The sequence below is a fragment of the Borostomias antarcticus genome (genome assembly GCF_949987555.1).
Source record: "Borostomias antarcticus genome assembly, chromosome: 20".
NCBI lineage: Eukaryota > Metazoa > Chordata > Actinopteri > Stomiiformes > Stomiidae > Borostomias > Borostomias antarcticus.
The window spans coordinates 8,886,322-8,956,281 of NC_140253.1; the positions used below are offsets into that span (position 1 = coordinate 8,886,322).

The window sequence follows — 69,960 nt, forward strand, 5'->3', positions numbered from 1 at the left end:
TAGACCACCAGGGAAAAGATGCCACAATCTATTGGTATTGAGAGAAAAATGTGGCCCGATGGCGGCTTTGGGAAGAAACCATCCTACACAAGCAGAAAGGGTATATGCTCCCCAGCACACAAACAGCACATTTTTCAGCACCAACCTGGAATTGAACCTGGGTTATAAGACTGGAAATCTTGCATAATACCACTACACCACTAACGCCCTGATGACAGAGTTGGTTTTGCCGGAAAGAGTCTTTCTTCTGAAGACTTTGCTACTCAACGAATCACATGGCCTGCTTTAAAGGAAAGGCACAAAACTCCATCTTCATGAACGGTGAAATCTCGACAATGGGCAGAAAGCAAAACCTCCTGCGCCAGCCGGGAATCGAACCCGGATCACAAGAATGGGAATCTTGTATGATACCACTACACCACTGGCGCTCAGGTAAGACTGTTTATTATGCAGGAAAGGGTCTTTCTACAGAAGATATTGCTGCTGTAAAGGAGTCACAAAGCCTGCTTTACACCAAAGGTTTCCCTGACCAGGAATCGAACCTGGGCGGTGAAAGCGCCGAATCCTGACCACTAGACCACCAGGGAACAGACAACACAGTGTAATGCTATTGAGACAAAATTCTTGTCTGAAGGCGGTCTTGGGACACAAACATCCTACACAAGAAGAAACAATCATGAACGGTAGGCTCCCCAGTACACAGACAGCAAATTTGTCTGTGCCAGCCAGGAACTGAGCCCGCATAACAAGATTGGAAATCTTGCATGATATCACTACACAACTGGCACTCCAATGACAGTTGATTTTGACGGAAAGGGTCTTTCTTCGGAAGACGTTGCTACTGTAAATAAATCACATGGCCTGCTTTACACCAAAGGTTTCCCAGACCCGGAATCACAACTGGTCTGCTGTGATGAAAGCGCCGACTCCTGACCAATAGACCATCAAGGAAGAGACGCCACAGTCTATTGTTATTGAGAGAAAAATGTGGCCCGATGGCGGCTTTGGGAAGGAACCATCCTACACAAGCAGAAAGGGTATATGCTCCCCAGCACACAAACAGCACATTTTTCAGCACCAACCTGGAATTGAACCTGGGTTATAAGACTGGAAATCTTGCATAATACCACTACACCACTAACACTCTGATGACAGAGCTGGTTTTGCCGGAAAGAGTCTTTCTTCTGAAGACTTTGCTACTCAATGAATCACATGGCCTGCTTTAAAGGAAAGGCACAAAACTCCATCTTCATGAACGGTGAAATCTCGACAATGGGCAGAAAGCAAAACCTCCTGCGCCAGCCGGGAATCGAACCCGGATCACAAGAATGGGAATCTTGTATGATACCACTACACCACTGGCGCTCAGGTAAGACTGTTTATTATGCAGGAAAGGGTCTTTCTACAGAAGATATTGCTGCTGTAAAGGAGTCACAAAGCCTGCTTTACACCAAATGTTTCCCTGACCGGGAATCGAACCCGGGCCGCGGCGGTGAAAGCGCCGAATCCTGACCACTAGACCACCAGGGAACAGACAACACAGTGTAATGCTATTGAGACAAAATTCTTGTCTGAAGGCGGTCTTGGGACACAAACATCCTACACAAGAAGAAACAATCATGAACGGTAGGCTCCCCAGTACACAGACAGCAAATTCATCTGTGCCAGCCAGGAACTGAGCCCGCATAACAAGATTGGAAATCTTGCATGATATCACTACACAACTGGCACTCCAATGACAGAGTTGATTTTGACGGAAAGGGTCTTTCTTCGGAAGACGTTGCTACTGTAAATAAATCACATGGCCTGCTTTACACCAAAGGTTTCCCAGACCCGGAATCACAAGTGGTCTGCTGTGATGAAAGCGCCGACTCCTGACCAATAGACCATCAAGGAAGAGACGCCACAGTCTATTGTTATTGAGAGAAAAATGTGGCCCGATGGCGGCTTTGGGAAGGAACCATCCTACACAAGCAGAAAGGGTATATGCTCCCCAGCACACAATCAATACATTTTTCCGCAACAACCTGGAATTGAAACCGGGTTACAAGACTGGAAAACTTGCATAATCCCACTACACCACTAGCGCTCTGATGACAGAGTTGGTTTTGCCGGAACGAGTCTTTCTTCGGAAGACTTTGCTACTCAATGAATCACATGGCCTGCTTTAAAGGAAAGGCACAAAACTCCATCTTCATGAACGGTGAAATCTCGACAATGGGCAGAAAGCAAAATCTCCTGCGCCAGCCGGGAATCGAACCCGGATCACAAGAATGGGAATCTTGTATGATACCACTACACCACTGGCGCTCAGGTAAGACTGTTTATTATGCAGGAAAGGGTCTTTCTACAGAAGATATTGCTGCTGTAAAGGAGTCACAAAGCCTGCTTTACACCAAAGGTTTCCCTGACCGGGAATCGAACCCGGGCCGCGGCGGTGAAAGCGCCGAATCCTGACCACTAGACCACCAGGGAACAGACAACACAGTGTAATGCTATTGAGACAAAATTCTTGTCTGAAGGCGGTCTTGGGACACAAACATCCTACACAAGAAGAAACAATCATGAACGGTAGGCTCCCCAGTACACAGACAGCAAATTCGTCTGTGCCAGCCAGGAACTGAGCCCGCATAACAAGATTGGAAATCTTGCATGATATCACTACACAACTGGCACTCCAATGACAGAGTTGATTTTGACGGAAAGGGTCTTTCTTCGGAAGACGTTGCTACTGTAAATAAATCACATGGCCTGCTTTACACCAAAGGTTTCCCAGACCCGGAATCACAACTGGTCTGCTGTGATGAAAGCGCCGACTCCTGACCAATAGACCATCAAGGAAGAGACGCCACAGTCTATTGTTATTGAGAGAAAAATGTGGCCCGATGGCGGCTTTGGGAAGGAACCATCCTACACAAGCAGAAAGGGTATATGCTCCCCAGCACACAAACAGCACATTTTTCAGCACCAACCTGGAATTGAACCTGGGTTATAAGACTGGAAATCTTGCATAATACCACTACACCACTGGCGCTCAGGTAAGACTGTTTATTATGCAGGAAAGGGTCTTTCTACAGAAGATATTGCTGCTGTAAAGGAGTCACAAAGCCTGCTTTACACCAAAGGTTTCCCTGACCGGGAATCGAACCCGGGCCGCGGCGGTGAAAGCGCCGACTCCTGACCAATAGACCATCAGGGAAGAGACGCCACAGTCTATTGTTATTGAGAAAAAAATGTGGCCCGATGGCGGCTTTGGGAAGGAACCATCCTACACAAGCAGAAAGGGTATATGCTCCCCAGCACACAAACAGCACATTTTTCAGCACCAACCTGGAATTGAACCTGGGTTATAAGACTGGAAATCTTGCATAATACCACTACACCACTGGCGCTCAGGTAAGACTGTTTATTATGCAGGAAAGGGTCTTTCTACAGAAGATATTGCTGCTGTAAAGGAGTCACAAAGCCTGCTTTACACCAAAGGTTTCCCTGACCGGGAATCGAACCCGGGCCGCGGCGGTGAAAGCGCCGAATCCTGACCACTAGACCACCAGGGAACAGACAACACAGTGTAATGCTATTGAGACAAAATTCTTGTCTGAAGGCGGTCTTGGGACACAAACATCCTACACAAGAAGAAACAATCATGAACGGTAGGCTCCCCAGTACACAGACAGCAAATTCGTCTGTGCCAGCCAGGAACTGAGCCCGCATAACAAGATTGGAAATCTTGCATGATATCACTACACAACTGGCACTCCAATGACAGAGTTGATTTTGACGGAAAGGGTCTTTCTTCGGAAGACGTTGCTACTGTAAATAAATCACATGGCCTGCTTTACACCAAAGGTTTCCCAGACCCGGAATCACAACTGGTCTGCTGTGATGAAAGCGCCGACTCCTGACCAATAGACCATCAGGGAAGAGATGCCACAGTCTATTGTTATTGAGAGAAAAATGTGGCCCGATGGCGGCTTTGGGAAGGAACCATCCTACACAAGCAGAAAGGGTATATGCTCCCCAGCACACAAACAGCACATTTTTCAGCACCAACCTGGAATTGAACCTGGGTTATAAGACTAGAAATCTTGCATAATACCACTACACCACTAGCGCTCTGATGACAGAGATGGTTTTGCCGGAAAGAGTCTTTCTTCGGAAGACTTTGCTACTCAATGAATCACATGGCCTGCTTTAAAGGAAAGGCACAAAACTCCATCTTCATGAACGGTGAAATCTCGACAATGGGCAGAAAGCAAAACCTCCTGCGCCAGCCGGGAATCGAACCCGGATCACAAGAATGGGAATCTTGCATGATACCACTACACCACTGGCGCTCAGGTAAGACTGTTTATTATGCAGGAAAGGGTCTTTCTACAGAAGATATTGCTGCTGTAAAGGAGTCACAAAGCCTGCTTTACACCAAAGGTTTCCCTGACCGCGAATCGAACCCGGGCCGCGGCGGTGAAAGCGCCGAATCCTGACCACTAGACCACCAGGGAACAGACAACACAGTGTAATGCTATTGAGACAAAATTCTTGTCTGAAGGCGGTCTTGGGACACAAACATCCTACACAAGAAGAAACAATCATGAACGGTAGGCTCCCCAGTACACAGACAGCAAATTCGTCTGTGCCAGCCAGGAACTGAGCCCGCATAACAAGATTGGAAATCTTGCATGATATCACTACACAACTGGCACTCCAATGACAGAGTTGATTTTGACGGAAAGGGTCTTTCTTCGGAAGACGTTGCTACTGTAAATAAATCACATGGCCTGCTTTACACCAAAGGTTTCCCAGACCCGGAATCACAACTGGTCTGCTGTGATGAAAGCGCCGACTCCTGACCAATAGACCATCAGGGAAGAGACGCCACAGTCTATTGTTATTGAGAGAAAAATGTGGCCCGATGGCGGCTTTGGGAAGGAACCATCCTACACAAGCAGAAAGGGTATATGCTCCCCAGCACACAAACAGCACATTTTTCAGCACCAACCTGGAATTGAACCTGGGTTATAAGACTAGAAATCTTGCATAATACCACTACACCACTAGCGCTCTGATGACAGAGATGGTTTTGCCGGAAAGAGTCTTTCTTCGGAAGACTTTGCTACTCAATGAATCACATGGCCTGCTTTAAAGGAAAGGCACAAAACTCCATCTTCATGAACGGTGAAATCTCGACAATGGGCAGAAAGCAAAACCTCCTGCGCCAGCCGGGAATCGAACCCGGATCACAAGAATGGGAATCTTGTATGATACCACTACACCACTGGTGCTCAGGTAAGACTGTTTATTATGCAGGAAAGGGTCTTTCTACAGAAGATATTGCTGCTGTAAAGGAGTCACAAAGCCTGCTTTACACCAAAGGTTTCCCTGACCACGAATCGAACCCGGGCCGCGGCGGTGAAAGCGCCGAATCCTGACCACTAGACCACCAGGGAACAGACAACACAGTGTAATGCTATTGAGACAAAATTCTTGTCTGAAGGCGGTCTTGGGACACAAACATCCTACACAAGAAGAAACAATCATGAACGGTAGGCTCCCCAGTACACAGACAGCAAATTCGTCTGTGCCAGCCAGGAACTGAGCCCGCATAACAAGATTGGAAATCTTGCATGATATCACTACACAACTGGCACTCCAATGACAGAGTTGATTTTGACGGAAAGGGTCTTTCTTCGGAAGACGTTGCTACTGTAAATAAATCACATGGCCTGCTTTACACCAAAGGTTTCCCAGACCCGGAATCACAACTGGTCTGCTGTGATGAAAGCGCCGACTCCTGACCAATAGACCATCAGGGAAGAGATGCCACAGTCTCTTGTTATTGAGAGAAAAATGTGGCCCGATGGCGGCTTTGGGAAGGAACCATCCTACACAAGCAGAAAGGGTATATGCTCCCCAGCACACAAACAGCACATTTTTCAGCACCAACCTGGAATTGAACCTGGGTTATAAGACTGGAAATCTTGCATAATACCACTACACCACTAACACTCTGATGACAGAGTTGGTTTTGCCGGAAAGAGTCTTTCTTCAGAAGACTTTGCTACTCAATGAATCACATGGCATGCTTTAAAGGAAAGGCACAAAACTCCATCTTCATGAACGGTGAAATCTCGACAATGGGCAGAAAGCAAAACCTCCTGCGCCAGCCGGGAATCGAACCCGGATCACAAGAATGGGAATCTTGTATGATACCACTACACCACTGGCGCTCAGGTAAGACTGTTTATTATGCAGGAAAGGGTCTTTCTACAGAAGATATTGCTGCTGTAAAGGAGTCACAAAGCCTGCTTTACACCAAAGGTTTCCCTGACCGGGAATCGAACCCGGGCGCGGCTTTGAAAGCGCCGAATCCTGACCACTAGACCACCAGGGAAAAGATGCCACAATCTATTGGTATTGAGAGAAAAATGTTGTCCGATGGCGGCTTTGGGAAGGAACCACTCTACACAAGCAGAAAGGGTATATGCTCCCCAGCACACAATCAATACATTTTTTCGCAATAACCTGGAATTGAACCCGGATCACAAGAATGGGAATCTTGTATGATACCACTACACCACTGGCGCTCAGGTAAGACTGTTTATTATGCAGGAAAGGGTCTTTCTACAGAAGATATTGCTGCTGTAAAGGAGTCACAAAGCCTGCTTTACACCAAAGGTTTCCCTGACCGGGAATCGAACCCGGGCCGCGGCGGTGAAAGCGCCGAATCCTGACCACTAGACCACCAGGGAACAGACAACACAGTATAATGCTATTGAGACAAAATTCTTGTCTGAAGGCGGTCTTGGGACACAAACATCCTACACAAGAAGAAACAATCATGAACGGTAGGCTCCCCAGTACACAGACAGCAAATTCGTCTGTGCCAGCCAGGAACTGAGCCCGCATAACAAGATTGGAAATCTTGCATGATATCACTACACAACTGGCACTCCAATGACAGAGTTGATTTTGACGGAAAGGGTCTTTCTTCGGAAGACGTTGCTACTGTAAATAAATCACATGGCCTGCTTTACACCAAAGGTTTCCCAGACCCGGAATCACAAATGGTCTGCTGTGATGAAAGCGCCGATTCCTGACCAATAGACCATCAGGGAAGAGATGCCACAGTCTCTTGTTATTGAGAGAAAAATGTGGCCCGATGGCGGCTTTGGGAAGGAACCATCCTACACAAGCAGAAAGGGTATATGCTCCCCAGCACACAAACAGCACATTTTTCAGCACCAACCTGGAATTGAACCTGGGTTACAAGACTGGAAATCTTGCATAATACCACTACACCACTAACACTCTGATGACAGAGATGGTTTTGCCGGAAAGAGTCTTTCTTCAGAAGACTTTGCTACTCAATGAATCACATGGCCTGCTTTAAAGGAAAGGCACAAAACTCCATCTTCATGAACGGTGAAATCTCGACAATGGGCAGAAAGCAAAACCTCCTGCGCCAGCCGGGAATCGAACCCGGATCACAAGAATGGGAATCTTGTATGATACCACTACACCACTGGCGCTCAGGTAAGACTGTTTATTATGCAGGAAAGGGTCTTTCTACAGAAGATATTGCTGCTGTAAAGGAGTCACAAAGCCTGCTTTACACCAAAGGTTTCCCTGAACGTGAATCGAACCCCGGCCGCGAAAGCGCCGAATCCTGACCACTAGACCACCAGGGAACAGACAACACAGTGTAATGCTATTGAGACAAAATTCTTGTCTGAAGGCGGTCTTGGGACACAAACATCCTACACAAGAAGAAACAATCATGAACGGTAGGCTCCCCAGTACACAGACAGCAAATTCGTCTGTGCCAGCCAGGAACTGAGCCCGCATAACAAGATTGGAAATCTTGCATGATATCACTACACAACTGGCACTCCAATGACAGAGTTGATTTTGACGGAAAGGGTCTTTCTTCGGAAGACGTTGCTACTGTAAATAAATCACATGGCCTGCTTTACATCAAAGGTTTCCCAGACCCGGAATCACAACTGGTCTGCTGTGATGAAAGCGCCGACTCCTGACCAATAGACCATCAGGGAAGAGACGCCACAGTCTATTGTTATTGAGAGAAAAATGTGGCCCGATGGCGGCTTTGGGAAGGAACCATCCTACACAAGCAGAAAGGGTATATGCTCCCCAGCACACAAACAGCACATTTTTCAGCACCAACCTGGAATTGAACCTGGGTTATAAGACTAGAAATCTTGCATAATACCACTACACCACTAGCGCTCTGATGACAGAGATGGTTTTGCCGGAAAGAGTCTTTCTTCGGAAGACTTTGCTACTCAATGAATCACATGGCCTGCTTTAAAGGAAAGGCACAAAACTCCATCTTCATGAACGGTGAAATCTCGACAATGGGCAGAAAGCAAAACCTCCTGCGCCAGCCGGGAATCGAACCCAGATCACAAGAATGGGAATCTTGTATGATACCACTACACCACTGGCGCTCAGGTAAGACTGTTTATTATGCAGGAAAGGGTCTTTCTACAGAAGATATTGCTGCTGTAAAGGAGTCACAAAGCCTGCTTTACACCAAAGGTTTCCCTGACCGGGAATCGAACCCGGGCCGCGGCGGTGAAAGCGCCGAATCCTGACCACTAGACCACCAGGGAAAAGATGCCACAATCTATTGGTATTGAGAGAAAAATGTTGTCCGATGGCGGCTTTGGGAAGGAACCACTCTACACAAGCAGAAAGGGTATATGCTCCCCAGCACACAATCAATACATTTTTTCGCAACAACCTGGAATTGAACCCGGATCACGAGAATGGGAATCTTGTATGATACCACTACACCACTGGCGCTCAGGTAAGACTGTTTATTATGCAGGAAAGGGTCTTTCTACAGAAGATATTGCTGCTGTAAAGGAGTCACAAAGCCTGCTTTACACCAAAGGTTTCCCTGACCGGGAATAGAACCCGGGCCGCGGCGGTGAAAGCGCCGAATCCTGACCACTAGACCACCAGGGAACAGACAACACAGTGTAATGCTATTGAGACAAAATTCTTGTCTGAAGGCGGTCTTGGGACACAAACATCCTACACAAGAAGAAACAATCATGAACGGTAGGCTCCCCAGTACACAGACAGCAAATTTGTCTGTGCCAGCCAGGAACTGAGCCCGCATAACAAGATTGGAAATCTTGCATGATATCACTACACAACTGGCACTCCAATGACAGAGTTGATTTTGACGGAAAGGGTCTTTCTTCGGAAGACGTTGCTACTGTAAATAAATCACATGGCCTGCTTTACACCAAAGGTTTCCCAGACCCGGAATCACAACTGGTCTGCTGTGATGAAAGCGCCGACTCCTGACCAATAGACCATCAGGGAAGAGACGCCACAGTCTCTTGTTATTGAGAGAAAAATGTGGCCCGATGGCGGCTTTGGGAAGGAACCATCCTACACAAGCAGAAAGGGTATATGCTCCCCAGCACACAAACAGCACATTTTTCAGCACCAACCTGGAATTGAACCTGGGTTATAAGACTGGAAATCTTGCATAATACCACTACACCACTAACACTCTGATGACAGAGTTGGTTTTGCCGGAAAGAGTCTTTCTTCAGAAGACTTTGCTACTCAATGAATCACATGGCCTGCTTTAAAGGAAAGGCACAAAACTCCATCTTCATGAACGGTGAAATCTCGATTTCTCGAAAATTCTTGCCTGAAGGCGGTCTTGGGACACAAACATCCTACACAAGAAGAAACAATCATGAACGGTAGGCTCCCCAGTACACAGACAGCAAATTCGTCTGTGCCAGCCAGGAACTGAGCCCGCATAACAAGATTGGAAATCTTGCATGATATCACTACACAACTGGCACTCCAATGACAGAGTTGATTTTGACGGAAAGGGTCTTTCTTCTGAAGACGTTGCTACTGTAAGTATACTGTACGCTTATATTTGTATAAATAGCCTACCTTTGTATATTGTGTATATACTAATACAAATTTTCCTGTTTGCTCTGCAGGGTTTATTGCAGAGCCATTGCTGTTTTGCCTATATTAGGGTTCATGAGCGTGCTTTGCCAGTGTTCATTGAGTGTTGTAACCTTTTAAATTAGACATAATAAATACATTATTTTATACTGGAATCTATGTCCTCTGCTCTTCATTTGATTGAAGACCTGCGTGTGATAGAATAGTAAAGTCCCAGGGTGCAAGGCCCTGGGTGGCGTTGTCGTGCACCTACCATATGCCATACAACTATAAATTCTTAAAATAACTGAATTGGTATTGTTAATTTGTGACACTACTGATGCACAGGGCATAACGTGAAAAGACAAAAAATAAATTATACTGCATATAAATTAAATAAAGTAGCCTATTTGCTATGCTTTACATAACAACATAACACACAAAATGTGCAACTAAAGGATGTAGCAATTGGTGTTTTGTACAGTATCCTCTGTGTTCATGGCACAAAGTGACACAAAAAAAAATAACCGCATGACCAGATGCAATTTTTTTAATCATATCTCATCATCTCACACACATATTTTCCCACATTAACATACGGTCAAATAACAAGTGAACTAAATGTCAACAAAATTTCAGATATGAAAGTAACATACTAGTCTATCACCTGGCCAAATTAAGCATATTTATTTTTTCTTCACTGGCAAATTACCTCGCATTTGTGACAATAACTTTTTATTCTTTATTTTTTGTTAATGTTTAGTTCATTTTTTTCAAATTGTAGTAATCTCTCCCCAGGCGTTCAGGCGTCCCCCTCGTCCTCGCTGACCACCAGTCCCAGCTCTCTATCCTTGTGCTGGGCTCGTTCGGTGTGCATCTCCCTCTGAACTCGTTCCAGCTCGCTCAGCTCGGCCAGCATGCGCTGCAGGTGCAGGGCCCGGCGGTTCTGCAGTGCCCTCATGGGAAAAGGGTTCATGTCGCCGAATGCGATGGTCATCAGCCTTCTGTTGATTGAGAAAAGCAGCACGTGTGACAGAGGGGGAATAATTATTTTTACTCTCATCAGTATAGTATACTTTTCAATACACATGTGTTACAATGCACACTGGAATTTGTTATGAGTCTAAATTCAGCTTGCTGTTCTACTAACAGTCCATATGTCAAGGTTCAGTGAATAACAGCTATGTACAATATCAGTAGCTTCCTAATTGGTTCTGGTTAAAGTTAGCTTACTTTGTACTGAAACTTTACACACATGGAATGGATTCATATGGGCCTGAATTGACTGGGATTTAGGTTTTCCCCCTCAACTCTTGATGAGGTTCAGTGAAAAATGCTTGATTAAATACCTACCTGCTGTCTGTGATGTTGCTGGGGAAGAAGCGGAGGTACTGGTAGATGTCAGCACTGTCATGAATCTTCAAAATGTCCTCCTCCTTGTACTTGAAGAGCGCCAGTGCATAACGAAATATCACCTGCAATTAAATAGATTAAAGTGATCATTCTTCCAAGTCAACAATATATTGTTTCCATGATTAAACTGTATTCTTTATCGATTTGTGCAGGCAGTTCAGTGTTGCTCCTAACTCATCACCATACTTGTGTGGGGTGGGGTGTTGTTTTTCTTTGATCTAATGTTTTAATACATTTGTTGATTAGCTGGTTAACTGTTGGCCTTTTTTCCAATGCAACAGACTGACAAAGGGGATCCCAAGAACAGTCTTTGCTGCGAGCACATGGCACCTAGGGGAGAGCAATCCTTTTTGATCCTCTTTTCCTGTTGGAAGTGCCCCCTCACCCCAAACTGTATCCTTCCTGTCCTGTATACTTCTAATGGGCAGGATACTGTTTAGGGGTGTGTCTGGGGACAGCATAAAATGTGGTGGTGTGTAACTCTCATTATGTTTATTAGGGAACTTTTAATGGACCATGGTTGTGGTCATGTATGTAAAACCTCCCTCCACTGCAGAGTGGTGAGAATAAATCTAATTTATGTAGATAAGAAACCAGGCTATATCTTTTTTATGTTTATAAGATAATTTTCTACCTCTATTAGCACAAAACTTTACTGGAATAGCATAACCCTGAACTTTGACCTTAAGACCTTTGACTTACAGACCTTGGTGCCCTCATACAGGAAGGCATCCCATATTCTGAGCAGGACATCCCCACCCAGCCTCTCCACAAACACAGCCAGGAACCAGTCTGAGGTGACCAGAGAGATGTCCACTCCACAACTCTGGAAATGGGCCATCAGTTTGGGAATCTTCTCTGCCATGAAGTCCTTTAGCACATGCTGATCCACCTGACAGGAAACACACCAGCCATGACATTGTTGTTGTTGGGGACCCATTCATCTCTGGCAAGCACAAATGTTTGGAGGTGATCTTAAGGGAAAGGTATATAAACAGTGTCTACAAGCATATAAATCCTTCTACGTTTGTGATCTTGTTATGGAACCATTTGACTCCACCAGGGTCATTTGATAATTACAAGGAGTTCCTAGCCTTGCATCGCCAGACAAATTTGCAAATGCAATGAGTCTGGAAACGTTAAGTTCTTTTTATCAATTTCCGAGGGCCATTATCAGTGGACGCAGACCAAAATGCCTTTGGACGCTATTGGATCGACCCACAACCTACAACCAATCCAAGTAACGAAGCCTGGGTTAGTCATTGTATGCCCGGCTTGTGTCTAAAGGTGACCGAGCTTTTGCAGTTAGGGCTCCTAACATTTGGGATGCCCTGCCTGAGGATCTAAGACTAGCCAACACTGTCTCTACTTTTAAATCTCGTCTTAAGACTCATTTGTACATCAAAGCGTTTTTATAATGATTTTACTCCATGTGTTCTTGTTGTTGCTGTAATTGTTTTATTATTTTATTTTATCTTTTTATGCTACCTTCCCTGTGCTGAGTTTCATATTTTTAATTACTTTTTTTACTTATATTTTCCACTATTTGTGTTATCCTGTGCTTTACTACATTTGCTACCATTGTTTGGAAATCACCATATTGTTCCATACCATTGGGAGAAAGTTCACACACCTGACATGCTGTTTGGGTCTTGTTGTAGAAATCTTGAGGCATGATGGTGTCGACCACGGCCACCAGGCACCAGAAAGCATCTTCTTCGTTCTGCAGGACCAAGAGAGCTACAGCAGCCAGTCTGATAAGACGCATAGGAGACGGATATTAACAATTGAGTTGTTAAGACGGTTTGTCATTACTCTGTCAAAACTAGCAGACTCATATCTGCAGATCAGGATTGAGGAAACAGATGGAACGTTCTATTCAACTGATGCAGTTGGTGGGTATTATGTATAGTGTTACATGCTACACTGCGACCAGCCATCAAAATTGTACATTGCAAGTACACTTTATACGAAATAGCTGGAAGACGGTAAGTGGTTGTTAAAACAGAATGAGTGTGTGACATGGAGACCTGTTGAGGCCCTGGCAGTAGCCGACAGCAGGGTTGTGCCAGGAGAATGCCAGGAGGATCCTGTCGAGCTGCTGGACTGCAGGCTTGGCGGAGGACGAGAAGTGGCGGTTCCCCCTCAGCGTGACCTCCAGGTCCAGACGGATCTGCCGCCAGGCCGGATGCATGACCGACCGGCTCCGCAGGCACAGCTGGTGGTACCGGTGCGGGTGGCATTCCCTCAGCGAGCGGGTACGGGTCCATACCACCCACCGCCACACCCGGCGCCGGTACACGCGCGGAACGCCCTTCCGCAGCAGACCCTTCAGTTTCGGAGAGGCCACCAGACTGCCCGAGCGACGTCCGTCAAAGTGCTGCGCCCAACGTCCCAGAACAGGCCCCTCGCCCCCCCCGTCTTCCTCTGCTTGCTCGGGTTGCAACGGGTAGTCGTGAGAGCGGATATCCAGTGCTTGCAGCTTGGCCAATAGCTTCATATCCTCCACTCGGACCTCAGGGGTGATTCTGAAGCCATACTCATCATAATACCTTCACAACACAACAAATATGACCATATCATTAACAAGCTGTGGAATATCCATTATAGAGTGAACAGCTCAACACACACACACACACACACACACACCTGGACGGGGTTAGTTCCTGAATGTCCCTCCCGTTCTCCCTGAGCGCGTCTGTAACCAGGGTAGTGATGGCCTCCCGGTGTCTCTCCAGACCTCTGCCCTCCTGCAGCTTGAGAAGAACACCCAGGAACCTGCTCTCCATCCTGAAGACCTTGGTCTCCAGCTGTGCACACTTCCGCACAAACATGAGAGAATTATAGACTAGATATTTTAAATAGCATGTCTGTTGACACTAAAGGTTCAGGTTTGCCCATAGAGATGGTCAAGTTCATTGAATCAAAGTTGTTTTAAAGTCTTGTACTAGATATTTCAAATTCCTTTGTCACATAATATACGGTACCCAAAGGTTAATTATCTAGACAGTAGTTGCACCTACCTTAATCATCAGGCTTTTCTCCTGATCTGCACTCTGCCCCCACACTTTGGTCAGCTGGTAGATCTCCGAGTTCAGATGGGTGTTCTGGGCCTTGTAGGCCTCAATGTCATCCTACAGGTATATGGGGTGGAAAGGGGTAGATAGGCCATGAAATGTACCACAAAGCATTATATAAAATATAGTAAAGGCTTTCAAAACCAACCCCCCACTGACCTGTTGTTATAAAAAATAAAAAATAAAAATAAAAAAAAATGGCTTTTTTGTCATATCTGGCTCTTTATAGAACACCAAAAGTCTATCTTCCCTCACCTTCAGTTGCCTAATCTCCTGCGTCAGTTGCTCATGGGTCTCGGTGAGGGCCCAACCACAGATATGGCTTCTTCCATGGGAGTCAGCCAGACAGGCAGCTACCTCCTGGGACAGACGGACCACCATCTCCCTCTCAGCCTGGTTCCTGTCAGCCAGTAAATGAAGGTGCTCTCGAGCCTCAGCAGTGCTGTAGTGAGGCAGTGGCGCTGCCTGTTGGTCATAGGGGTGGACAGCATGGCACTCGCCTAGACCCCATCGCTCATCACCTTCTGACTTGTGGGGCTCGGTGGCGTTTCTCCATTTCTCCTGCTTGGCCACCTCCAAGGCCTTTTGTAACAGTGTGACTAGTTCCTAAGACGATTGAGCCAATTGAGTGTGGGGGGTGGGGGTGGGTAATGATCAATGGGATGGAAGTGTTGCTGATATTGCTTCACATTGCTTGACACAAAATGTCATTAGCTTCTTTTAAACATTACGATTGTGAACATAATCTTGTGGAGATGCCTCAGAGAAACTCAGGAATAGCATACAAAAACAACCTCAGAAATATCCTCTTAAGTCTTAAGTTAATCTGTAATTAAAGGAAAGTTCTCCACACATTGTTGTTCCAAGCCTTACCTTCTGGGCCTTGACCTCGCCTGCCAGACTAAGCACTTCCTGCTGCAGGTGGGAAGTGTCTGCAGCAACTTCCTGTTGAGGTGTTGTGGCTGTGGCCACTTCCTGTTGAGGTGTTGTGGCTGCTTCCTGTTGAGGTGTTGTAGTCTTTTCAACAGGAGACAGAGGGGTGCGTTTGTTGATAGGAGAATTTGGATGTGTCACTGGAACCTTAACTTCCTGCACAGACTGTCCCACTTGAGTAGGTGACTCGGAAGGTTCACAACACATCTTGGGAGCTGTATGATACAATTAATGTTACCAGTGTCAGTTGGAATATACCACTGGTGGACATTATTGAAAATGTTATCGTCCCAAATAATTTGGACGCTGCTTCACTATTCAAGGCTTACATCTCAAGCAGTGCAAGAACAGGTGCTAGGGGCCTAACATGTAAGTGGTCCAGAGAGAAGAGATACCAACAGGATTTGTAAAGTGGAGAGGCTTTGATGTCTTTGAGTGGTAGTAGTGGGTCACAGAGTTCCTCCCAGTTGAGATTCTGGCTGAGCTCCTGGGATGATCGGCTCCGCTGGAGGTTCTCGCGACTGGCAACACAAAAATGGGATTACGAAATATCAATCAGAAGGGCAAATAAGGGCAAGGGAGATAATTGTTGTTTCTCGTATATTCCTGTATGTGTGTGTGAGTGCATGTGTGTGTGTGTATGCGTGTGTATGCATGTGTGTGTGTGTGTGTGCATGTGTGCATGTGTGCATGTGTGCGTGTTTGTGTGTGTGTGTACTGACTGACTCCCTGTGGGAGGATGTCGAAGAGGGACATCTTTCAGTGTGGTGGAACGTCGCAGGGCATGGTGATTGGCAGTTTTTCCTGGTGCCTGCTTCCCAGACACGGTATTCCCAAAATGCCATCTCTTCAGCTGCAGCTGCTTTAGCCAGTATATCATAGCCTCGCTATTCACAGCCTGAAACCGACACACACACAGAACAAACTTTACAATACTGAAAAATCTATTGAGTTCCTGATTCCACGCAACCTGGAGAGGGCTGTATGGGTTGGTAAATCCACTCCTCTCTACCAAATTTAACTTTAATTGGCTGTGTACAATTGGTTTTGAAGTTGGTCAGCAAATTATGGATTTCATGGCAAGTCGGTTCGGGTGTGTGTGTGTGTGTCTCCTCTCTACATGTTTTGACAGCTGTGATCTACAGTTAGACCATTTCAAAGATATATATTTTTCCCACCACCTGAACTCACTCACTACCAGTCTACGGCTTCAACCTCCACTGCCAGGCGAATGATCTGACTGTACATATCTTGACAAAAGTGGCAGACATGTACCTTCATTTACCACATGGCACATTCACAGAAATTGAGTCAGTGGGACTAAAAGAAGGTAGGTCAGAGATTGACCACTAGTCCACAGTGTCTGCTTTGCACTAGTTTGTAATAAACCAATAACACTTCCAATATAGAAAAGAGGGTTCAGGATGGAAACTTGACTCCATTCAATTTACTGCAGAGACCTTGCAGAATAATCTCTCCGATAATACTTAAAACTAAGTAAGTACTGTAGTTGGACCTGCTGTGCAGTACAGCATGTTTACCTTGAGTGTGAAGGTGCGCTCGGGTGTCTGAATGTAGAAGGTGCCCTCGTCTGCGTTGGGGAGGTCACCCATGATGGCGCTGGAGAGGTCGATGTAGCCCAGCGAGATCACATCCTGGGCACTCCTGTAGTAGACCAGCCTGCACTCCTTCTCCTCGTACAGGAACCACAGGGGCCTCCAGACTTTTAGGGGCCCGCTCAGCTTGTGCAGGTAGCCGCATAGCGTCGCGGCGGGCCCTTCGGAGCTCTGCTTGTTGTCGTCAATGGACGACGCGTCCCCGTCTTTGTTTGGCAAGGCCATACCGTCCCGATTCACACTGCCTTGGACAGTATTCTGCTCTGTGGTGTTTGTTCTTGTCAATCTGTTGGTAGGTTTGATGATTTGTCTAAACAGGGGCTTGAAGCTACGTATGCCACACAGACCACACACAATTGAAAGAGTAGCCAGACTAATCAGAGCCTATAAAGATATAATCCCGTTTTTATAAGATTTATTGAAGTGTGTCCATTTCATACTATGAAATGTCAAGATCTGAAGTGAAACCATGCCTGTCAAGTGAATGGAAAATTGCAGACGGACTCGTTCTTTCCAAGTAAACAAAATGAGCCTGATATGACCAAGGCTATGGGCAGAACACTCTTTTATCTAACTTAAAATCCAAGCAGCACCTGAGTAAGGTCATTATACAAAAAAACACAATAGCTTCTAATGACTGCTTTATGGAACATTGGTGTGTGTGTGTGGGGGGGGGGGGATGGGGGTCAATAGAAAACACCACACATGTAATATGGTTTATCAAGTCTTGACATGAAACTTGAAACCTAAAACTTGAAATCATAAAATGTTGAATCAAACGAGACTTACTTGTCAAAGTTCAGATTGTTTCACCAAACCTTCTTAAAGTTCCTAGTTGTGTCAGTCTGTCGTCTTCGTGTCTTAAACCCAGAGTTAGCTCTTGGGAGGAAGCTACTGGGTGTGTGGGGTTATTTTTAAATGGCTGCATCCAGAGTTTTAGATTACCAAACTGCCAGTGCCCATGTAGCTACTGTCAAACCACTACTACACACAAGCACCTCAATGATTTCCGGGGGTCAGCCAAGGCAATATCAACATAAACAAGGTAAAAACACAATTCACGTTTTTTATTTCTTCAGAAAGGACAACATATAACAAGTGTATTGCATGTTATAGTTAAGAGGAATATAAATGGGAAAAAAAACATTATTTGCGTTCATGAGATAATGAAATTCGTGAGATAAGCATTGGATCATCATTACAAGCTAAATTACATTTTGTATTTTTTTTTCATTATTTTTGTTTACAGTTCAGTGTACACATACATATGTTCCAAATACCCACACTGTGAACATAGAGCTGATGTGACATGTAATTTTTATTTATTATTACTTTTGTCAGTTTCAAGTTATTTCAGTGACCATTGTGGGGTGTGTGTGTGTATGTGTGTGTGTATATATATATATATATATATATATATATGTTACGGTCAATGTGAGAGAACGGGGAATGTGAGCTTTTCCCGGTTATTGCGCACATTCCCCGACCTCGCGGGGAATGTAGGAGAAACATGTGCGTTTCTCACATCTCCCGGGTAATGTGCACATTCCCCGACCTTGCGGGAGATGTGAGAAATTGGTTAGTATTTCTCACATCTCCCGCAAGGTCGGGGATTGTGCACATTAACCGGAAAATGCTTACAATTCCCGACCTTGCGGTAAATCTAGCAAAGTCTAGGTATGCAAAACCTCTGCGCAGCCAGGTGGTGGGAGAGGGCTCGTGCGCTTAGAACGAGAGGCGCTTGACATTTTGCCCATGGTTTTCGAATACATAGCATCAATTGCATTAATGGAAACATTAAATTGGGTCTAATTATACATGTGTTGAAAGTTAAGATAATTAGTCTACAAGCCGCTAGGCTACGAAACACAATAAGCAAAACAATCTCACTGTTTCACTCGTCCCACTCATCTGTTTCACTCGCCCCGCACGGCAGGGACAAGAGAACCAATGCACATCTTCTGTTCTCGGCCGTCTTGAATTGAACTGTTACACCACAGAACGAAACTTACAACTAATAGGTTAGTAAAGGACATGTAGCCTACAAGTTGTTTGTCATCAAAAAATTTAATCTCCATCTTTATTAATTTCTGTGTAAATCTGATCAAACCAAAAAGTGTTTCATTCGTCCCGGTCCTCCCCTATAACAGTCTGTGGGGACCTTGAACAGTAATATAGCCTATGCTGCACACAGTGCAAGTAGTATTAGGAGGATAGGCCTACACTGGTGATCCAAGTTAACAAACGCAAAAGGAACATTGCAACAACAGGAAGGTGGGAACCTCCAAAGGAACCCTACACGTTAGCTAGCCGAAAGACAGACGAAAAGACGAAAAATCTCTCACAGGTGTGCGCCAGTAACGTTAGCCCAACTACCGTGGGTGCCTCTTATGGTGCACGCCATCTGAGGCGTCACATAAGCCCTCTCCCACCACCCGGCTGCGCAGAGGTTTTGCATACGGTTGCGCTTTCCTAGATTTACCGCAAGGTCGGGAATTGTAAGCATTTCCCGGTTAATGTGCACAATCTCCGACCGTACGGGAGATGTGAGAAATACTAACCAATTTCTCACATTTCCCGCAAGGTCGGGGAATGTGCACATTACCCGAGAGATGTGAGAAACGCACATGTTTCTCCTACATTCCCCGCGAGGTCGGGGAACGTGCGCAATAACCGGGAAAAGCTCACATTCCCCGTTTTCTCACATTGACCGTAACATATACACATCACAGATACATGTACATGTACACAACACCAAACAGCAAAACAAGCAAACCAAATGCAACAGAAGGCCGACCTGCAGAGTAGGTGCTGTGTCCGGTTCTCCTGCACTCTGAGGCTCTGCAGCTTTCGTTGAAGGCAGGGTAACAAGGGCGACCTCAGGAGAGAGTCAAGCAGATGAGGCCAAGGACCAGTGTTCTTTCAGTGTACAGTTCAGTTGGAGGTGTGACGATTGCAAATGCATTTACAATGTGTGTTTTTTGTGTTTTTTTTACAAAAGTATAAACGCATTGCATACTCAAACAAACCACAAGGTGGAGCAATAACACCAAGACTGTATACTATGTTTGTAAAGTAGCCTACTACCCTGACCCTTCCTCCTAGCACTTAGACCTTCAAGCGAGATCTCAATGCGTACCTTTTCGACCTAGCCTACAATCACTAGCCAGGACCTTGAGACACAGAAAGGCAGCCTCAAACCTACCTGTGAATCCTCTGTATACATTGGTGTATATCCTGCTATGCACTGTATGTATATCAAGTAGTGTACAGAAGCTGGTTACCCTGAAACAGGCTTGTTCTGTTCTGACATCTGTGTTGCTTCAATGGCTCAGCGTGCTACTAACTGTTTTCTGCCTCCCCTAGTGCCTCTCTCTCTCCCTCCTACCTAGTGCCTCTCTCTCCCTCCTACCCTGCCCCACTGTCACCCGCAGACCACCCTGAGTTCGATAGATACCCCCATGTCAGCTGTGGATGTTGTAGTATTTAGTTAACACACACACACGTACACACAGACACACATCAGTCCACATCTAGCTTAGGCCTGGACCTGATGCTCTTAGCCATTCTTGCTCTGAAAATTAAATTTCTTTGAAAATAAATTGTAACACTGGTAAAGCCATGCACATGTAAAACTAAAGTATTTTGAATTAATGAATTATTCATTCAATTAATTGATTAATTAATTAACTGATTAACAAATATTTGTCTTTTGTGTAGGCTACAGAATGTAGCCTGTCAATGTGGCTTATTTGGTATGATTTAACAACCACAGAGGGATAGGCTTCCAGTATCCAGTTTTTGGCATGTGAATGCATTGTGCCATTTGTAGAATTTTTCTTTTTTATCACCAGGTGTTTGTAATGTGTGCATCAATGTATACGTACAATGAAATCACACTACTTGATTGGCAGTCAAAATCAAGGTCAATGCATTTCTTATTTTGTTAAGATAACTTGTGTATGAAACATTGATATTCTTTGCAAATGCCACCCCAAGGTGTTCCAATCTTCTTCTTTTTTTACAGTATAAATAGTAAATGGACTGCACTTATATAGCGTTTTTCCACCTTAGCGGCACTCAAAGGACTTTACAATGACCTCTCATTCACGGTAGCTGCCATGCAAGGTGCTAACCTGCTCATTGGGAGCAATTTGGGGTTAGGTGTCTTGCTCAAGGACACTTCGACACGTGGACAGTCGGAGCTAGGATTCGAACCACTGACGCTTCGATCATTGAACGACCCACTCTACCAACTGAGCTACAGCCGGCCCACAATCAAAAAATTATAAAAGTATATTATGAACATAGTAGTCTAACAAGTAATTTTATTCACTAAGAACACATTTTACAGAGCATTTTGTCTGTAATAAATGGATGTATGCTTAAATGATAGGAATTTCACTTTTTATTGTCAATAAGAACAATGTCATATTCTGAAAGTTTCCCTCTTTTTCTGTTATATTCTAACTAAGACTAACAAGATCCCAAACAGCAGATAAAGTGAGCCATTATCAACAGGAACAATATCCATGGCCGCTATCTAACACCAGGCCAGAGGTTCTTCCGTATGAGTACATGGACAGCACAGATGGTTTGGCAATGTACATCACAGGGGTACCCAAGGTCTCAAACATGAATTCAGCAAAAATAAAATAGTGGCAGGGCTCAAAGGTGAGTCAGATAGAAGGACAACATGCTCTTCAAATGGAACTTAAGAGTTCATGGTCAAAGACGTGTGTCAGGAGCCTCTCCCATGCATCCCAATCTGCCACACCATTGTGGAGTGGATTAATCTTCAGGCGTTCCCTGGCTCCCTTGCCAACAAACCCCATTTTATGAGATGAGCATCTGGGTTCCAAACCCACTGAGCTTGGCACTTTATAACAGGGTGTGGGATCACCTGGAAATCCAGCTTTGAGTGACCAGGTTCCTAAATCTAGTACCACCGATTTAATGCACTTAATTGGAAGCTTTTGATAGGCCTTGTCCAACGCTGACGGTTCAATGAATGAGAATTTGGTAGCTGACCTCTTGGATTACTTTTTGAATTGCTCCCTTAGTAAGTAATGTAATGAGTAATGGGGTCCACGAAGATATCGCCTCCATCATTGTCAGCCGTAGTTTTTGACTTTCTACATCTGACAGAGGAATTAACTGATCATTTGTAACATTAGTTCCTAAACCTTTTTTAAACTCCACAGAGAAATAAAATTATTGATATGGTTTCTATAACAATATAATCCATGTCAGTGTTATGACAGTGTATTTAGTCTAATTCCAATGCACTACTACTTACTTGCTACAAAAACTGAAATTGCACATTGAAAGTTTACAAAAGGGAAATAAAGGATCAGAATTCAAAAATCTTGGAGAAAGGGATGACAGTATTTGTAATAGTGTTAATACAAAATTGAACCTTCATTAACAATTTAGTTTATTTGCAACACAACTAAATACAGTATTTACCTGTTGATCAGTGTCAAAAAAGTAAGTTTGTCACCAGTTTCCTCGTGAGTGATGAAGCAGAGTATTTGGTTGGCCTTTAAATTTATATCCTTATTTGGGCAGATGAGATTTTAGGTGCTCCTTCAGTTGTGATATGGTTGACAGCTCTTTTTGACATACGTGACAACGGAGAGGTAGTTTCAATAGCTCATCCATCCCTTCTTTGACTGTCACCTTTCCATTCTGTTCCAGCATCGCAATGACCTCTGTGAACAAATTAATCAATATTCTGTTATAGATGGGACTGATACCAAGACGATATAAAGATTCACACATTTACAAATGTTTTCTCACCTTGAGACTCAATAAAGTAGTCCGTTGTGAATGAATTCCAGTGTTTCTTGTTCTTTAAACATGGAGAGTCAAAGTCCTGGCTGATCACATGGAGGTGGACTTGGCTGTGGATGAATGGAAGTGTTCAAAGTGTTAATAAACTATCACTGCTTTCATACCAATGTTAGTTACATAGGCTGACCTCAATTTCAGACTAGGCCTATGAAGCACAAGGGAGGATACACCTTCAAATAGAAGTATGGTGGGTAACTAAACACTATGGCCACTGATAATTCGGTTTAATGTTAACATCTAAAAGACCCCTATATCAATTTATTTCATGCATATAGTACCAGCCTTACTCTTACCTCATACTGGGGATGGCATGATAGCCCGAGCGGAAGCGCAGCAGGCTGGCATCGGGACACTGATCGACCATCCTGTTTCCGATCTGTTGCATGTGCCTCAGCAGGTCACAGTGGTCCTGACCCAAAGCTTTCAGACTGGTGATGGACTCCCAGGGAAGGACCAGCCAGTGGTAGCGTGCCTTGGGGAACTTGTCTTTGATGACCACTACCTTTTCGTCCTTGTAGACCTGTGGTTTGGAGGGTGTGGATATTTAGTCCAACTTACGGTAAAGCGTCTGTAAGTGTATATGTATATTTGTTTTCATTAGTGAAACCATCTTGCTACAGCACATACCTGCATTTTAGGGTCCTGCATTGAGGCTTTTAGTCCTTGGCTCCAATGCCCTGATGATTCCTGCAAGACATTAAACTTTGGTTAGAGGAAACCATTTTCATTGACCCGCTAGAAATTAGACTGCTTCCAGTTCTGTACAATGTCCAACATTATGCAACATTGACTGATCTATACAATACAGTGATAACGGTTGGTTTATTATGGATATGGTTTATTGTGGATATGAGATAAGGCTATTTACCTTACCTTAAACTAAAAAAATTACTGAAGTAAAGACACACAAAGCACTACACCGATGGAGGGTTCGACCGAGGACCACCGAGAGAGAGAGAGAGAGAGAGAGAGAGAGAGAGAGGCACTACCACTCACCACTTTTTCAGTAGTGTGGGGGTCTTTTTTGGATGGAGGTATCTTGGCTGGGTTGGAACCACGGTGATGCAGAGAAGGGTCCTTTTCTGCTTCTCTGACGACAACTTTACAACTTGGCGCCTCACTGTGAGGCTTTCCCTCCTCTGGTTCACAGTGCCTCTTGGCGCCCACGCCGTCATCCGTGCCGGGCTGGGATTGAGCAGGATCTTCCTTGAAGCGCACAACGTACGGGTACATCTGGTTGACCATGTGGAGTTGCTGCCCGCGCTTCAGTTTCACCTGGTTACCTTGACCAATCACCACACTGTCCACACTGGTGGGATTTACCCCCAGCTATCAATTGGGAAAGACATGGTGTGGTCAGTGACATTCATGTTTAAGCTACCAGTAAGTAGGCTAATTTATGTTGGGCGACTGTGCAACTGCAGGATGATTCTTACCTGTTTCACAATGATGTATCCTTTGTTGCAATCTGCTTTCAGCTCAACTGGTAGGGGGTGAAAATCAGATTCAGTTCAATGTAGGCTACTCGAGCTGAGATCAAATGACGTGGTGATATAAAAGTGGTGTAAGGCGGCAGCCTACCTTGCTCCCTAGAACATTTTTTGTCCTTTATTGTTGTCTCTGGACCCCGACCCAAAACTACTGTTTGAAGGTGAGGTAGTTGAAGTGGCATGTGACCTCCTCCATCCTTACTTACGAGCCAACAAGTAGGCATGTTTCCACTGTTCAACGCAAATTGTGTGATATTTATTGACATGTCGTATACTTTGTTTTGAGTCACGTTCTAAAAAAAAACACCTACATTTTAACTCCTATTTACCCAGCTAAGCCATGTGTGGTTCAACAATGGTGGTCTAGCTAGCTAGCTAGCCAGCTAGCTAACCTGAAAACTTGCTTAGGTTGGTAGCACTAGCTACTAGTCGCTAATGATGATAGATGTTTCTGAGGCACTGAAACTAGACTAATCTAATTTTGTTGCAGTGTTGTTTGAGATTACAGTCATACCAATGAAATTCGAAAAGTAATCGCACTCTTGCTTTCCACAAATGTCCAGATAGGTGCATTTACTGGTACGGCGCCCGAGAAGGAACAAACGCAGTGAGCTACTAATTATCTGGTTAGCCCATGGAGCTGGTTAGCCGCATTGTATCACTTGATATAATTTGGCGAATATTTATCAAACTTGTAATGACATGGCCCTAAACCTCACTTTACTATGTTAAATGAAGAACGTTTCTCTCAGTCAAGGATGAATCATCTTCTTGCTCGTATGCTCGTACGTCATGGGGGCAGGAAACCAAGCGGTAGGAGGTGGGGTCAGGCTGGAAGATTCTGGAAGTTCATTCTCATCCAAGAGTTCAGTTCACCAGTACAGTTGTGCTTTTTGTCTCTGCCGTAATTGTCGTCGAAGGTAACGTTGTCTTGTTTTAGTTTCTTAAATGGTGTGGTTGTTTCGTTAACTGACTTGTTAATAACGTTACAAATTACAAGAGAACTCTCTGACTGGCTATCTAGTAGCGTAGCCCAGGTTGTTTCGCTATCGGTATCAGCTAGCAGACGTAGCTACATAACGCTAGCTAGCTAGTTAGCTTATGATAGCGACAGACTAGCTATAACGTTCGGTAAGTTATAGCTTCAGTGTTTTATGCGATGTGAGGAAAAAGCCTTTAACTAGCTAGGTGTGTTCCTTAGCCAGTGACTGACCACAACTTCATCTTTAACCACAGAACGTGATTGAAGTCGTACTGTCAGTGCTAACGTTAGCCAGGCATGCCACCCAGGCAGACTACGTCGTCATTCGTCAAGTCACCTAGACAGTGTCGTAATCTGTAATTTAACTGGCTAACATTAGGTCATTAGATGATAGTTAGGTCATTGAATGAGAAGCATGAAGAAATAACAAGCCAGATGAAACAAAACACGTGATGCACGTTCCATTGTTAATGAACGAGTGGAAACGTGAAACTTTCTTAATGAATAACCTTGCCGATGTATTTAACCATCGGACATTAAGCGAAACGCATCCTCGCTGCATCTGAAACGCAAGCTTTCTGAGCGCATATCCAAACATTGCCTGAGTAGAAAGGGGCATCCTTTGACCAAAACTCTACAGAGACTCCCTCCCTCCCCACCTATGGATGACTTTGTCACGGTTGGACACATGACTCCCCAGACTTAGAGCCACAGGTGGGGCAGCTGAGACTGTACCTGACCAACAGCGAACTTGCCAGCTAGCCAAGTTAGCTGAGGTTTATTTTTTATTTGTTTTGCTTTGTAAAAAAAAACGGTTGTTTTTATTTTTAGACTGTCTTCTAGGCAACCATGGTGAAAGAGACTGGCTTTTACGACATGTTGGGCGTGAAGCCCAACGCCACCCCAGAAGAGCTGAAAAAGGCTTATCGTAAACTGGCCTTGAAGTACCATCCAGACAAGAATCCCACTGAAGGAGAGAAGGTAGGTCTTGATGACTATCTTTGACTAGCTGAGCGTGTTGTAAATGGTAAATGGACTGCACTTGTATAGCGCTTTTATCCAAAGCGCTTTATAATGGCCTCTCATTCACCCATTCACACACCCATTCACACACCAGTGACGGCAGCTGCCATGCAAGGTGCTAGCCTGCTCAGCAATTTGGGGTTCAGTGTCTTGCCCAAGGACACTTCGACAAGTGGGCAGGAGGAGCCGGGACTCGATTCGCCGAGCCGACCCTACGAGCATTGGACGACCCGCTCTACCACCAGAGCCACAGCCGCCCCTGTAAGCTGTAATGCCACTGCTGAACTGATTGTGTTTATAATTAGTTGGTGGTTGTAATTCCTGAAAGGGTTGGTATGTCCTAGATAGACATGCCCTGGAACATCACAGCAAGTACATGACCCCGAGTGCCATCCACTGAGATGCCAAACAACACAGTGGAAGCGTTTGTGATTGTTTACACTCAGCTGGGCCAACACTTCTAGTTCCAAGACCGTCAAAGAACTGACCGTGTTTTGTTCCCTCCAGTTTAAACAGATCTCCCAGGCTTACGAGGTGCTGTCGGACGCCCAGAAGAGAGAGGTGTACGACCGGGGCGGAGAGAAGGCTATAAAGGAAGGAGGCAACGGAGGAGGCGGAGGCGGCTTCACGTCTCCAATGGACATCTTCGACATGTTCTTCGGTGGAGGGGGTAGAATGCACAGAGAGAGGAGAGGTACAAGCATTGAACCATGCAGATGTGTGCTGCCATGCCAGTGGCTTACTAACGGGACAGTTTTTGTGATGTAGGGTAATATGATATAGAAGCGTCAGTCCAGGGCCATTCTGTATTATTTACTAGACCTGGCCAATGCAGACGCTGTTGCCTTTTTTTCCCCTGTCCCCATTGTGAATCCCCTCTAAAGCACGCGCCACTGTGCTCTCCCATCCCCAGGAAAGAATGTGGTTCACCAGCTCACAGTCTCTCTGGAAGACCTCTACAATGGAGTCACAAGGAAGCTCGCCCTTCAGAAGAACACCATCTGCGACCGATGCGAAGGTTAGCAAGCTGTTGCCTAACTCACGTGTCGACATAAAACCCTTCTGAATATCAAGCGGGGCCATTTATAATGGTCTTGAGCGGCGGAGTTGGAGTAAGGAAATGTTTTAACCGAGCACCCGGCATTGGAATGTCCCCCCTGGCAGGGCGCGGGGGCAGGAAGGGAGCCGTGGAGATCTGCATGAGCTGCCGCGGGTCGGGCGTGCAGGTGAGCCTCCACAAGCTGGGCCCGGGCATGGTGCAGCAGGTGAGGACCGTGTGCCAGGGCTGCCAGGGCCAGGGGCAGCGCATCAGCCACAAGGACCGCTGCAAAGCCTGCGCGGGGCGCAAGATCCTGCGGCAGAAGAAGATCCTGGAGGTTCACATCGACAAGGGTGAGTCGCGGATATCGACGAGGCCGCAAGGTCCGGGGCCCGGAGTTAACGGTCCGGCGGGGCGAGTAGGGACATCTCGCCGTGACTTCTCGCACGCGCCAGTGTTGGAGCTGTCGCGACCGCGGGGACTTCTGTGCCGACGTTGTTCACTGTATACGTTTATGTGGCAGAATACAGAGTTTGTGTAGAGTGGTTGAGGCGGAGCTCAAACTGAATGGCTCCTCTTCTTGGTGTAGGGATGAAAGACGGCCAGAAGGTGGTGTTCCACGGGGAAGGGGATCAGGAGCCTGGACTGGAGCCTGGTGACATCATCATTGTGCTGGACCAGAGAGTACATCCAGTCTTCACCAGGTAAGATATGAAACATCCAAGATCTCAGGGCACTGTCGCTCATCACTGTGCCGCCTGAGGAAAGTAAAGTTGGCTTTTCCCCCTCCATTTATTTGAGTTTGGGGAATAATAAATGATGTGAGAGTAAATCCCTGTCCCTGAAGTCACTATAATTTACATACACTTTGGAAAGAAGCACAATTGGCTTTATTTCGCCCTTTGCATCATGTCATAGTATTTTGGATCGTCATATTTCTGTCTTATCTGCCTCGCTGTTCCTCAGACAAGGAGAGAACCTAACCACGACCTTGGAGCTGCAGCTGGTGGAGGCCCTGTGTGGATTCCAGAAGCCTGTCCAGACCATGGACAACCGGACTCTCCTCATCACCTCCCACCCAGGTACAACCCCTGCACTTCTCTTCTCATCTGAGCATAGAATGTTAGAATCACGGGTGATCGAATTGGCTCGCATGGCCTTTTCCATTCTAAGATGTTAATTTGTACAAAACTTTATTATTTGGCCCCTCTAACAGGAGAATTGATCAAGCCCGGAGACAAGAAGTGTGTAATGAATGAGGGCATGCCCATGCACCGCAGGCCGTTCGAGAAGGGCCAACTTATAATTCACTTTACGGTAAGACAAGTGTGTCATACACGCACACACACAGAAAAGACCGGTGTAGATCAAATTCCAAATTTCCTAATGTTGGCTAATGGCTAATGTTGATTGACGCATGGTGCAAGGTTCACAGTTTTCAGTCTAACAAAAGATTTGTTTGGGTTTAGGTGCTGTTCCCCACCGCCAACTTCCTCCCCCCGCACAAGCTGAAGGAGCTGGAGCACTATCTCCCGGCCACCCGCGAGGCCGAGCAGCCCGAGAGCATGGACGACGACCTCTACATCTACGCCGACCTTGAGGACTGCGACCCCGCCAGAGAGAGACGTAGCCACTACCACTACATGGAGGAAGATGAATACCCCTCAGCCGGGGGCGTACAGTGCCAGACCTCCTAGACCCCCCCCACCTCACAATCACCATCTTTCGTAGACCCCCCCATCCCTGAATCTTAACCCTGGTTTCAAGCACCCTGTGGAGTAGTACGCGAAACTGCGTCTCCCCCCCCCCCCCCCCCCTTTTGATTACTCACTCTTTTAACTTCGAATGCTGTCGCCAGTGTGTCAAAGTGGTCAGATGAAACGGATACCTATCGCGTTCGGACGTCTGGAAATGCGGTCCGAGAGAACATGGCGTTGTTTGTTGTGGAACTGTGCTCCATTGTGGAAAGAATTTATCGTGGGAAGCATTCCAGGACAGATTTGGATTTGTCGACTTGGGCTGCGCTGTGATTGCCGGCACTGTGACCTTATTTAAGTTAGATTTTATTGTTTCTGATTGTCGACTTGCAGGTCTTGAACACTATGCTTTAGTGCAGAGAAAAGGGCTGTAGCAGGTCATTGTCGTGATCCCAGAGGTAGTCAGACATCATTTACATTGCCTAATCAAAGACTCACTGCTGTTTGCTAGCTACACTTAGTCTGATGCAAATAAAAAGGACCAAGTTGTGAACTTTTTTTTGGTCAGCAGTTGTCAACCACCATGCTATTAACAGGAATAATTCAAAAACCAGTTGGTTGAAGTCATCGCTCATTTATTGCCAGTTTCAAGGGAACCTATGCTCTTCTGAAGGTGCCTTTGAAGAGCAAATCCTGCTCAATGTTAAAGATGTTAGTCTCAATAGTTATTCATTTCAAGGAGTGTTTGTAAAAATTCAAAGCCAATTACAGTTGGATTTCAAATGTGTTTATAATAACAAAATTACCCCTTAATCATAGTATCTCATGCACTTTTTTCTGTAGGTAAAATCATCACAGGTTCAACAATACATACAATATATTAGGAAAGTAATTTCAAAAAGGAAAATGGTAAGTCGTGGGGGTCCACAGTGGTGTAGCGGTCTATTGTACTGTTTCAGTGCAGCTGCCCACCGGGAACTGGGGTTGGTGCCCTGGTCTGGCCAGATCTGAGTATGGGGATCCCCGAAGGGAGCGGATTGGCTGCCGCTCACTGACGGTGGTTTAATTTCAGTTAGAGGACATTAGGTGCATTTGGCTACTAAATTGGGAGAAATTGGAAAATTGTCCCTTTTGAAAGCATGAAAATGTTAAAGCTACCTCACGGAATCATCTGACAGTTGTGAAGCCTTAACATCCATGATAAGACTGGCAAGCCATCATGTAGAGTTAGTTGTGTCGATGCCACCATTTGCACGTATGGAATTCAACCTTTAAGAACGTGACTGTTCACATTTATTTGGGACTTTGTTGGAAGCAGATGTTCTTGTATTATGCTTAATATTTTCAGGCATTTCTAGACTGGAACATGTCCACCTCAATAAAAAAAAAAAAAAAGGTTAAGTCTTAACTTGTCTAGATCTGTTGTGTAAGGACCAATCATTCCCTGTGTTTTGATATGGTTGTATTTATAATAAAAACATTCATTTTTCAAGTGTTACTGATGTACGTGTATGTTTTATTGTTGTTACCTATGAATAGATAACACCCAAGGTGATATTTTTTTCAGCCTTTAATTGAGATGGACTTTTAAGGCCAAACGAGATAATTGCATTGCAACACAGGCTTACACAGAATAATCAATGCAACCATATAAAGGTACGGTAAAATAGTTACAATGTACTGACAATGTACAATACAATAATCTCTCAAGGCAAAAACATAGCATAAACTTGCCTAAACTGTGTAACCTTTAAGTACTTATGAAACTATTGACTTACAGTATTCCAAGTTCTTCTGCAATCTACAAGTACATCTAAAATTTAAGCCACCTGTAGCTGGATATTGTGGTGTACTGGTAGCTAACTATAATCCAAATAAAAATGGTAATATTCTTAAATAAACATAGTAGAAAAAGACAGTATCAAACCAATATTTACCAAGGTACTACAATTAATAGATTTGTTTTATACATAAACACGTGTCCACCACAGAGGACAATGAAAAGGTACTAACTAGTATGATGGAGTAAACTAGCATGCTGGCGAAGTCCTTCACTTTTAATATAAAACAAGCATGCATTTTATAACTCAAGCCATCAGACATGGACGTGTCTTACCAGCTGTCATTGAAAAGTTACATTCAGTCAACCCTATCCCAAAATGGAACAAAATATGGACAGTGGACTTGGCAAGCGGAGAGGAGAGTAACTAGCTTGGTTTTGCTCGGCATGGACAGGAAGGGGATCTATGGCTTCCAGAGGTTCAGAAGGCCGTCTTCACTGTACGTGGCGATGAGGTTCTGGTGGGGGTGGTGGGCGATGCCGATCACATCTTTCTCGTGAACCTGTGTGAGCACAGATCGTATGAATTAATCTCTTGCTGATTTATGAAGAACGGTAATCACAGAAAACAGCTGAGGCATTCTCTTGCGACACACATTCACACTGACCTTACCTAGCTCCACTTAGGCCCCTGGAATGTATACGCCTGTGCGCCAATTCCATAGACTCACAATTGGAGCTAGATTATTTAACCATTCTATTCAGATTCAGGGGTTGGACAGACGGAAACAGGAACCTGTCTAAAAGGTAACATGCTAAAAACAATACAGGCCGTACGGTCAGCGATCGCTCCAGCTTCCCGGTCAGAGTGCTGAAGCAGTAGAGCCCAAAGTCTTCTCGCGCGCAGTAGATCCACTCCCCGCGAGGTGACAGAGCGCAGCACACGAAGTCTCCGCCCTCCCTCTTCCCTGAGCTGAAGCTTCTCACAACCTGGAGAGAGAGAGAGAGAGAGAGAGTGACAGTTTAATCAGCACCCTGAAATGCCCTAGCTTCGTGAGACCATCCTGATCTCACAAGCTCACTCTGTTTCTCTCGCAAATCTGGATACTCTCCATAGAGATCCGTTTGTGCCAGATCGGAAATCGATCTACCCAATCAGCGTTCTACGAGGAAATTCAATGTGTGACAATAGCAAGGAGCAGTTGAAGATAGCGCGTGATTGACGGTGATTGACAGATGGTTCATCCAATCACCTGCCAACTATTTTTGAAAGTGCCTGCCCTTTTCCAAACAGTTTCCAATATAGTAATAATATAGGATAGTTCCCAGAGCATCAGGTTAGAAATACCCAGGTAACCAGGTAAGACGAACCATGACTCATTTCTGAGTGTTCCAGTGGGGCTGTCAAAGTTCTGAGTGATGGAGAATGGAGTTTTAGACAGGCATGGTTACTTGAATGATGATATTATTGTTCAACGAAACCCATTTATATATGTGATATGAAAAGCCAACTCAGGCTTGAGGCATCCCCCTCGGAAGAACAAAACGGGTACTGAAAAAAGTTCAGATTGACATTCCCTTAGTTTACCGGTAATTATTTTTTTGTGAAATCAATGAATAATCAATGGTTTATCCTGTGTCACTAATCACTATGGATTAGGCCTACTACTGTTTATGATCAAATATGGGTCAAAAGAGGATTGAGTGAGTGACAGAGCAGTTCTCGCTCACCTGACCCTGCATGTTCATGATGATCACGGTGTTGGAGCGGCTACACACCACAAAGTGCTCGGGGTTTTGGGGCAGAAGGATCACGTTGTTGACCGCGATGTCAGAGCTCACCGACGCGCCCGGAGGCTTGAACGTGTGAACGCACTCTGTGGTCTTGACATTCCAGGTCTGAAACGAGAGAGGACCGTAGTTGTTGTTATCGCAAACCCAATGTGGCCAGGTACCGCCATCTGACCCAAGACATGTGACTGGCTGGGTAGGCTACCTTGACGGTGCCGTCGGACGAGGCGCTGATGATGTAATGGCCGTCCTGGGTGAACACCGCCTCGTTCACAAAAGAGGTGTGGCCTCTGAACTCCTTCAGGGTCTTACCAGACTTAAGCCCATGGACCCTGCAAATACCAGGGTTGATGAATGGTATTCATGGCAACACTTAAGACTAGTATGTGTTTAGTATGTGTTTTGACTATGTGTTAGACTGTGTTTACTGTGTGTTCAGTATGTGTTTAGTGTGTATTAGACTGCGTTTATTATGTGTTAGACTACAGTATGTGTTTAGACTATGTGTTAGACTATGTGTTTAGACTTAATATGAGCCTTTACACGGTTTATTATCAGGTTATTTTTCTCATAAAGCAATTTTCTTCATGCAATAGGCCTATTGTGGCCTAGACCAAATTCATTACTTTGGAAAACTGATTTCTTCATTCTGAAGTTGCTAATAATCTGTCATGGAATAGTAAATGATTGCAATAGATTCCTAAATCAACCACAAACAACATTAGTGAGCATCATGTGAAGTTCACGTCTCTAATTTTAGACAAGTTGCTGAAGGCTCTGATTTCCCAAGCTCCCTCCAGATCTCTCTGAGCTGCATGCTGGGAGATTTGCATACTGCCTGACAACACAGCTGCTTAAAGCCCATCCACGCTCCCTCTCCGACTCCTGTTCTCCCTCTCAGGCGTCTCCTCCTCCCCCCTTCCTTCTCTCTCGCTGCCTCTCATCCCTCACGGGGACTTAGTATCCCCATAAACCCCAGACCGGCGTCCATCTCGCGGTGGCACACGTTGCGGCTTTGTCCCTGAGCACACATGGAAGCTCATTGTTACTCCCACACAGGGCATGTGCTTCTCAGTCATTGGAGGACACAGCCCACATTCGCCAGGAGGATGCCGAAATAGACACAGAGAGAGAGAGATAGAGAGTCTCAGCCTGGAGGGAGATAAGAGGTGACCCCCCGCCCCTCCTCTGCTTGCTTGGCATCTAGTTATAGAGCGATCAAGGCCAGTGGGGTTTGTTGATTCTGTGTTTGTGTGTGTGTGTGTGGGGGGGGGGGGGGGGGGGGGGCACACATCCGTGCTTGAGATGTCAAACAACGTGATAGACTGATAAAAAAGGAGCACAAAACAACCATAACTAGAAAAGGTCGACTGCTCTGGCTACTCAGCAGAAAAAGCTCTTGATTGTAAATGGGAGTCATACAGCCACTGCTACTCCAACAACATGTGAAATGTAGACACCATATATGTGGTACAAGAGAGACATTGTTTCCTGTCAAATCAATAAATGTTCAAACATTAAATTCATCCACCCGAGTTTGTCTGTTGCCCCACTCCTGAGCCAAATTTTAAAACATGAATGGAGGTGAATGGGCAGCAGTGTGCGGGGGGCTCTGTGGCGGAGCCGGCAGGGGGCAGCTCTCTCCCCCCCCCCCCCCTGCACTCCACAGTCCAATCCCTGTGTCTCTAGCTCCTCCACACGGGCAGCTGGCTTCGCTCAAAGTATTGTTTTGGCTCTGTGCAAGCGTATGTGCGTGCGAGCAGGACACCCTGTGTCTCTGTGACCTTCACACCTTCTCCACACACAACATGTGGCTGTTTCAATCCCCCCCAATCGACAACGATTGAGCATAAGTCCAAACAATTGATGGAGGTGAATGGGTGGCTCTCCCCCTGCACACCCCAGTCCAAAACTTGAAAACTAATGTCTGAAACTGTGGGAGCTTTCAAGCAAGATCTTAAGACATACCTTTTTAATCTTGCTTTTATCATGTAAGTATACCTGTGTTATAATTAAATCTTCTCAATTTATTTTTTTTTATTCTCATTTTTTATTTTTGAGTGTTTCTTATTTATCTTATTATAAACTATATTTATTTACCTTTTTTTAAATTCTGTAAAGCACTGTGTGCTACATTTGCTTGTATGAACATGTGCTATATAAATAAAATTGACTATGACTTAGTGTATGTGACAAAATAAAAACCTGACACGCTACGGTCTCACTTGATGGTCTGGTCAAAGGAAGCGCTCAGGAGCTGACCGCCGTCCTTGCAGAAGCTCAAGCAAGTGACAGCTTGGCCGTGGGCGCGCTCGAACCTGCGCAGACACTGGCCGCTCTGGATCCTCCAGACCTGCAAGCACACGGGCAGCAGAAGGATGTGATGTCATCACGTCATGTTGACGTGTGGTAATCCACCTGCGTTTTCCTTTCATATACTGTATAGAACGATTCTCTTAGTGAAGCATCCCACACAGCTGTCTGTGGATTCACAGTGATAATGTTGACGGTCTCCCAAACGTTCCAAAATGGCGTTTGTGGCAACAGTGCCATCATTTGAATACTTCCCTGAGTGCAGTAGTGAGACGCGTTTGAAGATGAAGGACTCTGTATAATTTCAACGGTATTGCACTGAGCTCTAGTCTACAGTAGATAAGTTAATTTGCTTGACAAGTACTGTACTGTACGAAAATGAAATTCAAATACCGCCGTAGCAGATCATGAAGGAACTGAAGCAGGCCGAGAGGGAGAACTGATATTTACCAAGTTTCTTACTGAAAAGCAAGTATCTGTAAACTGAATTGAAAGTCATTCTAACAGAAGTGTGTTTGGACCTTGATCTTGCCGTCCTGGGCTCCAGAGGCCAGCAGCTCTGTGTCACTGCTGAAGCTCACACACAGGACGGCATCCTCCATCATCATGAAGTGATCCTGGGCCTGGTACTTCAGCTCCTGTCACACACACACACACACACACAAACACACACAGACACACACACACACACACACAGGCTCATATAGGGACTTAAGGATACTGAAAATAGGGTTAGAGCAAGACATCAACATCAACAGTGCTCTATCCTGTCCTAAAAATTCAATACAAGTGTCTGGTTTCGTAACCATACAATACAAAACAAGTGCTCTGGCCAATGCATCACACCTACAGTATCTGCATTTTCAGTAACTGGGTTAGTGTATGTGTGTGTGTGTGTGTGTGTGTGTGTGTGTGTGTGTGTGTGTGTGTGTGTGCGTGTGTGTGTTTGAGGGTGTGTGTGTGTGTGTGTGTGTGTGTGTGTGTGTGTGTGTGTGTGTGTGTGTGTGTGTGCGCATGTGATGAGGAAAGCCTCCAAGAGAAATCTTTGTAGGACGGTAGCCAATAAGAATAAATCTGCTGTTTATTTTTAACTTGATAAATGTAGTGGGGGCGAGGCGTGCCTGGTTAGACGTCATGAGCTGACCCATATTCAGAACCAGAGACCGACCCATATTCAGCACCAGAGCCTGCCAGTGTAAGTATTAGCTGGAAGAAATTAAGACTGCCTGTTTTGGATTACTCCTTAATCCAAATTAAAATCTCCTTAATCCAATTGCACAGAGAAAACAAAACACATGGGTATGTGCTGTTTTAAAGAGTCCAGTGTAGCTGCCATTGCGACGGTAATACAGTTTAAAAGGATGGTTATTAAAGTAAGTAGTGTTTGGGGGAAAAGGATATGCACCTTTCGGATTTTGCCGGTGGTGAAGTTCCAGACCTCTATGAATCCGTCCACCGACCCGGTGATGAGGTACTGGCCATCGGGCGAGAAGCGGGCGCACTCCACGTGGGACTTCTGTCCAAACTACAAAGTGGAAGCGCAGACATGGACGTGTTGTACCTTTTCCAGACCCCGTCTCAGTTTTAACTAATAACTCAAGTATTATGCATCAATCTACCCAAGCATGACACATCATCTGGGCAAAGAAGCTGCTAGAGCGAGTCAAGTTTGTCATCATCGCAATTGAAACAGAGGAATAATGGACTGCACTTATATAGCGCTTTTATCCAAAGCGCTTTACAATGGCCTCTCATTCACCCATTCACACACACATACACACACCAATGGCGGCCAGCTGCCATGCAAGGGGCTAGCCTGCTCATTGGGAGCAATTTGGGGTTCAGTGTCTTGCCCAAGGACACTTCGTCATGTGGACAGGAGAAGCTGGGATTTGAACCGCCGACCCTGAGCTACAGGAATCAGTTCAATACTCCACCCTCAAATGCAGCAGGGACTCCCTACTCCTCACTTATCCTCCAGTGCAAGAGAAGTTAAGTTGGACTTCACACCATGTTCCGAGGGCCAGATGGCTTCCTTCCTAACCTGAAGCAGAGCCCCCCATGACGAGTGATTTCTGCAGATCCATCTGGATGTTCACTGAATTAAGTGATGAAAGTGCAGCCAGCAACGCTGGCCAGTACCTGCAGGCTGGAAAAGCAATTATCCCCCTGTGTGTGTGTGTGTGTGTGTGTGTGTGTGTGTATGGGTGCGTGTGTGTGTGTGTCTCTCGCTGTCTCTGTCTGTGCTGTGTAACCCAAACATCTACGCCTACACCTAATGCCGGGCTTATCGGGTTACATCACGCACATAAGGAGAATTTTAACAGATATTCTTCTTGCGCATCTCAAACAAGCACACACAGCAAGATTTGAAAATAACGGCTCAGCACACACTAGCTACAGGATCTTATCGTGCCCGAGGGAGCAACGAACCACTGGTCTCGCCATCTCACTTGTGAAGTCGGACGTAATAATCTTAAATATCAAACATGTTTGATATTATCGGGGCCGCCCCGATGGGTCTGCAAGCCGATCGGGAGGTCTAACATTGGATCTGTAAATCCCTCACATTACAAGATAATCTGCCAAACCAACGATCCAGACCAGATTTCTCCTCCGATTGTCGGGAGGGGTGAATCGGGGATAAATCGGCCCAAAAATCCTGTAGTCTGAGCCCGGAATAAGATGTATGTGAGGACCTTACCAGGACAAAAATATAGTTAACATATTCACAGCCACTGGTGAAAAAGAATATGACTCCCCCCACCACCCAACCCCCCCAACCCCCGACCCTCCCCACCGCAGCCCGGTGGCGGTGTACCTTGATGTACCGACAGAGCTGTGTGGGGGGGCGCTCCTCCTCCACGCCCTTCGCCGCCGCTGCCTTGCCCTGGAACAGGCCGAGGGTCAGACCGGGGGGCAGGCGGCCCGGGTGCTGCTGTCGCTTCGTAGACTGAGCGTGCACGTGTGTGTGTGAGTGAGTGAGTGAGTGAGTGAGTGAGTGAGTGTGTGTGTGAGAGTGAGTGTGTGTGTGAGTGTGAGTGAGTGAGTGAGTGAGTGAGTGAGTGAGTGAGTGAGTGAGTGAGTGAGTGAGTGAGTGAGTGAGTGAGTGAGTGAGTGAGTGAGTGAGTGAGTGAGTGAGTGAGTGAGTGTGTGTGTGTGTGTGTGTGTGTGTGTGAGAGAGAAGGAAAGAGAGAGAGAGAGAGAGAGAGAATGCAATAAATCTGAAAGGATGAGATATCCTTAACACACACGCTGAGGTGGAGGAGCACAGGAAGTGAGACGGGGGCCGTAGAGGGGGAGGGGAGGGGGAGGGGAGGCAGAGGAGACGCAGGCAGGATAAGGAGGGGAGAGCTGAGGTGGTCAGGCAGGTTGGGGGCCGTAGAGGAGAAGGGGAGGAGACGCAGGCAGGATAAGGAGGGGGAGAGCTGAGGTGGTCAGGCAGGTTGGGGGTCGTAGAGGAGGAGGGGAGGAGACGCAGGCAGGATAAGGAGGGGGAGAGCTGAGGTGGTCAGGCAGGTTGGGGGTCGTAGAGGAGGAGGGGAGGAGACGCAGGCAGGATAAGGAGGGGGAGAGCTGAGGTGGTCAGGCAGGTTGGGGGTCGTAGAGGAGGAGGGGAGGAGACGTAGGCAGGATAAGGAGGGGGAGAGCTGAGGTGGTCAGGCAGGTTGGGGGTCGTAGAGGAGGAGGGGAGGAGACGTAGGCAGGATAAGGAGGGGGAGAGCTGAGGTGGTCAGGCAGGTTGGGGGTCGTAGAGGGGAGGGGGAGGAGACGCAGGCAGGATAAGGAGGGGGAGAGCTGAGGTGGTCAGGCGAGTCGGACCGCCACCATCCCACACACCCGCTGCAGCCTCAGCTCATTAGCCATGCAAATCCTCTAACAGCGCTCTGCCAGGAATAAGCAGGGGGAAAATAATCAGGGTTCTACATACGAAACCGGGACTAGATAATGGCGTGCTCGACTAGCGGAGCTTGAAATAAGCAAATCCCCGAGAGGAACAGCGTTGTTAGTTTGGCCCCACGTATAGAATATTAATTGTAGAACTTTTCAATGGCCATCAGAGAGAAGAAGGACAATTTCCAGCTAAATTTCCATTAAGACGTTTAACGGACAGGCTTTTAAGGATATTTCTACAATATAACAGCCAACGAAAACAACCTATATCAGCCAAAACTGCCACTACTGGTTATTTTGGAGTGTACATGAATGAAGGTTGTGAGGTCATACTATTGAGTCAGCCCGGCTAAACTAAGTGAAGTGTTGAGGGCGGCCACGATATAGCCTGCTACGACCTGCGCTCACCAGGAGGTCCACGAGACGGGAGGGGGGCACCACGCTGACCTCCCCCGCCAGCGCCTGAGCGATGTCCGCCCGACGCCGCGCCTTGCTGCTCCCCCCGGGATACGCCTACACAGGTGGGAGGGACGAGAGGGAGAACTCTCAGCTGGCGTTTGTCCAACTACAAAGCCGATACAAAGGGGATATTCGCGCAAACGGCAAAATACACAAAGGAATCACGCCCGCATGTTGTCGGCGATGCGGTCCGACCGATACACAATGAAAGCAGTCTCCTTTGTGAAGGGACAGCCAGCGCTTGGCTGGAGCCTCACCTGTCGGGGGTCGAAGTAGGAGAGGGCGAGCAGGTTCTCCAGGTGGACGTACCTCTCGGGCTGGGTCTGTTTCAGCATGAGCATGGGGTCGGTCTGCCCGAGGAGGGACCGGGCTGCCCCGAACTCTCTCAGCTCGATGAGCTCCAGGACCACCTATGGTGGGGAAGACCACCCAGCCTGCTCTGGTTATACATTATAGCACGAATGCTACCTACAATCATTAAAGGGTCTTTGTTTGGCCCTCCGGGAGAACCCCCTGAAAACCTTTTTAAGAACCCCTTTTAGTCCAGGGAAACATTTACTCAAAAAGGTTTAACTAACCATTTCACCAATAGGGGTCTCCCAGAACCCCTTTAAAAAATATATAGGTATAGGTGTATGTTTAGCAAAACAAAACAGAGACAAAGTTATGCTACTATGTATTAGCTCAATCTCACCTGCTCGTAGAGGTCAATTAATGTTTTGTCATGGAGTTTGAGTGACTGAATAGCTACTAGAACCGTGTCCCAGTGGCCACTCTTGATGTCCGCTACGAAGCTCTCAATGCTCTCTACAGTGTTGAGCGACACGGTCGTCTCCTCTTGAAGGGTGGCCAGGGTGCGATAGAGCTTGTTCTCCTTGAGGTACTGCATTATCAGACGAATTACGCTGAAGGAAGGGACATCGAAAGACAAGGTGACCGTGATGCGATTCGACCCGACCCGAATGCCACAAATTATATCCTGTCACTTTGGCTCAGTGTGCAAAAGAGAAAATGTAGGCCATTTAATTTGCAAGGGCATCTAAACACTTGTTGACCACACGAGACAACACAAGAAAAAATAAGAATACAGAAAGTTTATGGGACAAAATGTTTTATTAGCGAAATCCAATATGCTGTAATTGCAAAAGCACAATTGGCGTATTTTTTCAGGGCTAATAAAAACATTGATATTAAATAGTGAGAATGCACTTACTCTGCAGATTCCGGCGCCAAAGCCATGATGTAACGGTCAGGGTTGCAGCAGTCGAATGATGACGCTGCTGGCTCTTGCTGTTCTTGTCTTGAAACAGAGGCACGTGAAAGGTGTTTGTTGGCGACCGCCCATTTCACGTGCGTTTGTATTTCGCATGTTGCAGTCACTCCGCAAACCTCCACCTCCCCTCGGCACCCCAAAAAACTGCAGCGTGACCACCCTATCACCAGCAAGGTGGTAAATCATTGTCCGAGTGTGCACATTACTGTCAATTAGGATGGCTGCAATGTAGGCTACAGTACCACAACAACTGCATTCATGGGATAGGGAAAAGTTGCATGGTCATGTGCCATTATTGACTTGCTCTGGGGGTGCGAGATTCGGCACCATGGAGAGCTCCCGCGTCAAAATAGCCACTCTGGCCAGTCTGACTCCTTTAGTGAAACGCGTTCGTGCTTAATAAAAATCCAAAACATTAGAGTAACATCTGAGGTGTGTCAATGTAGGTCTTAATAGGACAGAATACAATAGCACCTCTTGTGATAAGTAGGAGTGTTCGCGCGCGCGTGTGTGTGCGTGTGTGTGTGTGAGAGAGAGAGAGAGAGAGAGAGAGAGAGAGAGAGAGAGAGAGAGAATGAGGCCATTTCATTTCAGTCTTGTAATAACCATTTCCCAGAACATGTATTTCATTCTGTTTCAAATAAACAATTTTTCTACAGCTTCTACTAGGCTCTTGAATTTTGTCATACCCATGGTATGTGCTCCAATGAAGTCACTCATGTATTCCTAATGTGAAAGTCCTAAAAATATCCATCTTGATGAAGAACACCATGAAACAATGTTGTAGTCCAGACTTCCATTCTATTTCTGATACAAATAAACTGTCCTGAGATATAAATACGATATTAAGAGTGGCCGACTAATGGGTGCGTTTGCCTCTGCGGAGGACAGCCGATCTGACCAGCCTGGTCTTGGTGGCGTGGCTGGGTTTGACGCCTGCGGCGGTGGCGGTAGACGGGCAGGTGGTGCCCTGCTTCCCGGCCGCCGAGGCGGTCCTGAAGAGGACGTGTCCCCCGCTCCCCACGGATTTGTATTCGAACCCCGGCGGGTCACTGAAGCTGGCCGGGCAGCGGCGGAGCTCCTGGTTAACGTAGCTGGTGCGGTAGATGGTGTCGTCGCCCATCGTGCGCGGGCTCATCACCCTCTGGGCCGGCTTGTAGCTGGGGGCCTTGGGGACGCTCTTCCTCGTGTACTCTCGCCGGAAGGTGGTGGTGGTCTCGAACGGCCCCGAGGGACGGCTCATCTGCTCGCCCCGGACTGTCCGGCGGCATCTCTCGGTCTCCCAGGCGCGGTAGTCTGTCTTCGTGGTTGAGCAGGCGTCGAAGGGCTTCCCCTTGCACCAGGCTTGGATGGGAGGGCGCGCCGACACCGCCTTCTGGCCCTGGTGACCCGCAAAGTCCCCGTGGGCCGTGGAGATCAGCTCCATGGCGCCCCCCGGGAGGGAGTGCCCGTCCGACTTGCGCTGGACACGGGGCGGCATCGGCCATGCCTGGTACCTCTCCTGGTACTCTGTGGATCCTTCAAAGGGGGCGGTGCTAGCCTCCCAAGTGGACTTGGTTTTGGCGGACCTGGCCACTTCTCCTCTTACGCCCCTGAAGTCTTGCTGGTGGGTGGACACCCCATTAAACGGGGCACTGTTGGGTTTGTAGGGGACCTTCTCCTTGGGCGGTCTCTTCTGGGCCGGGTGGGACACGTACGCCAGTCTATAGTTGGTCGTGCCCTCGAACGGCTGGGGCTCCTGAATCTGCTGGGTTGGTTTGAAGCTCTTTCGAACCGCAGTGCCGTTCTTGGGGCAGAAGTCGTCTTGGCACGTTGTGGTCGCGTCAAATTTATCCTGGCTCACTGTCAGGTTGTTGCTGGCTCGGAAGGGCTCTGGCCTGACCACGTTCCAGCACTGGTACACCTCTTTGATTAAGAGTGGAGAAGTGTAGAGTTCATACACATCACACCATTGTAAAAGACCATAAATAGGATGGCTGTCATTCTCACCTTTTTCACCAGCATTCACTGAAGTACAGCAAATGTGCATTCAAATCTAGATACAATTATAGTTTCACAGTAAAAACAGACCACAGTAATGTCAGAAAATGGACACACACCTTGGTACACTGACTGGCCGTCCATCTTAGCTGTCGGTGCATTATATGTCACTGTCTTGCTGACAATGTTCTTGTGGACAGGGTGTGACACAAAGTCCTCCATGTAGGTGCTGTTCAGTAGCATGGTTCCAATTGGTTCCATGTAGGTCATGGTGGCCTTGGGTAATCTCATTGTCACCTCGTGTGGAACATAGTCGGCTCTGAAATAACAAACCGCATTAGTAGTGTTTATCTAAAACAATATCATCCACTGGCTAAACCAAGGAAGCCTATTGTCATACACTTTGAATGGCCATGTGTAATGAGAGCCAGGTCAGGTCAGGTCCCTGCAAAGAGCCCAACCAACCCAGGGCCTAGCTAGTTGAATCAGTACCCCTGCCGAACATAAGGTTAGGCAATACCAACCTACAGATGCGCTACCTGGAACCGGCAACTCAGCTGACAGTATTGGAACTTGGAAGTCTTTGTTTGGTAATGTCATTATAAATTATATATGCTGTCACTTTCTTTGAAATCGCCTCTTCGGCCCTCAAAAACACAGGGCCAACAGAAACAATGTGTTTACTGGTGAGAATATGGGTTATTGACATCACATAGCTAGATCCTTTCACTATTGTTGTGCTCTTGAGCAAGGCAGTCTCCTACTACACTGCTGATAGGGACTATGTGTATTATTAAGCTGTAGGCTAGGCTAGGTGTAGGCCAGGTGTAGGCCTACTCTAGTTCTAGTAAAGTTCTATATGCAACTAACCTGAATGTCGTGGTGTTGGCCATATCACCCTCCGGAGGCGTGTACTCATGTTTAACTTTTTTGGACCGTCTGGTGGCTGTAGCTCCATGATGGCGGAATCTATCACGGTACTCGGAGAGAACGCACTCCGTGTCGGAGCGGGACGTGGGGATGACAGCGGGTGGAGGTGAATGCGGACACTGATGCCGACTGCAAGGGAAGAATATGCTAGTTATTGAAACCAGAGTGGTCAGGAACGCTCAGAACGAATGAAGATTGAGAAACAGCATTGGGGTAGGTATCATGAATCCACGAAACAACAACAACATCATCAACAACGGATGCCACCAATGGTAACCGTGGCGTATTGTGGCATGCACACCTGTTGCACTTGCAGATCAAACTAATTTGCCTGAACTTACCCACAAGTGCAGATCTGGCAGAAGCACTTGATCGTCATGTTCACACCAACTGGATGACCTGTGTCCTCAAGAACTTGACTCGTTGCATTTTTCGGCTGAATATAAAGCAAAAGTGAGGTCCAAATTATGTTCCTGTCTACATCACTGAGGAATTGTTTCTAAACGTTTGGGAATACGTTATTTTAACATAAAGCTAAACAACCAGGATATAAACTTGGCTACATAGTCCCACTGTGGCCCATTCGCCAACTTTGTGATTTGTGAGCCGAAGTGGTGCGTTGGTGATGACATAATAATCGGGAGGCCATGACTAAATTATGACCTATAAAGGTTTATTCGCTCATAAAAGTAACTAGTCGGGGTAAAATGATTAAGTATGTCCCATTTCTCAATTATAACCTACATCGTGAAATAAAAGATTGGATCATCAGCAATATTATTTTACCTGTTTATGTCCGTTGTCATTCAACTAGCCAAACACTTTTCTCCATCGTGTTGAAATCATTATCAGCACCATGGAGAGCTCTCTCGCGTAACGTCCACTTTTGGTTTGGCGTGAGCCATCAACATGTGAGCTATCGTGCGTGACATTTTGTTAAAGTAGGCTAACATATTCAAACGATTTAGTAGACAATTATCTTTCATTATCTCTCTAGAGTGTCTGCTGGGCATTTGTCAAAATTAAATAAGAGAGAAGGTTAGAGTAGCCTATTAAGTGTAGGCCCGTCACATCCGAATTCGTCATTACGCCTGGGGTATTAGTCTACGTAAGTCCACGTTTTGACGGAGAGCTTATAGGTAGGTTTGACCAAAAAGTTTGGCGTGCAGGTGATTGCATTAGTAAAATTACTAGGCGATTAACACTAAACGATTTTAATGTGTCTCTCTTCTAGATTAATTTAAACGTACAGTAGTCTACACCTAATAAGAAACACTTCGCATGGAGATAAACGGCGCATGTAAACACTAAATTGTTTTTTTCTGATGCTACATGTGCCGGGCGTCCCCCAATCCTCATCTAATTTATAATTCAAGTTAAACCAAATATGATGTCTGGGACTAACGCAAATCAGGTTGGTGCAATTTTGGTGCAAATTCAGTTGTTCAATAGACTCTAATTAGATTGAGTCGGCCTATCAGTTAAAGATGACGCTTACATGGCCTAATTGTAAGCAATTAGGAATAGTCTGTAGGCATTGTATTATTTAATTGATCATACTGGGCTAAAACGAATTTTCTTTTCTTTCAGAATGCCATTTTTCGCTTGGCCAACCTTCCAGTGGTTAGCTCGGCTTATGCACTTGTGTCTGTATTGTACTGTGACACCAAGGACAACCACCCCTACATCAAGTCTGTGTTTGAGCTAATGGAGACTGGTGTTAAGACCATAACTTCAGCGGCATATGATAGCGCTGCGCCCTTCGTTATCAAACTGGAGCCCCAAAGTAAGTGAAACGCTAGGCTTTGGTTGTGTTCTTCTGCCATGCTATGGGGTTGCAACAAGTGGCTCTTTCATGTGAAGCCCAAATGTTTTTACCCCAACTCAGTCTCTGACCAGTTTTGCTGTTTTCTCCCCATAGTTTCCATTGTGAATGAACTTGCATGCAAAGGTTTGGATAAGCTTGAGAGCGCCTGGCCAGTTCTCCACCAGCCACCAGAGCAGGTTCAAGCCCCTACGCTGTCCAACATCTATCTACTTGTCTTTCATTCTTATTGTACAATTACAAATGTCTTTGCCCTTAACCACCCTAACCTGTACCACCCAGATCGTCTTGAGTGCCAAGGGTGTAATATCAGAGGCCAAGTCCGCCGTGGCCATTATGGTCGATGGAGCCAAGGACTGTGTGCTCTACACCATCACCGGGGCGGTGGGGAGGACCCAGGGAGTGGTGCAGGAGAGACTGGAGCTGCCCAGGTGGCTGATCGGTGTCGGGGTGATCCACGTGGTGCCCCTGAGGAGAGCCATACGGCTGGCTAGCGACGGACTGGACTCGGCGCTGAGCATGTCCGAACTCCTGGTGGACCAGGCTCTTCCGCCGACCGACGAGGAGATCGGTGAGTCGGAAGCACTGCGCCTTTGTGTCTAAGACTAGAATAAGAGGTTAGCTGCTCTGTCAAGACCGCATCCCCCGTCTTCGTCACTGGTCTTTAATCATCTGGTGGGTGAAAGAACATGTCCCCTCCCAACATTCACCCGTCAAATAGGAAAGATGATTGTGAAAGTCACCTCCTTTGCTGACTCTTTTTACATTGAGCATGTCCATCTGTTTCTCTAGAGGAGGAGGTGAAGATTGTGAAGGGCTTTGAGGGGCCAGCTTCTAGTCCCAGCTACTCCGTCCGTGTGGTGACCCTCACTACCAAGCTATGCAGGAGAGCCTACCACCAGGCGCGCTGCTTCAGAGTTCACCATCCTGAGTCCTTCTCCCTGCTTCAGCACACCGAGGAAACGGTAAGCCTGGACAGCGCTTCAACATCCCAGTTTCTGAAAAGGGACAGCTGTAACCGCAGGGTTATTGATAATAATGAAGGTCCACAGGAAATTGTCCAATTTCTGGATGGAACAATTTACCAGTTTGTTGGACAACTTTCTGAGCGTAAATCGATAATCCTGTGTCCTGGTGGTTCGCAGGATCAGCCAGGTGCGTTGGCAGAACCGACAAGCCATGTTCAAGTGAAGCAAACGGAGGTAGTTGGATTTCCAATTGGTTTTGATTTGTGATGGAAACCTTATCTCCCCCCCCCCCCCCTACTCAAACCTGGCATTCTCAGCAGGATGTGTTCCCCAGCCCGACCTCCCAGCTGCAGACCAGCTACCTGACCCTGGACTGGGACCTCGGCGCCGTCCCCCGCCTCCTCCAGCAGCAGGCCCTCTGTGTGCTGTTCAGCGCCTCGCAGATCTACAACAACTTCAGCTCCGCCCGAGAGGACGGCTCCCCCGGCTGGGCGAGGCTCTCCCTGGAAGCCGCCCTGGACTACCTGGTCCACAACACGCCGCTGGGCTGGCTGGTGGGGCCGCTCTTCCCCAGGACCCCGCCCGCTCCTCCCAGAGCTAAGCCCAGCGGCCGCATGAGGAAGAGGCCTGTGAAGAGAGCCTCGGTGTTTGACAGCGGGTGCAGCACCATTCTTTGCCAGCATTACTGATGGGGTTTTCATGACCAGGGAATAATCTGGAAGTTTAATTGTTGATGCTGTTGGTTGACAATAAATTGACAAATGCATGTTCACCTTTTCCCTTATTTCACTGGATTAGGCCACCGTTTGGAAACATTCTATAATCTAATTAGACAATATAGCCTAGATATTGCTGGACACGGGGTACCATCAAGAATAGAAACTACAAATAAACCATATTTAACAATCCTAATCCCAGTTTGATTTAAAAATTAAAAAAGGAAAAAAAAAAGATTTGTAGAGATTTGTATGAGTCATCTTGAAGATGCTCAAGGTGCGGATTAGTCTCCGATCATCCACTTGAATTGGTTTTCTATAACAATACGTTCCATATAACAATCACAGCTTCAGTGTAGTCTTCACTGTCACACAGTACTATAGTAGCAAACTGCAGCCGACATACATTGTAGATAAGCCTAACAGGTGCAGCCGTTTGCAGACCGTTAACCTCTAAAGGAGAAGGGGCTACACGCCTGTCTTTTATTAGGCTGATATTTTTATGGCTGATATTAGTCATAAAAATTGATGTTTTTTCTGAGTGTGTCTGTGTGCTCCTTGATGCCTTGTGTGCTGCTTCATGTGGGCGTGTAATTTGTCTTATGCTGCTTGTTGATCATGCTATGTCGTATTGTGCTATTATGTCTTGTGGATGTGTACATGTGCCCTGTTGGTGTGTGCTAATGCTTTGCTATGTGCTTTTAATGTTCGTTGAATTGTCTGTATTGAAACCCTTTGTGGCCATCTTGGCCAGGGCTCCTTTGTAAAGGAGACCTGTCTCTATGACTTCGCTGGTAAAATAAAGGTTTAATAAATAAATTATCACCATCCACATTAGTGATTAAAGACCCATATTAATTGCTCAAGTATTTCTGGGTCACCAATTTCAGTGGTTCTGGTTTACTTTCATTGAATATCCAAGTAATCTGTCAATGTAGTATGGCTAACGGTGCACAATATCCCTGATGTTCCTCCTGCATATAGCAAACACCAGGAAACATTCCAACCAGACAAATAACCATAATAGAGCAATGTAGGATGCTTGTTACATTATTCAACTACATTACTGGTCCTTTAGGATCATTTAAGTGAACACTGCCACCAGATCTGTGTGCATGTGTGAACAAGAATTTGAACGTGATCCCCATACTAAATGTGCTCCTTACTGACTGGCATAAAAATTAAAGAGCAACTGCTGGACCCAGCAGCATTAATCTGAATAAAAAACACTGTAGGCATCATATGAGCAAAACTTTAGTTTTATTCAGTTCACTACATTTCACTTCTGGCTGGATTCGGACTTGGATGTGGACGCCCTCAGAGAAGAGAGGCGGCGTCTCTTGGCGATCTGTTCCTGGCGCTTCTCCTTGGCCTCCTGCACAAAAACAACATCTGTGTAAATAGTCAAGTCCTACAACACATTTCTACATTCAAGGACAGGACATTTATTAAGTATGTTCTCCCGAGAAAGGTTGAATTCCATCAACATTTATAAAGTAATTATGTTCCCAAGACAGGTCCAACTCCACATTCCAATTTTCTGAGACAACGTTTATAACCCAAACAACTTTCACCCTCATACAATGACTTCACTGCCCGGGAGTTCAGAGGTTTTAGAAGGGGACTTAGTAGTGTACTAGAGTAGAGGCTGTAAAAGGGGAGGTGGCAGTGTGGTAGAGGTTGTAGAAGGGGAGGTGGCAGTGTGGTAGAGGTTGTAGAAGGGGAGGTGACAGTGTGGTAGAGGTTGTAGAAGGGGAGGTGACAGTGTGGTAGAGGTTGTAGAAGGGGAGGTGGCAGTGTGGTAGAGGTTGTAGAAGGGGAGGTGGCAGTGTGGTAGAGGTTGTAGAAGGGGAGGTGGCAGTGTGGTAGAGGTTGTAGAAGGGGAGGTGGCAGTGTGGTAGAGGTTGTAGAAGGGGAGGTGACAGTGTGGTAGAGGTTGTAGAAGGGGAGGTGGTAGTGTGTTAGAGGTTGTAGAAGGGGAGGTGGCAGTGTGGTAGAGGTTTTAAAAGGGAAGGTGACAGTGTGGTAGAGGTTGTAGAAGGGAAGGTGGCAGTGTGGTAGAGGTTGTAGAAGGGGAGGTGGCAGTGCGTACCTTCATCCTCTTGGCCAGCAGCTTGGCGTACTCGGACGCCTCCTCCTTGTTCTTCTGGGTGCGCTGCCTCTTCAGGGCGATGCGGCGGCGCTTGTGCTGCAGCACGCGGGGGGTCACCAGCCTCTGGATCTTGGGGGCCTTGGTTCTGGGCTTCTTGCCTGGCAGAGGGAACAGCGGGGAGGGGCAGGGTCATCACTGGTCACCAGCATCACTGCATATGGTAACCTGATTCTTGTATCCATATTGATATCGTCAACAGCATGGTTAGAGTACACATCATGGGAGTCAATCGTGCAGAGCCATAGGAATATTCACACCCCGGAATCACATAGTCTGTTTATCTAACAGCACCTCTTCTGACCAGGTGCTGCAGGTATGTGCAAACACCATTTTCTTCAGTATCAGTTAACAGTTGAGTCAGAGCATCGTACTATTAGATGGCAATTAATTGGGAGAGCAATGCAGTTCAACCAGCCATGGTCAGACGGTCAGGTCGCATCTGGTAGAGCAGCTCCACGGTTACTATGGCAACACGCTGTCCCCCCTTAGAGGCTACAGACCAGCCTGAAAAGGTCCACGGTGTGCCAGACTAGTTACATCGCTTCAACCCAGGGAAGCATCACACAATTAGCCCAAGCCAATTAAACCCATCCAAATGTCCTCTGAAACCCATTTAAGATAACCAATCATGATGCAGCCAATGATGCCCGTGATTATCTGGACGAGGCTTGGTTGATTATCTGGGCGTCTCCAGTGCAGGTCCCTGAAAGTGGTGGTACATAACCATGCCACCGACAGACCCTTCTCTTCTAATACACACTTATAGCATGTGTGGCAGAAAAACATTCACTTTAAATTGACTGCTTGCACTCGTGTTTCTGCACACTTCAAAGTGTGCATTACGCCCAATTCAACAGCGGAGAGGTGGCTATGCGATCCAGAACTATATAACACTGGACTATTTTTTTCTGAAACCACACAAAGGCAAAAAATAATCGGTTCAGTTTTACATGCACCGTTGTTCCAGACTTCAATAAAGTATGGTATTTAGCATCATAAGCCCCGTTATAAGCGTATTTACGATCATATAAACGGCCCATATAAAAATGTTGACATACTTTGCACTCGACATTAGTGCTACAACCAAGTCGTACACAACGAAAAGGAAAGGGACACAAATGGATCCCTAGCATCAATATGCCCAGATATCCATTGTGTACCTAGTTGTGACGTGAGCAATGAGCACTAATATCTCAAGGATGCCAAGTCTGTCAAAATGTTTATATGGACTGTTGTATATGATTCCAAATAACCTTATAATAGGGCTTATAAAAACCAAACTACTCCTTTAAGGACTAAGCCATTAGCATCCTAGCAGGTGGCGGTGATGGGACTCACCTTCTTTAGTCACGGGTCTCCTCACCACGTACTGCCTGACGTCGTCCTCCTTGGCCAGGTTGAAGAGCTTGCGGATCTTGCTGGCCCTCTTGGGTCCCAGGCGGCGAGGGACGGTGCTGTCGGTCAGGCCGGGGATGTCCTTCTCACCTGAGGGGAGGACGGGGCAGACAAAACCAGTCAGACTCACAACCGTTCCGTTCCAACACATCAACAACAACATTCAGACTATTCAAGTGTGGAACACACAGCACTTTTAAGTCTCCTCACTGAAACGATGACCATGCCGAGGGGCAGAATATGACATTGGGAGAGCAATGCAGTTCAACCAGCCATGGTCAGACGGTCAGGTCGCATCTGGTAGAGCAGCTCTGCGGTTACTTTGGCAACACGCTGTCCCCCCTTAGAGGCTACAGACCAGCCTGAAAGGGTCTACTGGGTTGCAGTGAGAACGCATATTATGACTTCTTCCCCATATTGATTTGGCAAGGGAAACCTTCACTTCCTGGAGCAAGCACCCAATGAGCTGTAGGCGGAGCAATAACTACATGTCTGCAGTCTACACTGCCACCCGTTAACTATGACGACAGTTTCACGGCGGCCGGGTCCTCACCCTTCCTGATGATGACCAAGTTGAGGACGCTGAGGTTGGCGTCGACGATGCAGCCGCGGACAGACTTGCGCTTGCGCTCGCCGGTACGGCGTGGGCGGTAGCAGGAGTGGCCCTTGCTGAGCAGCAGGCGCACCCGGCCGTGGGTCAGCACGCCCTGCTTCATGGGGAAGCCCTGCTTGTCGTTGCCTCCGCTGATGCGCACCATGTAGCCCTAGGGAGGAGGGGAGAGACACCGGCCGTGGTTAGCGCAGGAACATCGAGCAGCAGTCGTTGCTGTTGCCGCATCGCGCTTGCATGCACAAGTGAGGTCTCGCTGAAATAAATATATATGACAAGCCAGTCAACAGTGCAGGGGTTCAAGACAGACATTGTAAGTATCAACAGACTTCCAACAGTATGCTGGGTAAAATGGTTGGGAGAGCAATGCAGTTCAACCAGCCATGGTCAGACGGTCAGGTTGCATCCGGTAGAACAGCTCCACAGTTACTTTAGCAACACGCCGTCCCCCCTTAAGGGCTACAGACCAGCCTGAAAGGGTCTACTGGTGTGCCAGGATCTCCGCGTTTTCGACAAGCAGCCGAACGAACGCAGGAGACGAAAACGCACGGCGCTCACCTTCCACTCGTCTCCCAGAGGGTCGGCCGCCACCTCCGCGGCCATGCGCTTCTCGTAGAAGGTGCGCAGCTTGCGCTCATCATCAACTTCTATCAGCTTCTGACAGCCAGTGGCGGGGAATGAGATGTTCAGCTGCAAGAAACAAAAGTGATATTCGGTTATGTGCTTCCTTTTCCAACAACTGCTGATAATAGAGATTGAACACACACGTCGCAGAAAATGGTCATAACATTACAGGATCGTTAGCCGTGAATCAAAGTTTGACCATCTTCCTGTTCCTAGCATGTCCTGGATGCACTACGCGTTTCGCAACCCAGTTTAGCGATAACACCATCGAGTTTAGGGTTAAGGAAGACCCTAACCCTACACCTGACCCTCACCCTAACCTTAACCCTAAACTCTATGGTGTTCTTGCTAAACTGGGTTGCGAAAAGTAATCTCGCGTCCTGGATGCAACTTCCCGTTCCTACTGGATGCGTTACTTTTAGCACAGGTTCAGGCACACGTTACCATTCCACTTTGCACCACAGAATGTTCAGAACCACTTGGTAAATCACCAACATACAAGCTTAAATAAAGTGGTCGATTATCCAGCTGCGGATCTATTATCGTTCAAGAAAGACCCTGACTAGCAAGCAAAGCAACACGCTTGGTGGATGTGGCTGGCTATCCAGCTAGTCGGCCCCAACAAGTTTTGAAGGTTGGCACACTCATAACTTTGGACACAGGGTACAAACGGGACCAAAACATCTAAGGTGTGGGCAAGTTCACGACATTGTGACACGATATAATCATTTCGCCACAACGAGGATACATTTCCTTAAATCGTGTGCCGTAGTCTAGGCTAAGATAGCTAGCTAACGTTAGCTGCCTGGTCAGCCCACACACCTAAGGCGGCCTCAACGACTTCCAAGTGGCAAACCGTGCCAACCAGCTACTCGGGACATTTTAGTGGACGTAACGGAGGGACGCAAAAATACCTAGCCTTGTTAAATGAATACTTTCTCATTCCAATTTTGAGGTATGTAGAAAGTCAGCAATGGCCGGTGAATCATGCACGTTTCTCTCCTAGGAGGCGGCCATGTTTACGGGTTCACTTACTAACGTTGTTAGCTTTAGCTACCTCTCTATATTATCTACATGCATCCTAAGGAATAGACAAAAATACAGCAAAATAAAAAACAGGTTTGTAATGCTGAAGGACAGTGCTTCATTTACGCCACAAAATTGAATCGAAAACTCCCATCTTTAAGTGATAAAATGATTTGTTTGTCGTACCTTCATTTTCGAAAACTGACTCGACGACGTTCCGCCACCGAAAAGAGAACGGATATCCGCCTCACAGTCTCACATAGGAAGGTATGTTATCGCGAGAACGTACGTAACTTTACACCTTTTGCTTCTGAAAACAACAGTCGAAACTGTTTTCATTGCTGTCAAATTGTTTGGACCCTAATATTTGTCCTGGTTGCCCTGTAATTTCTTAAGGCTTAATGTAAAAACGAAATGTTGATACATCACGTTGTTGTTTTTCTCTTGCGTTTCTGCTGAATTCAACTTTTACATAATATGAACAAAATTATGATCATTTCCTTACATGTTGAGGTTATAGATGGTTGAGCATTTCATTGTACATGGTACCTGTATTTTGTACATATGTCAAATCGATAATTTTATTCTAGGCTGCATGATGGTATGACATGAACATCCTTGAACAAACATCCTTGCGAATCCCTAGGACTGTACTGTACTGCGCATGCGTTGTCCACAGGGCACTAGAGATTACAGCGCACGGCTGTCACTTTGTACCCAGATACATTTGAGCGTCTTTAAAAGCGTGCATATGGAACAACGGCGGTGTACAATGCGATTAAAAGTGGATGAATTTCGTATAGCGCCTCGTCGGAGTTATTCTAGGTGTCGTGTCTCGAATTCTATATTTAGCAATTGACAAGCTAGCGGTCCACAGCTGAGCAGACGTTCCATCGTCGACTGCTTATTGTAGGACTGATTGCTGCTGCCCGCACTGTCCATCGCAAGGACTAGTCCAGACATGACTAATCTTATTTTTTGGGACCAGTTGCAGGCTGGTAGCTCCGAGGTGGACTGGTGTGAAGGCAATTACCTAATTTACCCGAGTATTGCGGAGTTTTATAACACGGTCGGTGACAGTTCTTCTCATACATTTTACATAGCCTAATGATGTTTTGTTGACAGCCATTGCTATCTATCTTTTAGACAATGGTTCGAATGCCTTCGCTTAAATGCATCGCACTGCTTTCCTTGACATTTCTTTATTGGCCATAGCAGCATTTGAATGTTAGTCGAGGTCATTCCCACATTTCAACAGTTGGAATAGAGAATAGGTTTAAAAGCGCAGGCGCGCCAGCACTTCTGCTCATTGAGCTTTTATTTTCGTTCTTTCTACATCAGTGCATTTGGGGTTCAAAATATACTTTTTATTATTATTTTGGTTTGATGTTGCCCTCTCAAGTTTAAAGTTATTTTTGATCTGCATTACTAGAAAGGAATTTGATGTAGGCTGTGGGCTACATTTGCATATTGGACAAACAGTCCACTTGACTGAAAACTGCTCACATTTTTCTTTCCTTCATTTTTTTTTATCATTTCAGATCAGCAACATCTTGTTTTTTGTTTTACCGCCTATATTAATGTGCTTGTTCCGTCAATATGCAACACATTTCAACAGTGGAATATATCTCATTTGGATTCTACTGGTTGTGGTTGGTAAGTTGCCTTGCATGATCCCTTATGCATTTAAGTCGTCTTAAGTTGACAAGCTCATGTTCATGTGTCTGCTTAATGCTTTACCTTCCCTTGTGTAGCACCTGCAAACCTCACCCTATTTCTATTGATAGAAATAGGGTGTGTGGTGTGGCCTGAGAAACAGGTGTGGAAGATCCGGAACACATTTAATTGTCAGTTTCAGTTAGGTAGGCTATCCAACAGGACGGCCAAGAATATTTTACCAATCTTCATTACGCAAAGGATTGTAGTCTATTAGCCTCATGGGAGTGTCACAGTTCAAGCTAAGTTGTTTCCGTCTATCCCAAATAGTTCGAAAACCAACTGGACCTGTCTTAATTGTCATGCAAGAGACAGAGCTTTGTCTCAAGTTAACAGGCTTAACAGGCACCCACTGGGCACAAGCCATACGATTTGAACCGGTGTGCCTAGCATCTAGCTTTAAAGCTCTTGCCCACTCAGCTCTTGTTCTGAAAGAAGCCCACTTTGTAGAATCAGCAGAGATGAGGAAAATACCAGGAGACAATTCCCAGCACCTCTGGTCCAGAGAAGCGACCTCAGAGTCAGAACAGAGGGCCAGAAAGACAAATACAGTACAAGAGGCTGTTGCTCCTATCTGCTGCCGGCCAGCTAGGCTACAGTACATCCTTTTTGTGTGGCTTTGCAGCACAGGCCTGCTGAATACGTTGAAGAATGCTAACACCAGTTTATTGCTTTTAATTCATGGCCAGGTATATGGTTATGGTTTAGGTAGGCCTATTCATGTTCAGTTTGTCAGTCTTGGTGTCGGTGCTTGCCTAGATCTTGATGGCTTTTAATGCAAGTAGATAATTCTGACCACAAACCACATAAAAGAAGAAGTACTGAGTCATGTTAGGTTTAGGCCTATCCCCCGCTATGGCGACCGCTTGCTGAAATGTCAACAAAATACTTTAGACCAGAGGTGGTGGGGATACTGCAGGCCCTGCCAGTGCCAGACAGTAAGCGTCCGTAAGGAGACACTTCCCCCTCCTTTTACATTCTCTAGCTGGAACTGAGGTGACCTTTGACCTCGCCAGGAAAACAGGACGGTATCTAATCTACAGTAGCTCCATGCCTGCATACTAGTATGAAAACAACCTTTAGCTGCCTCCGCCCCCCCTCCACCCATCCTCTGTTTCTGCAGATAGGACAGAGTGATATGGCGATAGCTCAATCCCAGTTGCCCAACAGGCACCCTAGCACACGACACCCTCCCTGTCAAGCCTGTCGAAGGCCAGTCTTAAAGTGCTGTTCCTATTGGCTTTCTGTGTTTGGGATTTAAGACGTGGGTTTCTCTTCACTAACAAAGGGAGATTCCACGCATGTTTGGTCGCTCTAAACTTAGTTGGAGCATGGTCCAGTTTTGCCACTTGTCTGGAGTGGACAGCGCTCTGCCTCTGCTTATGACCGTCAGTGATGTTAAAGAACACTGACAGGGCGCTGTGTTTTGGAAGCGGTGGTTCCTGAGTCCTGACCGATGGGGAAATGCGCTAAAAGGGTGCCAGGCTCGGGGTTGGCGCCTTTTTGACAAGCAGTGATAAATACAATAGGGGGGGTGGGGGGGGCTGTAGGACATTGATAACAAGAGGTCGCTGGCCCTGGTGGTGCTCCCGCTGGAAAGCCAATAACACTGTTCTGAAGAGTGGTTTCATAAGCACTTCCTCAGACCGAAAGGGTTCTGTAACGGGGCCGAACGTGTCAAGCAAAGGTGAGAGCTCACCAGTAAATTAGACAGACGCGGAACAGCTTGTTTCTTTGACGATAGCCCTCTGCTTTCGTATTTTCATTGAGTCTGTGAAATTCTTGGTGGTGTGACTGGATTGATGAGGATAGTGTAATGCTGTAGGGAGAGGCAGCAGGGTTTCATCGGAACTCTCTCTGTTTCAAATTGACCTCAAGGGAAAATGCTCTTTCAAAACATCCGGCCTCTAATCAGATGAAGTTTGATTACAAAAGAGGGCGATGTTCACTTGTTTTGAAAGAGCATTGATGAGAAGGTCATTATTTTATTTTAAAGTGGTCATGAAGTTATACATTTGCTCAACTAGACTTTGCCTTTATGTTTCCCACGTCTTGGGCCTCGGGCCAAAGAAAACATTGTCATACTTAGAGTCATCGACAGAAACCCACACCTCCTGTTTTCTAATGTCTCTCTCTCTCTCTCTCTCTCTCTCTCTCTCCCTCCCTCCCTCTCTCTCTCTCTCTCTCCCTCTCTCTCTCAGGCATCGGCTCCACTTACTTCCATGCCACCCTCAGCTTCCTGGGTCAGATGCTGGACGAGCTGGCCATCCTCTGGGTGCTGATGTGCGCCATCGCCATGTGGTTCCCCAAAAGATACCTCCCCAAAATGTTCAGGAAGGACAGGTGAGCCAAAGTCTTCTCAGAGCTACGAATGGAATCACACAGTCCAATCACGCACACCTTTGCTGAGGTTCAAGGTCCCGACACTGCTGGGAGAACAATAGCCTAAACCGCGACTGTTGCGGTGACATGGTGAAGTAGTAACACTCCGTCTGATTTACAACCACACCCAAAGTTGCCACATCCCTACAGAGGTTCGAATTCCGGCTCTAATTGCCCAAAAGGCGTCCAGGCTGTACAAGCTGCAGCTGTTGTCTTCACACCGTGCAATCGATTAGCTAGGCTATATCAGCTGACGGCAGAGACGCATCAAGCGTGGCCCTGAGAGAACGACAACAAAAAGCCGTTGCAAACCTACATGTGTAATGTGTAAAATTACCAAGCTACATAATTCTGATTGCCGTGGTTGTGGTAATTTTTAGTCTCGGGCAAACCGGGATCCGCTCACAACACCAGCCATACTGCACAATAGTGGCTCCAAATGTTGTCGGCGCTTAAGACGTAACTCAAGATTTGAAAGGGGTAGAGTAGATTACAATACTGAGGTCAGTGGATTTCCACGGCCTGTGCGAAAATATATCATGCCAGAAATCCGTCATAGTGGATGGATGTTGGATTTCATACAGAGCTTTTTTTTAGCAGTCCGGTTTGCACAACTTTGTGCTCTAGATGGAGGGAGTTCAACTCTCTAATGTACCATCTCACTCTCTTGTGTGTTGTCGAGTTGCTGAGCACTATTGCCTGTATCTATCTCTGTTGTGTGTATGGCTTGCTGTTTTGTGATATGCCTGTCTAAATTAACATTTATCCTCCTCACTGTATGTCCTGCTTGCTACAGTACAAGATTCTATGGTATGTTTTTTAACACCTTGGCCAGGAACTACGGATGGAAATAAGCCTTTTGGCTAATTCTGGCATATTTACACTTGTTTATTAATATGCATTGTCCCTTCTTAAATAAACGTAACTGAAACTGAAGACAGGCGATTTAGAATGTTTCCAGTTCTCTTATATTGACTCAAATGGGTGAACTGTTTTTGTTTGTTTTTTGCTTCTCTTTACATACTGATCCTGATCCTATTCCAACATTAGGGGTAAGACCAGTATGTACAAGTACCCCCCCCCCCCCGCGCTGCTGGACTCTGGGGAGCTATACACACTGAATAGAACATAATAGAATAGAAGGTTTATTTGCCATGTGTAACAAGTACGGGTGCAGGTACATTGGAATTCTTGTAACCGCTTGTCCCTACAGTGTCTCATCAGTGCTAATCAGTTCCTCATTCCAGTCCTAGGTACTCAGCTAGACATTTAAAGGTTCCCAGACACAGTAGAACAGGTGACAACTGGGGTGGTTGGTGTCTTGTGACAGAGATGGCCTTCCTGCGGCAGCGTTGGTTGTAGAGACCCTGAGTGGCTGGGAGCTCCACACCGTCTTCACCACCCTCTGGAAAGCATTCCTGTCGTGGGCGGCGGTGTTGTCGTACCAGGCTGTGATGCCTCCAGTCAGGACACTTTCAGTGATGCTGCGGTAGAAGTTCACAAGTGTTTGTGTTCTCATGCCCCATCTCCGCAGGCATCTCAGAAAGTAGAGGTGTTGTTGTGCCTTCTTTAGGAGGCCTCTGTTGTGTCAAAGTCATAAGAGATCTGCATCCCTAGGAATTTGAAGTGGCTCACCATCTCCACTTCCTCCTCGTTGATGAAGTCCACAATCATCTCCTTTGTCTTGCTGGTGTTCAGGGTCTGGTTGTTGTCTTGACACCACATTACTAGGTCTGACAACTCCTGGAGGAAGGCCGATTCAGATGAGTCATTGGGGAATATCAGGCATATCACATTTGAAAATTGATCAGGCCATGCCAGGCTAGGAATTCATTTAATAATTCAAGTAAAGTCATTGCCCTAGATTTGTTTCTGTCGGTCTTGCACATTGTGAAATGTAGCTAAAGGTCATGTACCGAAACGTACATAATTAAATTTTAAATTTGATTTGTTGAGCAAGTGAAGATAGTGTGCGGGTCTTCCTGTTTCCTCATAGAATCTGCTCCATCTACGCACCTGTCACTGAGATTTGATTTAGATGTGCAAGAGACAATTATCTATAGGGCTTGGGAAAATGTAGTCCCAGACACGACCATCTTGTTTCTACACAGGTGTATCTATTCTCTGATTGCATAAGATTCAATGCAGTAGAGCCAATCAGACAAATAGATACACCTGTGTAGAAACAAGATGGTCGTGTCTGGGACTACATTTTCCCAAGCCCTATAGTCTTGCACATTGTGAAAGTACTTCCATTTATTTTTTTTCACTCCGATGAAGTCCCTTTTTTAAAAAGCTATGCCCTTCAGTTTCAGCCAGGGATCATTTCTTCTCAGTTTCCACGTAGGGCCGCTAGTTGAGTTGAGCGCAAGTCAGCGTCATGTGCTGGCATGTGTATTTTTAATAATAGCCTTGTCCGAGATAGCTGACACCAGTGAAAGGCTGCATCACATGCCTGTGCACTGTTTTCCATTGTCACAAAGCCACCACGGCTGTCATCCCACTCCTTCACCCCTGACATTAAGCTGATGGCCTTACTTAAACAGTACAACTTATCAAGGACGCAATGCCGATTCGCTGTGGCATGTTGGCGTGTCGGTCGGCAAAAACATCAGCACTGCGCTTGATAATCCTAAAAACCGAATGAAGGTATGCAAAAACACGTGTCTCTGTAAGTCTTAATGAGATAAGATAAAATTGAGAAGATTTAATAGGCCCATGCTTTGAAACAAGTTTTTTTTTCCCTTCCAGGTCAAGGTTCAAAGTGGTGATTGGCATCCTGTCAGGGATCACCACTGGGCTGGCCTTCGTTAAGCCAGTCGTCAATTCCGTGTCACTGATGACGCTGGGTATTCCCTGCACCGTCCTGCTCATCACAGAGCTGAAAAGGTCAGTCAAGACACACACACACTAACTCATACACACACACACACACACACACACACACACACACACACACACACTTAAACTAATGTAAAAATCCCCTGAACTGTCCTGCTCATCATGGAGCTCAAAAGGTCAGTCAAGACACACACTCACTAACTCACACACACACACACACACACACATACACACGCCCGCACACACACACACACACACACAGCTAATGTTAAGGCTTTGCGTGATGATTCCCATTCATCTCTTCGTGCCTGCTGTGGGCGAGGTCATTGAAGTCCACATTTCATCTCACCATCGCTGATGTAAGACGAGGGGGTCATTCATTCTTAATGAGCGGGACGCTGAGAGAGACCTTATTGAGTAAAACATTCAAATGAGGATCAGGCTGTTTCTAAGAAGCTCTACATTAGTACAGGTGTGAATGTGCGTGTCTGCGGCATGAGAGAGAGAGGGAGGGAGAGAGAGAGAGAGTCAGACAGTTATGGGGCGTGTATGTGTGTGCGTGCAAGCAGAAAAACTCGCTTGAATAACCGGAGCACGCAGTAACGATTAAGCTTCAAAAATAATTGACTCCTCTTGCTGGTAATCTGAAAAAATCCATCTTTTACCATCTTTTTCTCTCCTGCTCCGATGAATTTTGAATGCAATTCTGTGGATGATGTTTTTTTTTTAAAGCTGCATAACAGATTCTGTGTGCTGTTAAATATAAAAGCAATGACGTTATGTCATGTCGTAGTCAAACAATGGTTCTGTGACATCTACGGTCTGACTCACAAAATGACATTCAAAAAAAAGCTTAAACATTACCTACTGACTGACGCAAATTACTCAAAATGTCAGCAGTGGAAACATACATTTGACATGAGTTGTGTCGAAGGGAGCTAATTTCCCCCTGAGTCAACGTGTAAGGATGTAGTTTAGTTAATGGGGCCTGTTGTAACGCCAGCCTTGGCCTACTTGGTGCCATTCCATAGCTTGTTGTTCCATTTTGAAGGAGTCTGTTTCTCGGAAGAATGTCATTAAAGCCACAAGGGGGTCATTCCTGTCAAATGCGTGCATATTTGTGCGCGTGTGTGTGTCTGTGCGTGTGTGTGTGTCTGAGTTCTCTTGAATGAATTTCTCAGTTTTTTCCTTGTTCCCAGAATACCGCCGTCATTAATCTATTGTTCTACCGGTTCGTAGTTCTTGACATAGCTGACTGTACCCGTCATTCGTAGGCTGCTGTGAGTGTGTTTTCGTCGCGCTGTTAAGTGGGTGAGAGTTCCTGTTGGAGACCTTTCCACACATGGCTGCCTGCACTCAGATACAGCCGAGTTGACCTCGCGACCTTGTGACCTCCTTAGTTGGTCAGTCTTTACCTTTGTATCATCTGCACTCTTATTGCACTGAAACTGTCAGCAACTGTTGGTCTACCCAATAGTATATAGCTTATTATAATGTATCGTTCAGCATGAAGGACGTTATGTTTAAATACTATCCCTCTCAAATTGGCTCTTCTTTAAGTTGCGGGTTGAAATCGTTTGACAGCATTTCTTAAATGGTTGCAATCTTTCTGCTGCTGCTCGCTTTGCCGCAGTTATCTTCAAGACTCCTCTTCCTCTTCTGTCCCTGGAGTGAGAGGCTTCAGTGTGCACTCCACCCTAAAAAACGGCCATCTAAAGGCTCTTAACAGCTGGAGTGTGTGATAACTGTTACCACTCCCTATCACACGCTAGCATTTGGTGAATTGGCTCGTAGCCACAGTAGAAGTTGTCTAAAATGACCCGTCCGTGCCTTTTGAGACTGAGGAGATGTGCGTCACATAACCATTGTGGTTAACTGGAGCTGCATCGAATCATTTAGCAGTGTCACAGTTCTCATACTCACGGGCGTACCGGAGGCCCGCCCCGGAGCTTAGGAGGCCCCACTAGATTTATTTTTCCTTTACATTTTGTAGCCTCTTAGATTTCCAAAGTCGTAACAGGAACAGGAAGCAGAGTGCGGGACTTCCCTTATATGTTGCAAGGCACCCCGTCAAGTGTATCATTCTAATAATTATTTGCTCACCTGTGATAGGGTGAGCCGGCTGATCATAAATGCTCATTGGCAGGCTGGGCAGCGTTGAAAACAAAGCGGGAAGCATTGCTAATTTAAAGTTCAGTAGCCTACATAAATTGTGTTGCCGGTAAAAACTAAAAATGAAGCGCAAATACCCAAGCGGTGCTCAGAAAAACAACGAGAGCGAAAGCCGAACAGGAGAGGGCAAAGCTACCAAAAATCATTGTTCCAACAGGCAGCAAAGGTAGACTACCGGTCCGGCCACCGCTAGCATCCCCCTGGACTTCAGGCAGGCAGTGGACAGACAACCCAGCCAGGTCCCCAACCCCGTTACAGCCCAGCCACCTACTGTAGCTCCCCACCGGGCCCGGTCACCACTAGCAACCCCCTGGTCAGCTCCGAGTCTAGGCAGACAGACATCACAGCCCCGGTACAGCCGAGCCAGCTAGCCATGCCTCACGCTTCCACACAGGTAGAATAATAGAAAATAGTATTATCCATAGAGTATCAGCACTGCTCGAGAATGAGTGATCACAGTCGGCTATAATCAGTAGGGTAGGAGTAGGCTATGGATTACATTGGAATTATTGTTTGTTCTTACAGTGGCTCATGCATGGCCCGTGAGGTTTTGCGCGCAACAGACACGGATCTGTCTGAGTCCGCTAGTGCTTTAGCAGCCCAGTAGAAAGACGACTTGTCAACCGAGTTTCCTTTCCAGATCCTGTCCCACCGTAATACTCCAGGCCTACTATAAAGGACATTGAGCGTGGAACAATCAAATACCTTGCACAAACCCTGCTTATTCAAAATCAGTCCATTTTGCCAAGTATCCCCTATGTTGCCACATCACTGAAATTGTTTTTAACAATAGCCTACCTGTGAATGTTGCCAGTGCCGAGAGATCTCTCTCAAAACTTAAATTAATAAAGACATACTGTATTTGAGGAGCACAATGTCGCAAGAGAGACTGTCTGGGTTATCCTTAGCATTGAGAGCCGACGCGCGTGCAGTCTAGATCTAAAGAGTGTTATAGCCTACAGGACTTTGCGCAGAAGAATTCCAGGAGATGCACGTATAAAATAATAAGCTTACTACAACACATCTACAAAGCAGCTCTTGACTGCAGCCTCTGTAGCCTACAGGATATGTTTTGTTTTTTTGTAGACTTTTCTTTGATACAGAATATGTTGTGTGAACCGTTCCGTTGTGTGAACTCAAATGATAGGCTATAACGAATGTTCTACAATACCTTCCTGTTATAATAGACTAATACAGAGTCACTTGTTTGTATTTGTCAGTGATGCCTGCAACAAAAAACATTTTTAAAGCATTAAGTGGCCGTGATGTCTATCCCATGTCACTCTGTGGGAGGGGCCCCATGGCTCCCCCGCAGGTCGGGCCATGGGGCCGAAAAATTGCGCAACGCCACTGCTCATACTCCGCTTCCTTCCTGAATGGCAGCGGTGGGCTTTTCTCTCTGTCGCTCTGTTGCTGTTTTTTGCATGTTTCCTGTCACTGGCACGTGTTGTTGCCATTTGTTCGCCTGCCATTTTGTGCTTAATAAGCCAGATGTGGAGACGGCTCTACCAGGCTGCGCTGTTCACAATGGGAACAGGACTCGCGTCTCCTTCAGATTCCTAATGCTGTAGTTTCGCTAAAACATAATCATTCTCTGAGCGCCTGTGCGCACACACACAGACAATGTAACGTACAGTGTATGTACAAAAAAAACTATACACACATGGGCCTTGTTAGGGATCCACTGCCCAGTGAAATGGAAATATCTATGAACAGACAGTTGTCAGTTACTGTTGTACAATCTTCTTTGATCAGATAGGAAACGTAGGCCTATATGTTTATCACAAGGTTGGGGTGTATGTGTGTAGTGGGTACAGTAAACTGATCCTGGATCTCTCCTGACAGGGCTATAGCCTACGTATCAACACAGAGAAGCTCCCCCTCCCGGTGCTACCAATGACCCAATCTGGAGGCCCCGAGCAGCCTGTTTCGGTGTTATGCCATTTTTTGCACCCCCACCACCAAATGCACCCCCTCGTGCAGGAGTGCGCACGGATACTACCAGATATTGTTTTCATGCTTCCTGCAGCTGTAAAACAATATAATATTCTTTGTGGGTGTTCATCAATGTTGGAAAATAATCTGACGTCTATGATATGAACATTTATGTTTTATTAAACAGACTCATTTCCTTGATACGATGTAGGCAATCTGTCATTTCCGAGCGCGGACTCTGTGTTTTGAATGCAATTCGTTCTGCCGCAGAAATCCATTTTAGATTAGAATAAAGGAGTTATTTCTCAAATCTATCACAAAGCCTACTCTCACACATGAATTGCCTATTGTGCTATTATCACGTCTCATTGGAAAAACGACTCAAGTTGAATTGAGGATTGACCCTAATGTGTCTGAAAAGAACCTTAAGGGGGAGGGTGCATAATTTGGCAACACAGTTATAAACCTGCCAGATTTCTCAACCCCTGAATTTCAGCTAGGAAGTCCATCACTTGGATGAACTTTTCAATGTTGACTCAAATCAGACCAAAATATGAGTAACATCCGACAACACAGGAGCACAAACTGTAAATATATATATGAATGAATGAAGGCTTTATTTCGAACACGTGAAAATAATACAAAATGTAAAAAACAATCAAATATCAGACAACAAAAAACAATAATTACTCAACATGTCCTAAAAGGAGTAGGAAGAAGCATGCTTATCTAATCCCATCCCTTCTCCACTACTCAGCAATCAAGAGTCATATTTTGCCTATCGCACAAAAATATCAATAGACAAGAAGACTTAACTAACTATATCAATCTACGACGTCAGTAGAGAGTGCAAATCGCGATGCAAGCTTTGTAGCTTGTAAGGCCAAGTCATTTGTACCATCGTGTGGATCAGGATTTGCATGTACGAAATAAGTATGGGTGTGCGTGTGTGCGCGCATGCATGCGTGTGTATGCATTCACTTGTATTAACGTGATGTTGTCCGTGCAGGTGCGAGAACCCGCGCGTCTTCAAGTTGGGGCTGATCTCGGGGGTGTGGTGGGCGCTGGCTCTTCTCTGCTGGCTCAGCGACAGGATCTTCTGTGAGATGTGGTCGTCCGTCAACTTCCCCTACCTCCACTGCGCTTGGTACGTTCCACATTGCTTTGTTGATCGTCTGCCACGCTTGATATCTTGGCCGCCATCTCCACTCCTATTGCACTGAAACAGTTACTGATAGCAGTTAGCCTCCCCATCCAGTGTACTACTTGTATTCTCGTGCAGTGATTTGGATGCTCCTCATGGCATATTTTATGTTTGTTTTCTCCAAAACACTACAGAGTTTTTTTTCGTAACACTTTACAATAAGGGTACATTAATAAGCATTAGTTAATGCATTATTAAGCATTAACAGTTAACTAATGTCTCTATTAACCATTTACTAATGTTATTTATTTTAACTAAGGTTAACTCACCTAACCCTAACCCTAACCTTAACTAAGGTATTAATTAACATTAGTAACCTAACCTAACACTAAATAAGCATTAGTTAACAGTTAACTAATGTTTTTTGTGACCCTTATTGTAAAGTGTGACTTTTTTTTTTAACCAATGGCACATCAATAAAGCGAACCTACATCTGTGCGAAAAAGTGGTGCAAACATGGCATGATTTTCAAATACGAGCGCAGCCGCCCAATTGCGTTGCGACTTTGTCCTCACTCGCGGCTGACCGTCTCCTCGCGACGGCCATCTTGGCTTCGTTATACAGCGTGTGTGATACGAAAGGGATGCGGCGCTGTCTTTTCCCTCAGGTCAGCGCTCCTCCTTCGACCCCCCTAAACCCGTCTCCCCTTCCCGTCTCCCCTTCCCGTCTCCCCAGGCACGTCCTGATCTGCCTGGCCTCCTACCTGGGCTGCGTGTGCTTCGCCTACTTCGACGTGGCCACGGAGGCGCCGGAGCGGGGGCCCGTCATCATGTTCTGGCCCAACGAGAGCTGGGCCTTCATCGGGGTGCCCTACATCACCCTGCTCTGTGTCGTAAAGAAGCCGTCCGTCAAAGAGACGTAAAGAGGGTGGGGGGTGGGGGCAGGGGGGGGGGGGGGTGGCGATGCGAGCTCGCCCCGGGCTGTCGGCGCTTTGACTCTCCCCCCGCAGGACCGCGAGGCGCGCCCCCACCCCACCCCACCCCCCCACCCCACGAACAACGGCGCCTCAGGCCTTTTGAGTTGATCCGTTCAGTATGCTCTACGTGGACAGCGGAACGCGAAGGTGAGAAAGGAGGTCACAGGGTCACAACCCCCCCCCCCCCCCTTCAGGCTTCTCCCCACAAGGCTTCTCCCTCGTTCATCTGTCCCCGTGACGACGTGCGGCGCTGTGGTCTCACAAGTTTCCGCAACTTCCTGTCAAAGCACACAAAAAAAGAGTCCCAGAGCTGCCAGTCCAGATGCCGCAAAGGCACGTCCTCGTAACGCTCGCCAAAACGCTCGCCAAATAAAGTATCAGGCCTTCAGGTGATTATACTTCAGTTTAGAATGAATGTGCATATGCATCATACATATCAGTGTTCTTCAGAAAGGGTAAGACTTTCCTTAAAGCGCCTGGTGAAGCTTAACGTTGCCTTATAAACATAATCATAGCATCCTAGCGTAGGCAACATTCAGAGCGTTGTGAAACGATTCCATAGAAAGCAATTAGGCAGTGGGAGAAAATGATACGATTACGAAGCTTCACAACTTCTCTTGCCTTGTTGTTGATCAGTTTCAGAACCCCCCGAATGGTTTATCTTAGAGCTGCCGTGAAGATGGTTATAAGGATATTTAGGACACTGACAAGTAATTTATGCAAAGCCTAACTATATTCAGAGCTCTGAATGTTGCCATCGTCAGTGGTCATTGTTTGCCATGTGGGAAAGTTGACGCAGATCAATGAGACCAATTAGTCTGTGTGGTGCAATATGTGATTACAGCATGTCTGAATGATTAAGGACAGTGTTATAAAAAAACGTATTCCTGTACATATGTTTAGTTAGTGTATATAATCCTTAGTTCCTATAAGATCCTTCATGTACTGCAAAATGTAAAGGAAACGTACACAGTACCAGTAACAGTACCAGTATACAAACATATCATTAACGTCAGGATTGAGTCTCTGGGGGAGCTCAGGCATCGTAGAGGGGGATGATATTAGGAGTGAGAGGTGCCATCCGGATTCATTTTTGCCAAACCCATGTTCTTTTCAGGCTCTAGAAGTGTTGGTACATCACAGTGTTGGTGTCCCAGAGTAGTCAGGAAAATGACTAGATTGCAACCTGTAGTGTCTAAAGAGACGTGTGAATCTGTAGCTGTTTGTGACAGTGAACTATATAACCAATGATATATTCGTAAGGCAAAGGCATGATAAGTATATAGGTTAAATATAACTTTCTTCCGTTGTCATGCTTTATTCTATCTGATGACGTTATGTGGTCAATGTAATTGCCATGTGTATTGAAGAGTCGCCCATATTGTGGTGACTTTGGAATGTTTTCATTCAAATGTTAATCTCGAGGGCCGGGTTGATTGCAATATTATACGAGCAAACAATTGAAATAACACAGTTTCATACAGGATAACGGACTGAAAACAAAGCTAATTTCTCTCAACTACCAAGTGACCTATAAACAATACGTTCTACTACGTCTTTAGTGTCAGACGCCCTCTGGTGAACCTTGCCTGCAGTGAACAAGCCAGTGAAGGAAGCCGGTTGTCACCATGGCAACCACAGTTCCCAGTTCAGTCAATGTTGCTTGTGGCAAAAATGTAAGTTGTTGATTTTAGTTGTGATTTACCCTTGAGGGGGGAAATGCATGGCATGGTTATCCAGTGGGCGTGAAATGTGGTGCATTGTGGGTATACAGTAAAACTGGAAGGGGCCATGTTTTAGTGAAGCCGATTTGCTATTTCCAAGCACCAGGAACACGATTTATTACCAGCACTTAATGATTTTGTATAGCCATACTGTTTCAAAGGGAAGGATTTTGAGAGGACAAATAGTAAGACACTATCATGTCATAACTAACTAGAAATGGTGCTCAGAGAGCACAGACATTAACATTGCGTGGAAGTCCGGGTCAGTGCCAAAGGAGTGGCAGACTGGGGTGGTGGTCCAAATATTCAAAAAAGGGGACCAGAGGGTGTGTGCCAATTATAGAGGCATCACATTACTCAGCCTCCCAGGGAAAGTGTACTCCAAGGTTCTGGAAAGGAGGGTCCGGCCGATAATCGAACCTCAGATCGAAGAGGAACAATGCGGATTTCATCCTGGTCGTGGAACCACTGACCAGCTCTTCACTCTCGCAAGGATCTTGGAGGGGGCTTGGGAGTTTGCCCAACCTGTCTACATGCGTTTTGTGGACTTGGAGAAGGCTTACGACCGGGTCCCTCGAGAGGTCTTGTGGAGGGTTATGCGGGAGTATGGGGTGAGGGGATCCCTACTTGGGGCCATCCAATCCCTGTACACCCAGAGCGAGAGCTGTGTCCATGTCCTCGGCAGTAAGTCGTCTTCCTTTCCGGTGGGGGTTGGCCTCCGCAAGGGCTGCGCTTTGTCACCAATCCTGTTTGTGATTTTCATGAACAGGATATCAGCGTAGTAGTGGCGAGGTGGGTTTGCAGTTCGGTGAGCTGGGGATTGCGTCGCTGCTATTTGCAGATGATGTGGTCCTGATGGCATCATCTGACCTCAACCTCCAGCACTCTCTGGATAGGTTTGCAACTGAGTGTGAAGCGGCTGGGATGAGAATCAGCTCTTCTAAATCTGAGGCCATGGTTCTCAGCAGGAAACCGATGGTCTGTCCGCTCCGAGTAGGAAATGAGTCCTTACCCCAAGTGAAGGAGTTCAAGTATCTGGGGGTCTTGTTCACGAGTGAGGGAACCATGGAGAGGGAGTTTGGCCGGAGAATCGGAGCAGCTGCTGCGATTCTGCAGTCGCTTTACCGCACTGTTGTGACGAAAAAGAGAGCTGAGCCAAAAGGCAAAGCTCTCGATCTACCGGTCTGTCTTCGTCCCCACCCTCACCTATGGTCATGAAGGATGGGTCATGACCGAAAGAACAAGATCACAGATACAAGCGGCCAAAATGAGTTTTCTCAGGAGGGTGGCTGGGGTCTCCCTGAGAGATCGGGTGAGAAGTTCAGTCATCCGAGAGAGACTCGGAGTAGAGCCGCTACTCCTTTGCGTCGAAAGGAGCCAGTTGAGGTGGTTCGGGCATCTAGAGAGGATGCCTCCTGGGTGCCTCCCTAGGGAGGTGTTCCAGGCGTGTCCGGCTGGGAGGAGGCCGCGGGGTAGACCCAGGACCCGGTGGCGGGACTACATCTCCGCACTGGCCTGTGAGCGGCTAAAGATTCCCCAGGCAGAGCTGGTTGATGCTCCTAGGGAAAGAGATGTCTGGGGCCCCCTGCTGGAACTGCTGCCTCCGCGACCCTACCCCGGATAAGCGGATGAAGATGGATGGATGGATGGATAATTTGGCCCATGCTACACCTCTCCACCGAGTTTCATGAATGGTAGTTTTTGTGTAATCCTGCTAAGAAACAAACCAAGAAACGGCTCGCCCCGTGATTCGCATCCACTCCAAAATTGAATGGGTTCTAGATTGACTCATGCTACACCCTTCCACCAAGTTTCATGAAAATCAGTGTAGTAGTTTTTGCATAATCCTGGTAAGACATACAGACAGACGGATGGACAGACGCCACCGAAAACATTACCGCTCGCCCTGCGCTGTCGCTGGGGTGGAGGCAGTAACATAACCCCAAGCCACGTCATCATCTCAAATGAGTACTGTTTTATTCATGTGTCAAACTGTTTTGAAGCCATGCATTATGTTTTTGTCTTAAAACAGTTTTCTTAAAGATTTGTAGGACTGAGATGATCAGCGACAGATGACCTCTGTGCTTTCTCACAATCAGGAAATACAATTTTTGACAATTATTTCAGTCGTATGGTATCAAAGGCTTAGAGGCAGCAGTTTACAAAATCAAAGAAACGCATGACAATGACAACACTCTTGCATGAGTTTGTGACGTGCTATTTTTTTATACCTAAAATATTTTGTTAGCCCAAAAAAATG

At 46.3% G+C, this 69,960-nt stretch overlaps 7 protein-coding genes across 8 annotated transcripts in view; 3 read left to right on the forward strand and 4 right to left on the reverse strand.

Moving 5' to 3' along the window:
* Positions 1-10,750: 10,750 nt before the first annotated feature.
* On the reverse strand, positions 10,751-17,212 carry LOC311322546 (TBC1 domain family member 2A-like; the record flags this gene model as incomplete). Its single annotated transcript, XM_084454635.1, has 11 exons — positions 10,751-10,952; positions 11,302-11,423; positions 12,068-12,253; positions 12,995-13,115; positions 13,392-13,913; positions 14,011-14,171; positions 14,385-14,495; positions 14,694-15,044; positions 15,312-15,437; positions 16,183-16,269; positions 16,913-17,212. The coding sequence occupies 11 exons, from the start codon at positions 17,210-17,212 to the stop codon at positions 10,751-10,753; spliced, it is 2,289 nt and encodes a 762-aa protein (XP_084310761.1).
* Positions 17,213-21,475: 4,263 nt separating this feature from the next.
* aptx (aprataxin) lies at positions 21,476-24,919 on the reverse strand. The gene is made up of 8 exons (XM_084454751.1): positions 24,848-24,919; positions 24,425-24,564; positions 24,280-24,326; positions 23,840-24,172; positions 23,471-23,530; positions 23,137-23,363; positions 22,790-22,893; positions 21,476-22,701 (listed from the first exon to the last, which is right to left on the reverse strand). Exons 1-8 carry the CDS (start codon positions 24,904-24,906, stop codon positions 22,547-22,549), a joined length of 1,125 nt encoding a protein of 374 aa, XP_084310877.1. The 5' UTR covers positions 24,907-24,919; the 3' UTR covers positions 21,476-22,546.
* A 261-nt stretch (positions 24,920-25,180) lies between these two features.
* Positions 25,181-30,542, forward strand: dnaja1 (DnaJ heat shock protein family (Hsp40) member A1). 2 transcript variants are annotated; one of them, XM_084454553.1, is made up of 9 exons: positions 25,181-25,253; positions 26,147-26,296; positions 26,846-27,032; positions 27,252-27,356; positions 27,503-27,730; positions 27,967-28,081; positions 28,344-28,459; positions 28,594-28,694; positions 28,847-30,541. In XM_084454553.1, exons 2-9 carry the CDS (start codon positions 26,165-26,167, stop codon positions 29,072-29,074), a joined length of 1,212 nt encoding a protein of 403 aa, XP_084310679.1. In that variant the 5' UTR covers positions 25,181-25,253; positions 26,147-26,164; the 3' UTR covers positions 29,075-30,541. The 2 variants fall into 2 exon arrangements, with proteins under 2 accessions (XP_084310679.1, XP_084310678.1); XM_084454552.1 differs by lacking the exons at positions 25,181-25,253; positions 26,147-26,296 and adding an exon at positions 26,349-26,599 and having other exon boundaries at positions 28,847-30,542.
* A 776-nt stretch (positions 30,543-31,318) lies between these two features.
* On the reverse strand, positions 31,319-40,550 carry LOC311322547 (WD40 repeat-containing protein SMU1-like; the record flags this gene model as incomplete). Its single annotated transcript, XM_084454636.1, has 12 exons — positions 31,319-31,417; positions 31,692-31,844; positions 32,586-32,753; positions 32,851-32,977; positions 34,871-34,998; positions 35,480-35,596; positions 36,364-36,483; positions 37,780-37,917; positions 39,261-39,365; positions 39,569-39,721; positions 40,006-40,216; positions 40,525-40,550. 12 exons carry the CDS (start codon positions 40,548-40,550, stop codon positions 31,319-31,321), a joined length of 1,545 nt encoding a protein of 514 aa, XP_084310762.1.
* A 2,427-nt stretch (positions 40,551-42,977) lies between these two features.
* On the forward strand, positions 42,978-46,976 carry LOC311322548 (perilipin-2-like; the record flags this gene model as incomplete). The annotated part of the gene is made up of 6 exons (XM_084454637.1): positions 42,978-42,995; positions 45,085-45,280; positions 45,416-45,498; positions 45,602-45,890; positions 46,112-46,284; positions 46,608-46,976. 6 exons carry the CDS (start codon positions 42,978-42,980, stop codon positions 46,974-46,976), a joined length of 1,128 nt encoding a protein of 375 aa, XP_084310763.1.
* Positions 46,977-48,244: 1,268 nt separating this feature from the next.
* rps6 (ribosomal protein S6) lies at positions 48,245-53,044 on the reverse strand. Its single transcript, XM_084454725.1, has 6 exons — positions 52,997-53,044; positions 51,719-51,850; positions 51,104-51,314; positions 50,494-50,640; positions 49,096-49,253; positions 48,245-48,378 (listed from the first exon to the last, which is right to left on the reverse strand). The coding sequence occupies exons 1-6, from the start codon at positions 53,000-53,002 to the stop codon at positions 48,283-48,285; spliced, it is 750 nt and encodes a 249-aa protein (XP_084310851.1). The 5' UTR covers positions 53,003-53,044; the 3' UTR covers positions 48,245-48,282.
* A 509-nt stretch (positions 53,045-53,553) lies between these two features.
* The window catches only part of acer2 (alkaline ceramidase 2), a 17,213-nt gene continuing 806 nt past the window's right edge, over positions 53,554-69,960 (forward strand). The window contains exons 1-6 of the mRNA XM_084454346.1: positions 53,554-53,879; positions 54,352-54,466; positions 56,728-56,869; positions 59,660-59,797; positions 64,866-65,003; positions 65,736-69,960. The exon at positions 65,736-69,960 is cut by the window's right edge and continues 806 nt beyond it. Of these exons, the coding sequence (XP_084310472.1) occupies positions 53,772-53,879; positions 54,352-54,466; positions 56,728-56,869; positions 59,660-59,797; positions 64,866-65,003; positions 65,736-65,922 (828 nt within the window). The 5' untranslated portion in view covers positions 53,554-53,771 and the 3' untranslated portion in view covers positions 65,923-69,960. The remainder of the gene's footprint in view (positions 53,880-54,351; positions 54,467-56,727; positions 56,870-59,659; positions 59,798-64,865; positions 65,004-65,735) is intronic.

What these genes read in the sequence shown, in the direction of transcription:
- aptx (XM_084454751.1), bottom strand. Translation starts at nt 24,906, where the DNA reads ATGCACCTATCTGGACATTTGTGGAAAGCAAGAGTGCGATTACTTTTC. An exon ending in TGCAGGACCCTAAAATGCAG is followed by an intron (nt 23,364 to 23,470) that starts GTATGTGCTGTA and finishes TCCAAACCACAG; the next exon opens with GTCTACAAGGACGAAAAGGT. An exon ending in CATGCCATCCCCAGTATGAG is followed by an intron (nt 22,894 to 23,136) that starts GTAAGAGTAAGG and finishes ATTCATCCACAG; the next exon opens with CCAAGTCCACCTCCATGTGA.
- dnaja1 (XM_084454552.1), top strand. Translation starts at nt 26,390, where the DNA reads ATGGCCTCTCATTCACCCATTCACACACCCATTCACACACCAGTGACG. An exon ending in CCAGAGCCACAGCCGCCCCT is followed by an intron (nt 26,600 to 26,845) that starts GTAAGCTGTAAT and finishes TGTTCCCTCCAG; the next exon opens with TTTAAACAGATCTCCCAGGC. An exon ending in GGAGGTTCACATCGACAAGG is followed by an intron (nt 27,731 to 27,966) that starts GTGAGTCGCGGA and finishes TTCTTGGTGTAG; the next exon opens with GGATGAAAGACGGCCAGAAG.
- rps6 (XM_084454725.1), bottom strand. An exon ending in CTCTGGGAGACGAGTGGAAG is followed by an intron (nt 51,315 to 51,718) that starts GTGAGCGCCGTG and finishes CCTCCTCCCTAG; the next exon opens with GGCTACATGGTGCGCATCAG. An exon ending in CTTGGTCATCATCAGGAAGG is followed by an intron (nt 50,641 to 51,103) that starts GTGAGGACCCGG and finishes TCCTCCCCTCAG; the next exon opens with GTGAGAAGGACATCCCCGGC.